This window comes from Megalobrama amblycephala, linkage group LG6, assembly GCF_018812025.1.
Source record: "Megalobrama amblycephala isolate DHTTF-2021 linkage group LG6, ASM1881202v1, whole genome shotgun sequence".
Lineage (NCBI taxonomy): Eukaryota > Metazoa > Chordata > Actinopteri > Cypriniformes > Xenocyprididae > Megalobrama > Megalobrama amblycephala.
In genome coordinates this window covers 12731131-12790071 of record NC_063049.1, presented here as the reverse complement: position 1 = coordinate 12790071, position 58941 = coordinate 12731131, and the positions used below count along the sequence as shown (strand labels likewise).

The 58941-nt window shown below is 38.9% G+C and overlaps 1 protein-coding gene, 1 long non-coding RNA gene and 1 pseudogene across 2 annotated transcripts; 2 read left to right on the top strand and 1 right to left on the bottom strand.

The window, feature by feature from the left end:
- Positions 1-19151: 19151 nt before the first annotated feature.
- Positions 19152-26529, top strand: LOC125269908. Its single transcript, XR_007185213.1, has 7 exons — positions 19152-19323; positions 24473-24561; positions 24790-24989; positions 25069-25262; positions 26000-26100; positions 26252-26300; positions 26392-26529. It is a non-coding gene; the product is annotated as an uncharacterized LOC125269908 (long non-coding RNA).
- Positions 26530-27115: 586 nt separating this feature from the next.
- Positions 27116-37693, bottom strand: LOC125269612 (annotated as a pseudogene).
- Positions 37694-41419: 3726 nt separating this feature from the next.
- LOC125269907 lies at positions 41420-48949 on the top strand. Its single transcript, XM_048192991.1, has 7 exons — positions 41420-41520; positions 44367-44455; positions 46526-46723; positions 46834-47027; positions 47760-47854; positions 48003-48070; positions 48159-48949. Exons 1-6 carry the CDS (start codon positions 41471-41473, stop codon positions 48013-48015), a joined length of 639 nt encoding a protein of 212 aa, XP_048048948.1. The 5' UTR covers positions 41420-41470; the 3' UTR covers positions 48016-48070; positions 48159-48949.
- The last annotated feature ends 9992 nt before the right edge of the window (positions 48950-58941 follow it).

The window sequence follows — 58941 nt, the reverse complement described above, 5'->3', positions numbered from 1 at the left end:
ACTGAGTGGCAGAAGAACCTGCTGCGTAACTGGATTAAGAAACGGCGAAAACGCGACTAAAACTAACGAATTACCCTAAAGGTTGGACTCGAAAGTGTTTCTTACAACTTGTCAAATAAACCTAATCCATGGATATTGACATGCTGTCACAGACACGCCAGGTTCCAACATCCACCAATCACAGCGCACACCGTCTCCAGAGTACTGATCACCACCACCTGCACCTCATCACCTCACTCATCAACAGCACTATATAGAGCACACGCACACAGCACTCCATGTCCGGTCTCGTTCGCATATACTTCCTGTTATGCTTACCTCAAGGACTCCTCTTCGTATACTCACCTGTCTCCAGCGTGTCTCCTTCCCTCTGTGTGCCTCGTCCTCTGTGTGGGTGTGCTCAAGTCAGCTCCAAGTGTCTCCAGCGAATATCAACCTGCAACGAAAAGGACAGTAACTATTCCCTATACTATCATCTGAACATCATCTGCATCCATTCTACTCACCTGTTTAATATCCCGTGCTCTACTGTGGTCAATAAACTATCCATACCTGTTTACATCTGTGTCTGCCTCCTGTGTACCGTAACACATGCAGCCAGGAGTCGTGTTTCCTGACATTTATATGTGCCTGATTTGACGCCAGGGAAATAACGTTACATAAAGCAAATCTGGCTGTGAATACTTTATATAACTACAATATCGGTAGGTTTAAATCTGCTTAATCACTTATATCAATGTTATATCGTCATATTGTCCAGCCCTAAAACATATATAGTTTTATAGTATAGTTTTTGACAGTGTTGTTTATTTAAAAACACCCAATTATGCATAATATAAGATGGAAAATATATAATTGATGAGTCGTCAACATAATATATAACAATACAATATATAAGGTATGATTTTACCTCAAAATCCAACAATTCGACACAAAATGATAACTGCAAATCCATGTTTCTTTGCCTGGAGTCCAGCTGTTTCTATGACTTGCAGTGATCCATTTGCTTCTTTTTCTGTTGCTTTCTCTAGTTTTTAAATATATACCTCAGTGTTTGTGTCAAATCTATTTGTACAGTCAGCTGCAAAGCTCTTTCCTGTTTTGAATGTGTTTTGTGTGTTTTTCGCGACATTCACGCTGAAAACCAATGCTGCTGCTCAGTCTTTTGCCACTCAGCGTGCGTAACCGCAGTCCTAACGGTCGACGGTGACGTCACGTGCATACCCCTCTATAGACCTTATGTAGCCCCGCCTCTTTTCAGCGCTGCGCTCATTGTCTTTTGACTTCCGGGTTGTATTTCCACAGCAATCTTATGTATTTATGAATGAACGGCTCATTTTAAAATCTTCCCGGTCTACTGACATTTGTTAAGACATCTGCTTTAAACATTACAATGCTCATGATAACTTTCATTAACTCTACAACAGGTAAATCCACTTCACCAGCTAATTATTCTTCAACAACTATGCCATAGAAATATACAGGGCTACCGCTAAAACGGAAGTTCAAAGACAATATTCTAAAGATGGCGGCGCGCTTGTTTCTCTGGAAAATAAGGTCTATACTGAGGCTGCGTCCGAAAACTGAAAAATGCTGCCTTCCGAGGACACATTTCAAGGTAGTAAGGCATCAAGGCACGTCCGAATCCAATGTTAGCTTCACTTCCTCTCTCATGAGATACCTTCCTCAGATCGATTTTTGAAGGAAGCATAGATGTATCCTTAGCTGCCTTTGATATCCCACAATCCTGTGCTTTCCATTCAGTTGAGCTAGAAAAATAAAGATGGCGTCCGAAGGTTGCGTTTGCTGCTCAGTTTGTGTATAAATGTACGATTTTGATCAACATATTTCAATTTTGATATCATTTCTATCGAGAAATTACTACTGTAGTAATTAAATATTTGTTTAGTTCTCACCAAAGCTCGCGCTATATTACTGTAGATCATTAAACTGTTACGCTGCCTCAGAAGTCTGTCCGAAATCAATTTCGTGAGGTACCTTCATGCACAAATGCTGCCATACAAGTCATTCTCTTATAAGATAGCGAGGCAGCAAGACAGCTACCTAGGTTTTCGGACGCAGCCTGTGTGTATTCTTCTTCTTCTTCTTCTTCTTTTGATTTGATTGGCGGTTGGCAACCAGCTTTTAGGAGCATTACCGCCACCTACTAGACTGGAGTGTGGATCAGAAGATTAGCAGATTGCTAAAATAAAATAAAATAATAATTAAAAAAAAAAAAAAAAAACTATATTCTCTCTATTAGTCCTGTCTCCTTCAGATATTTAATAAGATGTTGGGATATTTCCCATGCTTTATCCCCAAGGAGATTCTCTACTGTGAACTTGAGTTTAACTTTATCTACAACTTCTGCTAATTTCTTCCTCTCCACCACATATCCCCTACATTCGATCAGCACATGTTGTACTGTCTCTGCACCATTACATCTTGCGCATTGTCCCGTTGTGTGTTTACCTATTTTGTAAAGTGAATAATTAAGCCCTGTATGTCCTATTCTTAGACGGGTAATGGCTGTCTCTGTCTTTCGGCTCCTGCCCAACTTTTTCCTCAAACCAACAATTTTTTGTATATTATAGTGATGTCTACCAGTTTCATTTAACTCCCAATATTCTTGCCATTTATTTTGCATTTGTTCTTTAATGAATGCTTTACCTTCAGGTTTACTTAATGGGATTTGCACGTCAACTGACTTTACTTTGAGCGCTTGTTTTGCCATTAAATCTACATCTTCATTTCCCTCTACCCTACAAGAGCAGGAACCCAAACAAAGCAGACAGTCAATCCCTTTTGGAACATTCTATACAGATACTGATGAATATTATATATCAAATCTAGCCTACATGATGTCACAGATTTGATACTGGTGAGTGCTGCCCAACTGTCTGATGCAATGACTACCTTGCCTTCATTGTTTTCTTCTACCCATTGTAACGCTATCAGAATGGCTATAAGTTCAACTGTATACACAGAGAGATGATCTGGGGTTCTTTGTCTCTAGTGAATGATGTTTTTTTAACTTCCTGACTGCCCTGTTTCTTCTTTTAACAGCATTGTTACAATTTACATCCCACCATGATACATTCTTTTTCTCTCTGCTCCCTGTATTCCTTGGTATTGTTTCCTCTGCTGTCTTTATAAAAATTTCCACCATTTTTTTTATTAAATTCATCCACATCTGACAAATCCTCTATGTCTAAACTCTCACATTTATTTTTACATAAAATTTGAAATGTTTCCCAGTTTGCCCTATCTAATTTCCATCTCGGTATTCTTGGGTCTTCCTCATGATAAACGTCTATTCCAATTTTGGCTATTATAGGGTAGTGATCACTACCTACTGATGTTTTATTTAGCACCTCCCATCTGACGATACCTGCTATTTCCTGCGATACTAATGTTAAGTCAATTACACTTTCTGTATTTTGACCACTGTTATATCTGGTGCCACTTCCATCATTCATACACACCAATCCCTTTTCTATAATAAATTCCTCTATAATTAATCCATTAGCGTCTGTCTTTTTACTTCCCCATAGTGCACTATGTGCATTAAAATCACCGCACCATATCACTTTATCCCATGTCTGCCCACCCACAGTATTTAATGTGTCTATAGTTAATCTATTACAAGGGTTATAATAATTAATTATTGTTATCTCACCTTTCCCCGTCCAGCTTTTTACTGCTATTACTTCATGCTCTTTTTCTATCCTCACCTGACTAAACCTTGTTGCATTCAACACAAATGTTGCTACCCCACCACCTTTTCCATTCACCCTATAATTTCTGATTGCTGTGTACCCCTGTATCACAAAGTCACACTGTGGTTTTAGCCATGTCTCCTGTATGCATATTATATTGGGTTTATCTTGTACATTTGAAAGATATTTTTTAAATTCTTGTCCATTAGAAATTAGACTCCTTGCATTCCACTGCAGTATAGTTAAGAACTGTGTGTATTGCCACCTAGTGGACTCTTCTATACTGCTCTTCTATACTGCTTGCGCATGCGCTGTTGCACGCGGACTGTCCGCACAGTCTCGAAATTTGGGCTGCACACGGCCGAAGTATACCCGGAGCTTAAAACATGTCTCTTGTAGACAGCTACAGACCTGTTTCTCTCCTACCATTCATAGCAAAAACAATTGAACGAGTTGTTTTCAAACAGGTGTCATCTTTCCTCTCACAGAGCAACCAATTGGACGTCAATCAATCTGGTTTCAAGAGTGGCCACTCAACTGAGACTGCACTGCTGTCGGTCACTGAATCCTTGCGGATTGCAAAGGCTGATTCCAAATCATCAGTTCTCATTCTGCTCGACCTATCTGCTGCCTTTGACACGTTGAATCATCAGATCCTTTTGTCCACCCTCTCATCACTGGGCATCACTGGTACTCCACTTCACTGGTTTTGAATCCTATCTCACAGGAAGGTCTTTCAAGGTTGCCTGGAGAGGGGAGGTATCCAAAGCTCATCAACTGACCACAGGGGTTCCTCAGGGTTCAGTGCTTGGACCCCTCCTCTTCCTCTTCTCCATTTAAACTACATCACTTGGTCCCATCATTCAGGCACATGGTTTCTCCTACCATTGTTATGCTGATGACACACAACTCTTCCTTTCATTCCAACCAGATGATCCCACAGTAGCTGCACGAATCTCAAGCTGTCTGGCAGACATCTCAGCATGGATGAAAGAACATCATCTACAGCTTAACCTGGCTAAGACGGAGCTTCTTGTCTTCCCTGCCAATCTGACTCTAAATCATGACTTCAGCATCCAGCTAGGCACATCTTCAATTACCCCATCAAATTCGGCCAGAAATCTTGGAGTAATCCTTGATGACCAACTGACCTTCAAAGACCACATTGCAAAAACAGCTCACTCATGCATATTTGCACTATACAACATCAGGAAAATCAGGCCCTTTCTAACAGAACATGCAACACAACTTCTGGTCCAGGCCCTGGTCATTTCTAGGCTTGACTGCTGCAATGCTTTTCTGGCTGGACTGCCATCATGCACAATCAAACCTCTACAAATGATTCAGAATGCTGCAGCACGTCTTGTCTTTAACAAGCCCAAAAGAGCCCACATCACACATCTCTTCATCTCTCTGCACTGGCTACCACTTGCTGCTCACATCAAATTCAAGGCGTTGACGCTTGCTTACAGATCTACCACAGGCACAGCACCCTCCTACTTCCACTCACTCTTACAATTCTACACTCCTACCAGAAGCTTACACTCATTAAAGGAGCGAAGGCTTGTGGTACTGTCACAGAGAGGCACAAAATAACTCTCCAGGACATTCTCGTTCACTGTTCCTTGCTGGTGGAACGATCTTCCTGCCTTCATCCGGAATGCAGAATCCCTGGCAACATTCAAAAGACAGTTGAAAACTCATCTCTTTCATGAGCACTTAACCTCATCTTAAAAAAAAAAAAAAAACTTCTTATACCTATCCTTTCAATCTCTCCTAATCTCTCTATATTGTAGCTTATGATACTCTGAGCATTGTCTAAAACTTGCATTGTGAGCAATTCTTGTGTATATTTGCCTCGTCATGATGACTCGCTTGTTGTATTCCTCACTTGTAAGTCACTATTTTTATTTAACTATTTTTGTTATTGAAGCAAAAATATACAAAGTAACTGACAAATCACTTTTACTTCTTGCTTATTGCACTGTTGTAATCATCACACTTGCAATCGTTGACATCTATTGCTGTGTTGACTATATTGGGAACATAGCGTTCTTACAATATTACATTAGTTATAGTGTTTATATTTGAATATATGTGCATTACTGATTTTAGTAGTAGCTATTTAATGTTTTTATAACCAATTAAAGTTATTATAAAGGACTACCTAAAATATACATTTAAGCATCTCACTTATATCTTGTTGGTTTGAAGAAAGCAAATCAAAAGAAGATGTCAGATTGGCCACTTCATTCTCAGTCAGTTTACTGTATTGGTGTCTCACTGTGAAGACGAACACAAACAGGTAAGATGAAAAATTAGATTAAATTGACAGAAAAACACTAAGTACATAACTTAATTTATGAGGCATATGCTATTTCTACCTGATATAACCCATTTTGTTGGTATAGCCTATAAATTAATTAATAGTTCATTGATGTCAATTTTTTTTTTACTTGAATCAAACCAGTTAATTTAGATGTTACCTTTTTAGATTACCACTTATTATGGCACATGTTACCACTTATTATGGCACATTTTTCCTATTTACACTTAGTAAGTTTAATGACTAATTTTCACATGATCAAAATTACAGAAACTGGAGTTTTCAGAAAAAAGAAAAAAAAACATGGTCTAGCTGGTCTAGCATGGTCTACAACTTGAATGCAAAGATTTGTACCCTTGTTGTAGACTCTGCACAAGAAGAGTGCTAATTGTATTTTTTTAATTAGCCTTATCCCAAAAAAAAAAAAAAAAAAAAAAACTAATCTATTTCTACTCATTCAGAGGTCTTAAATTCAAGCCGTAACCGAGCAGCTGTCCAGTGAGTCATATAACAGTTATTATAGTGGTTTGGAAAATGTCTGTATAGCAGTGCCCTCAAAAGGGAAACAGGACTATTTATTTAGCATTTCTTAAAAGCATGAACAAACTCAAGTTTTTATCATAAATGTATAGGTTCATTTAACAGGAAAGAGGAATTTGCATGGAAATGTGCTATACTGAAACAAAATTGAAGTTTGGCACGCAATGCAACAGAGAGGCCATAAATGTGTCTTTGCTGCAAATCAGCAGTGTTGGGGGAAGTTACATTTAATAATTTGTTGCAATAATGCGTTACTCCCTAAAAAAAGTAACTAATTGAGTTACTTAGTTACTTTTTATGGAAAGTAATGCATTACACTACTATATTACTTTTTTCTCACTGGGGCTGGGTTTATTTTTTTGTTTTTACATAACATAAAACGTTCTATTTTGGTAAATGTAAAGGCACTTTCACTCTAAGGGCCCTATTTTAACAATCTAAGTGCATAGCCTTAAGCGCACAGCGCATGTGCGCTTAGGGCGTGTCCAAATCCACTTTTGCTAGTTTAACGACGGGAAAAATGGTTGGCACGCATGGTCTAAAAGTGTTGTCCCTATTCTCTTAATGAGTAATGGGTGTGTTTTGGGTGTAACATGCAATAACCAATCAGAGTCTCATCTCCCATTCCCATTAAAAGCAAGTTGCACTCACTCCATGGCAGATTCGTAATTTACAAGGCGGAATTTGCAAGCAGAAAAACTGAACACTTTTATAGTGAGGAAATGGATCTGCTCATGCCCAAGTACATTGTGCACCTGCATACAGGCGCATATTACTAACGTGCTGTTTAAATAACAAAACAAATATTGCGCCATTGACTATAGACCAGGTTTCAGTTGGTCAATGGCACAGTCTATTTCAGTTGCCTCAAAATAGTAAATTATGTGCCTGAACCTTGTTTTCAGACCCGCACGCCCATGGGTGCACAAATGGGCACAAATGCATTTGTTATTTAAACAAAGTGGCGCAGGACGTGAAAATGATAACTGTGTTGGCCTGAAACTAGCAAAAAACACTTGCGTCGTGCCTGGTGGCGCATCGCGCCAGGTATATGATAGGGCCCTAAAAGTGAAATGAATAAGCCTCAGGCTGAAGGAAATGCAAATTCACACCTGTACAATAGAGGGCGCAGCTCAAACAAACCTTTTAGCTGTGCTACCTTTCACGAGTGCACAGAATAGGATGCAGGAGAAGAATGTTCAACACTTACTTCACCAAAACAAACAAAAGAACAGCAACAGCAACAAACAAACACAAATGTGATTGTAATGTGTAGTATTATGTCCATTTAGTTGTTTTCATTCTTTTCCCTGTTCTGCTTTTCCTGAGTTCTCTTCCCTAATTAGTTTCCTTAATTAGCTCTACACCTGTGTCTACTTTGATTACCCTGTGTATTTAAACCCTTCATTTCCTTGGTTCATTGTCCAGTATTTTTTTAATTTATTTTGTGTGTGTGTGTGTGTGTGTGTGTGTGTGTGTGTGTGTGTGTGTGTGTGTGTGTGTGTGTGTGTGTGTGTGCGCGCGCGCACATGCATGTTATTCGTGGTTGTATAACTTTCTCCTGAGTTTTCCTCTGCCCAATGAATTTAATTATTAAAGACTAGTCTTGATCATCATGCTCTTCTTCACTCCATCCACAGCTGCATGACAGTGATGTTTATCTAAAGTTATTTTTGCTTAGTTGAATTGCATCATTGAAGGTCATCAGCAAAGACATTAAAGTGAGATTAAATACATAAAGCATATTTGTGTAATTTAACTAAATTATTGCAGGTTTGCATAATATTCTGAGTTTGCATTTCACAGTTTCACATTCATTTTGAGGAATACTGAAACTGTTTTTTGTAAATGAGATTAGTAAATGCATGATAACATTTAGCCTAGTCTAGCACTACAATAAGCATCATGTTTATGCTGCGCACACAACAACTCTGCATCTCACTCCTGATTTCTCTCAACATGGGGACAGGAGACATGTCAGTAAATGAATGGGAAAACAAAGTAACTTGCATTAATTATTTAAAAAAGTAATTCTTATATTTAGTTGTAAATTTAAAAGCAACGTGATACTTTAAATAAGTAATCTGATTACATAACTCACATTACATTACAACGCATTACCCCAACAATGCAAATCAGACTAATATAAAGTACCCTTGTTGTAACTTCGTATACAAATTAAAATCTGCTGACTGTAAACAATTGCATTGTCAATTCCAGAAATCACCTGTTTTCCATGTTAGTTTGAAAGGATAGACTGTTATATTTACGCACATTTGTAATGTGATCAAAATGTGGACAATGGCACATTTACATTGCAATGCGTGTGTGACTGTGTAAATGAAAGTATCTGTGTTTTTTAGATATATTTGTAGTTAAAATCAATGTAAAAATGCATGCCGCCAGCTTACTGCGGTCAAGCCAGCCGCAGTTTGAAAATACACGGTCAAGCCAGCCGCCAAAAAAAAAAAGTGTGTGCGCCTATTACTATAAATACGGTAATTTCAGGAACAGCAGAGAGAGAGCGCGCTTTCAGAGCGCTTGAGTTGCCCATATCTATCTATCTATCTATCTATCTATCTATCTATCTATCTATCTATCTATCTATCTATCTATCTATCTATCTATCTATCTATCTATCTATCTTTATTCAGTCTAATATATAAAACATCTTTCTTTCTTTCTTTCTTTCTTTCTTTCTTTCTTTCTAATATATCTCTCTTTTTTCTTTCGATTATATATCCATCTCTTTCTTTTTTCTTTCTAATGTTTCTTTATCTTACTATATCTTTCTTTTTTCTAATATATCTATTTCTTTTTTCTTTCTAATGTCTTTCTTTCTAATATTTCTTTCTTTCTCTTAACATATCTTTCTTTTTTTTGTATTATATCTTTCTTTTTTCTAATATATCTCTTTCCTTTTTCTTTGTAATGTCTATCTTTCTAATATTTCTTTCTATCTCTCTGTTGTTATTTTCATATATATATATATATATATATATATATATATATGACAATTACTCTTGAATTAAATTGTGTTACTGTCTTACTGCATAAGGATTACTATCTGATTAGGCCTATAAAGACCTCATTTTAAATAAGTGGAAAATACCAATGGTCTGTTTCTATAGGGGACGTCCCATAGAGTATGCATACCTCATATGAGTACATTTTACTGCAGCATTTTGGAGATATGCCACATTATTCGACTTCAAAAGCCTATAAACACCTCATTTCAAATAAGTAGAAAAAACAAATGGTCTGTTTCTATAGGGGACGTCCCATAGAGTATGCATACCCCATATCAGTACATTTTACTGCAGCATTTCGGAGATATGCCACATTATTCGACTTCAAAGGTCCTATAAACACCTCATATCAAATAAGTAGAAAAAACAAATGGTCTGTTTCTATAGGGGATGTCCCATAGAGTATGCATACCCCATATGAGTACATTTTACTGCAGCATTTCGGAGATATGCCACATAATTCGACTTCAAAGGCCTATAAACACCTCATTTCAAATAAGTAGAAAAAACTAATGGTTTGTTTCTATAGGGGACATCCCATAGAGTATGCATACCTCATATGAGTACATTTTACTGCAGCATTTTGGAGGTATGCCACATTATTTGACTTTGGAGGCCTATAAACACCTCATTTCAAATAAGTAGAAAAAACAAATGGTTTGTTTCTATAGGGGACGTCCCATAGAGTATGCATACCTCATATGAGTACATTTTACTGCAGCATTTTGGAGATATGCCACATTATTCGACTTCAAAGGCCTATAAACACCTCATTTCAAATAAGTAGAAAAAACAAATGGTCTGTTTCTATAGGGGACGTCCCATAGAGTATGCATACCCCATATCAGTACATTTTACTGCAGCATTTCGGAGATAATGACTTCAAAGGTCTATAAAAATATCAAATAAGTAGATAAAAACTAATGGTTTGTTTCTATAGGGGACATCCCATAGAGTATGCATACCTCATATGAGTACATTTTACTGCAGCATTTTGGAGGTATGCCACATTATTTGACTTTGGAGGCCTATAAAGACTTCATTTCAAATAAGTAGAAAAAAATAATGGTCAGTTTCTATAGGGGGCATCCCATAGAGTATGCATACCTCATATGAGTACATTTTACTGCAGCATTTCGGAGATATGCCACATTATTCGACTTCAAAGGCCTATAAACACCTCATTTCAAATAAGTACGAAAAAAGAAAGGTATGTTTCTATAGGGGACATCCCATAGAGTATACATACCCCATATGAGTACATTTTACTGCAGCATTTTGGAGATATGCCACATTATTCGACTTCAAAGGTCTATAAACAACTCATTTCAAATAAGTAGAAAAAACTAATGGTCTATTTCTATAGGGGACATCCCATAAAGTATGCATACTTCATATTAGTACATTTTACTGCAGCATTTTGGAGATATGGCACATTATTTGACATCCTGTCGAGGCAGGGGCTGATGCCTGGGGAGTGAAGACTTCACCTCGTGGTGGTGGAGCTCCTGTGGGAGCACTCTGTTTGCATCTCGAGAGATAACACACTGTCCATTGTTTTACTCCCTCACATATCCGGCCCCCCTGGGGTTGGATGCAATTGTACAGACATGGCAGAGGCTGGAATGTGTTCGCTGCATGTTGTAGAGGTTGTATGTTGGTTATCTCCTTCCACCTTGAAGGTATATGTGGCAGCCATCTCAGCTTACCATACTCCTCTGGATGGTACATCAGTGGGGAGACACCCATAGGTAACTCGCTTCCTTTGTGGCACTTTGAGGCTAAGACCTAAGGTACATCAGAGGGTGCTAACTTGGGATTTGGCCATAGTCTTAGAAGGCCTATCTCTTTCTCCATTTAAGCCCATTGAAGAGGTTCCTGAGAAGTTCCTCACTCTCAAGACTCTGTTCTGCTCGCTATTTTGTCTCCAGAATTGGAGACCTTCAAGCTCTGTTGGTCTCTCCCTCCTGCCTGGACTTTGCTCCAGGCATGGTTAAAGCCTTCTTGTTTCCTTGGGAAGGTTATGTTCCTAAGGTTCCCACTAATGTGGCAGGCCCTATTATGCTGCAGGCCTCCTGTCCTCCTCCTTTCCAGGATTCAGACCAGGAGAAACTTAATTTTCTCTGTCCTTTCAGAGCTTTAGATGCTTACATTCACAGAGCTGCCCTGTGGTGTGAATCTGAACAACTCTTTGTGTGTTTCGGGTCCCCTTGAAGAGGCCAACCTGCATCTAAACAAACTTTAAGTAAGTGGATAGTTCGAGGCTATCTCATTTGCTTACAAGTTGGCTGGCCAACCGTCACCTCTTATGATCAGAGCCCACTCTACTCGGAGAATGGCTGCCTCTAAGGATTTGCTTTTTGGAGTCTCTCTTCAAGAAGTGTGTGATGCGGCAGGTTGGTCCTCGCCGCAAACGTTTGTCAGGTTTTATAACCTGGACCTGACCTTGACCCTGGGGTCACGATTTCACACAGACAGGCACTTGGTTTCACGGCGGCGTGGGTATATCGTTCCCAAAGTGCTTGACGCAGCACAATGTAAGGACTAAGGACGAACCAGACAAATTAATCATTTAGATGATTATTTCAAAACATAATTCCAGAAACCCAAAAGAATCTAATTTTCGGCTCCAGTCCATCTACAGAACCACCCCTGCTAGGTACTTTTATGGCACCCATGCTTTCTGACTGAAGGAGAGGAGACAAACCTTTAAGTCATTTGTAGAAACCAAATGGTCACCAGAAAATAAAGAATCTTTGATCTCCAGATCAAAAGAGACAGAGATTATGCAGGTCTGTTTCTCTGAGTGACATAACTTTACAGAAAAACATACAGAGACTGTTTCTACAACTAAAACAGCATTGAATTGTTCCAAACAATTTGTATCAAACATCTTTCAACTGCATAAATTTTATATCATGTCTAAACATGCTACATGTAAGCTGTTATGCTTTAGAACACCCACAATTCATGAAAGTGTGATAACTTTTGAATGATTGATTAAAAGCATGTCTGGTCTGGTTTGAAATTAATTTAAATCTCAAATGTATGTTTAAATCATGGCTTGAATGAAATCTGTGTAAAATGTATCATATTCCATTTAATAGAAATCATGTCTAAATGGTGCTCTCTGGCAAAGCCGGTGATTCCAGAGACTGATAACGATAGATAAGGGTTATTTTGCCGCCTTCTAACGACTTTTGCCGCCTCAACTTTAATTCCAGCCACAACAAGAGACTTAATTTCATTTGCTAGCACGCTCAAACGTGATTGGTTTTTACCTAACCACAATCCGGACCTGAAAAGATTCTGCAACAAATCATCGACTCTGAAAAACCCTTCTCTCCATTTGAAGTCAACAAGCAAGTACCACCAGATTCTAACACTGAACTGGTGCATTAAATTAATGATTCATAGTTCATTCAGGTCAGGTCTTTTAAAGTGCATATTTTGCTAAAAATCATGCTCATCATTTCATTCTCTCTCAAAACTCTTTCTCTCATGTCCTTTCTTTCTGCAACGTGTATGAATGTTTGCGTGTGTTTGCGTGTTTGTGTTAGATTAGTTTGTGTTAGAATAAATAAAGTCTCTTGTAGATTTTAAAAGAAAGTGTCTTGTATTATGTGCTCGAAAATGTAATGTCTTAAACTGTCAATCTTAAAGTTACCGCACTCTAATTAGAGTTTTTACGATAGTGGATATTAATATCCACTACAAGAGCTTATTACGGCCTGAGCAGATGGACGCTGTATGATTCAGTTGCTCGGCTGTAAACTAAATGACTCTTTATAATTCACTATAAATCAATTATTTAATTCGAGCTGAATTCATTCCTAAAACGAGTTCCCTTGAAAGGAAACATCTCAGGTTACGTATGTAACCATGGTTCCCTGAGGGGTAACGGGCGTACCTGTGACCGACTTCGACCTATCAGAAGCTGACTCTGTTTGGTTTAGGTGTGCTTTATAGTTTCCTGGTCATGACGTCATGATGCCATTGGACTGATTTCACATGTGCTTCACGACGCAATCATGCAGAGGCATTCACAAAGCATTTGATGCAGCGTCTTGTTCCCTCTCAGGGAACCAAGGTTACATACGTAACCTGAGATGTTTCTTTAGGTCCCCTACAAGAGCTGACTATGTTTTTTTTTTTTTATACTTATAAGGACTTCATAATGTCCTTGAAAAATTGCATATTTCTCCCAAACACCACAGTTAGATTGCTACATATGAAGTGCGTATATAATGTGGGATGACCCCTACAGGAATATACCACCCATTTTTTTCAACTGATAGGAAACAGGGATTGGCTGGGCATTAATGCCTGACACACCTCCACTGAAACTGACCATTAGTTTTTCTGTTACTTATTAGAAATGGGGACTTTATAGGCATCTGAAGTAGTAAAATGTGATATATCTCCAAAATGCTGCAGTAGAATGGTTTCGTATGAGTTGTGCATATAGTATGGGACGTCCATTATAAGAACTGGCCAATACTTTTTTCTACTTATTAGAAAAGAGGACTTTATTGGCATCTGAAGTAGTGAAATGTGACATGCGTATCTCCAAAATGCTGCAGTAAAATGTTTTCATATGTGGTGTGTGTATATGGTACGGGATGTCCCCTATAAGAACTGGCCATTCGTTTTTTCTACTTATTAGAAATTAGGTTTTTATAGGTGAATAAAGTAGAATAAAGATGTGTGTCTCCAAAACGCTGCAGTAAAATGGTTTCATGTGTGTTGTGCATATAGTAAGGCACATCCCTTATGAGAACTGGGCATTATTTTTTCAACTTATAAGAAATGAGGACTTTATATGCATTTGAAGTAGTAAAATGTGACATAGCTCCAAAACGCTGCAGTAAGATGTTTTCATATGTGGTGTGTATTTGGGATATCTCCTATAGAAAGTGACCTTGATATTTTTCTACTTATTAGAAATGAGGACTTTATAGGCCTCTGAAGTCGATTAATGTGACATTTCTCTAAAATGCTGCAGTAAAATGGTTACATATGAGGTATGCATATTGTATGGAACATCCCCTTTAGAAACGAACTGTATAGGGAACCCAAAAATGGAATCCGACGGCCTGGGCGAAGGTTAACGCATGTATGTCTTTTCAGTGCCCCTGTGAAGTTCACTTAATTTCACTTGTTTAATCTGACTCCGATTTCAAATGATTATTAGTCTTAGGTTGTGTTTCCAATAAGAAATTAATCATTGGTTATGTATTAACTTAGATATTTGATTATTCTGGGTATCCTTTCAATTATTCGTTCATCAAGGACCCAATGCCACACAGAGGTACTCTTCCTGGCTTTTGCGGTAAACTCACAAACATAAACTCACCAGTCTGATCTTCGTCAGAGGGTGTAATAAGTTAGCTAAACCTTTAGTCAGTTGCCTACTGCTTACTCGAACAAAAGTGTATTTTAATTTAGCCACTTCCATACACCTTACTAAATCAGTGGTAAACTGAAATCAAAAGGTCTTCAGATGAAGTGCCTACTGCTCCTTCATTAATGCATCTTCAGTTTGTTCTACCCTGGACACAGATTTACGGTAACATTAGCCTCCCATAATTTACTGCTAATAATTATATCAGGAGAATCCAGAGTAAATCAAATATAACCTTTTATGGTAACAACTTTATAATAACTGCACGCTATGAATCATTAGTTAAGCATTAGTAAACGATTAATTCATCACTTATAAAGCATTAAAAGACATTAGTAAGCCATTTTATAAATACAGATATAAATGCTTTATTTTTGATTTATAAGCATATCTATAATGAGTTTAATAATTGTATTTATACTTTATTAATAACCAATTTATCATTTCTAAATTAAGTATAACATTATTTACAAACCAGTTATTCAGAAGTTGTCAGTGATTCATAAAATCATTTATTAAGTGTAAGTAAATGATTAATAAACTATTTAAACATTAATTTATACATCTTATTATTTAGACATATAATAATAGTTACTTAATATGTTAATAAATGCTTTATTAACACATATTCCTATTGCAATTCATGATTAATTCAGATAATTATAAAATATTTAGAAGTGTTTAGTTAACAATTTTTGTGAGCTCATCTAAAGTGAGGACTATTTATGCTTTGTAAAGGTTTTATAAATGAGATTTAAAGGTTCAGTGATCTTCTGCAGTGCTGTTCTCTCATGTTTTAAAGTTAGTACTGAGGTAGTTTTGACACTAGGAATATGTGTTAATAAAGCATTTATTAACACACTGAGTAACTAATACTATATGTCTGAATATTGAGATGCATAAATGTACATTTAAATATTTTATTAATCATTTACTTACACTTCACAAATGATCTTATGAACCACTGACAATTCCTAAATAACTGGTTTGTGAATAATGTAATACATAATTTAGAAATAATAAATTGATCATTAATAAAGTATGAAAATACAATCAATAAACTCATTATAGATATGCTTATAAATCAAGAACAAAGCATTTATAGTTGTATAATGGCTTACTAATGTCTATTAATGCTTTATAAATGATGAATTGACTATTTACTAGTGCTTAACTAATGCTTAACTTATGCTTAATTGTGTGAGATTATAAAGTGTTACCCATTTTATTTGTCAGGTAAAAGTGTATCATGCCAGTTACACAAATAACCAATTAGAAGCCAATTCAGAAATCAGAAATCAGAAATAATAACATCAGTTGCTCAAAGATGACTCTAAGAGTAACAATTGCATATACACAAAGTGGTGGATTAGTGTTTTTAAGACATGCACCCATCACTGTACGGGGTTTCTGGCTACAGAAGATCCCACATGACTGCTTTGCACTTTACCTTATATACACAGACCAGAACAAAAGGGTTGTAATTTTTTACTACACCAACACCTGTTTTAGGGGGAGAGGAGTGGGTTTTCACAACACCACTCAAAAAGAGGACTAAATTCTCCTTAGTTTTCAACCTTCTTCATAATACCAGTGACTGCTGTGAATCTGAGACCATTTTACCAACCGCACTGAGACATTTAAAATGATACCAAACATGAAAGGAAAAAACAATAGATATACCAGATACATTATTTATCTTGGAGAACTTTCAGTAACTTGTGTCAGGGGGAAAGGAAGGAGGGCTTGTGTATGTGTGTGTTTCCTGTAGACGTGTGAGGACAGTTTAGGGCAAGGCATTGTCCTATGCTATTTCTCTGAGTTTTATTGCTTTATTGCAGGGTGCTTGATCTCAGTTTTTGTCTAAAACTGAAAATCAAGTCTTTACAGAACCAATAGTTTTTTTCTAAATATTAGAAATGAGGTTTTTATAGGTGTATAAAATAGAACAATAACAAATAATAGATGTGAGGTATGCATACGTCCCTATAAAAGAAGACCACTGTTTTTTCCTATATATTTGAAAGTAGGTGTTTAAAGGACTCTGAAGTCAAATAATATGGAATATTTCCAAAATGCTGCAGTAAAAACAGTTTCATTTGAGGTATGCATGCTGTATGGGATGCCCCCTATAGAAACAGACCTTTGTTTTTTTCTACTTATTTTAAATGAGGTGTTTATAGGCCTTTGAAGTCGAATAATGTGATATATCTCCAAAATGCTGCAGTAAAAATGATAAATATGAGGTATGCATACTCTATGGGACGTCCCCTATAGAAACAGACCATTAGTTTTTTCTACTTATTTGAAATGAGGTGTTTATAGGCCTCCAAAGTCAAATAATGTGGCATACCTCCAAAATGCTGCAGTAAAATGTACTCATATGAGGTATGCATACTCTATGGGACGTCCCCTATAGAAACAAACCATTAGTTTTTTCTACTTATTTGAAATGGGGTGTTTATAGGCCTTTGAAGTCGAATAATGTGGCATATCTCCAAAATGCTGCAGTAAAATGTACTCATATGGGGTATGCATACTCTATGGGACGTCCCCTATAGAAAAGTTCATTGTTTTTTTCTACTTATTTGAAATGAGGTGTTTATGGGCCTTTGAAGTCGAATTATGTGGCATATCTCCAAAATGCTGCAGTAAAATGTACTCATATGAGGTATGCATACTCTATGGGATGTCCCCTATAGAAACAAACCATTCGTTTTTTCTACTTATTTTAAATGAGGTGTTTATAGGCCTTTGAAGTCGAATAATGTGGCATATCTCCGAAATGCTGCAGTAAAATGTACTCATATGAGGTATGCATACTCTATGGGACGCCCCTATAGAAACAGACCATTTGTTTTTTCTACTTATTTGAAATGAGGTGTTTATAGACCTCCAAAGTCAAATAATGTGGCATATCTCCAAAATGCTGCAGTAAAATGTACTCATATGAGGTATGCATACTCTATGGGATGTCCCCTATAGAAACAAACCATTAGTTTTTTCTACTTATTTGAAATGAGGTGTTTATAGGCCTTTGAAGTCGAATAATGTGGCATATCTCCAAAATGCTGCAGTAAAATGTACTCATATGAGGTATGCATACTCTATGGGACGCCCCCTATAGAAACTGACCATTATTTTTTTCTACTTATTTGAAATGGAGTCTTTATAGGCCTCCAAAGTCAAATAATGTGGCATATCTCCAAAATGCTGCAATAAAATGTACTCATTATGAAGTATGCATACTCTATGGGATGTCCCCTATAGAAACAAACCATTAGTTTTTTCTACTTATTTGAAATGAGGTGTTTATAGGCTTTTGAAGTCGAATAATGTGGCATATCTCCAAAATGCTGCAGTAAAATGGGATATTTATGAGGTATGCATACTGTATGGGACGTCCCCTATAGAAACAGACCATTGGTATTTTCTACTTATTTAAAATGAGGTCTTTATAGGCCTAATCAGATAGTAATCCTTATGCAGTAAGACAGTAACACAATTTAATTCAAGAGTAATTGTTATATATATATATATATATATATATATATATATATATATATATATATATATATATATATATATATATATATATGAAATAACAACAGAGAGATAGAAAGAAATATTAGAAAGATAGACATTACAAAGAAAAAGGAAAGAGATATATTAGAAAAAAGAAAGATATAATACAAAAAAAGAAAGATATGTTAAGAGAAAGAAAGAAATATTAGAAAGAAAGACATTAGAAAGAAAAAAGAAATAGATATATTAGAAAAAAGAAAGATATAGTAAGAGAAAGAAACATTAAAAGAAAAAAGAAAGAGATGGATATATAATCGAAAGAAAAAAGAGAGAGAAAGAAAGAAAGAAAGAAAGAAAGAAAGAAAGAAAGAAAGAAAGATGTTTTATATATTAGACTGAATAAAGATAGATAGATAGATAGATAGATAGATAGATAGATAGATAGATAGATAGATAGATAGATAGATAGATAGATAGATAGATAGATAGATAGATATGGGCAACTCAAGCGCTCTGAAAGCGCGTTCTCTCTCTGCTGTTCCTGAAATTACCGTATTTATAGTAATAGGCGCACACACTTTTTTTTTTTGGGCGGCTGGCTTGACCGTGTATTTTCAAACTGCGGCTGGCTTGACCGCAGTGCCAGCTTGCGGTAGGCCTATAACTTCTTTTTTTTTTTTTTTTTTTTTTACCATGGGACTACCCTCTGATCCTTTTCACAAATAGAGCAATGAAAGTGAAACTGGACTTTCACTCTGCCAGAGACAGCGAGCAGGAACAGTAAGTAGACCCGATGCAATCTGCAACCAAACATAATTGTGACAATATTTGTATGTGTTTGTCTTTTATATGCGTATAGGTGTGTGAGAGTGTGTTTATCGTTGGGTTTCGAGAAGCATAAACATAGTGCTAGGTTAAATGATTGAATACGTGTTAACTCAGACGTCATATTAAAGCTATTGAGAGCTGAAAGCTTTGACAACTGTTAACGAGTAATATTACAAGATTTTGAAAATGTTATTTCTTTGTAAAATACATTATTTCATATTACACGTGCAGCAAACATATTCGGTAGTGTTTTATTTTTTAATGAAAATGAAAAATGAAAGTGAAAGCAATAAAGGTTTTTGGTTATTTTAGCTGACATACATAGGTTAGTAAAGAGCAACACTCTCGCTGGTGAAGTTGATATCATGGTCATGGATACGCTGATGATAGAAACAATATGATCACATTTATGACTTATTTGTCACAGGGGCGGTTTCTTCTTTACGGATTTCTCAACCACAGAGTAGGCTGTTTGTTTTGCCTCTGGATATAGACCTTATTTTCCAGAGAAACATGCGCGCCGCCATCTTTATGCTGCGTTCACACCAGACGCGACTTGCGCGAGTTGGACGCTTGAACATTTTGAGTTTACTCGCTTCATTCGCGCGTGACATTCGCTTCATTCGCGCGTCAAAATCCCTTCACAACAGATGCGAATTCGCGTCATGAGAGGGGCTCTCCCGCTCCTTTATGTGTCCCAGACTCTCCCACTGCTTTCTGCACACTTCCTCTGAATAAACACAACTTGTCAGTGGGGAAATAATTGTAAATTACAGCGAATAAGCTCAATTGGTCGTCTTTAGTTGGCTTGTAGTTTTAATATGTGTATATATATAGCTCAAATTGAGTAAAGACTGTTTTTTACAACTTATCAGATTGTCCGACCTCCTCACTCACTTTCTTTCAAACACAATCCTTTTTATTTCTGTTTCTATAAATGTATGAAGATCTACAGCGACGATGATTTTGTCCTCCATTGTTGTTTCGAATTTCTGTCTCAGCTCGCTACGTCACGTCATACTAGAGCAAGCTCCTGGTTGGTTAACGCGGCGCGGAAATTCGCCAAAGTTCAGATTTTTCAACTTGCGCGATTCGCGCGAATCACGCGTTAAGCGCGTCAAACGCCCGAATCGCTCAATTCGCGCGAATCGCGTTATTCGCGCCGCAGGATGTCAATTCGCAAATCACTCGCGCTTACCGCTTCATTCGCGTCCGGTGTGAACGCACCATTAGAATATTGTCTTTGAACTTCCGTTTTCGCGGTAGCCCTGTATATATGGCATCGCTGTTGAAGAATAATTAGCTGGTGAAGTGGATTTACGTGTTGTAGAGTTAACAAAAGTTATCATGAGCATTGTAATGTTTAAAGCGGGTGTCTTAACAAATGTCAGTAGAACGGGAAGATTTTATTCATAGCTAAATACATAAGATCGCTGTGGAAATACAAGCCGGAAGTCAAAAGACAACGAGCGCAGCGCTGAAAAGGGGTGGGGCTACATAAGGTCTATAGTCAGTGTCGAGTCACGCTCTGTTGAGTACCGCCTCTTTTTGGGCGATTTCACCAAAGTCACCGGAAGGCAAGCCTGCAACGTTTATAAAAGCGTAACGCTGCATTCACATGGGGCGCCGGCATTAACGCTTCTCATTTACTTTGAATGGGTGACATCATGCGTTGCCGAACTGAATTGTGGGTTCCGTCGCGTCGCTTCACTCGCGTTGCAAGCGGCAGAAGTTGAAGATTTCTTACGCTGCATTCACACGGAGCGTCAGCGTCAACGCTTGATGGAGGGCGTGTCTGAAGCTTGTGTTGACGCGACCGTTATAGTGATTACAGCCAATCACATTACTTTCCGGTGTTGCACGAACGCAGTTGGCTAGCGACTGCTCTAGGGAATTTGCATAGGGCCATCTGATTGGATGACGCCTGCGTTGGCGCTTGAAAAGTTGAGAAATCTTCAACTTCTGCCGCTTGCAACGGGAGTGAAGCGACGCGACGGAACCCACAATTCAGTTCGGCAACGCATGACGTCACCCATTCAAAGTAAATGAGAAGCGTTAACGCCGGCGCCCCGTGTGAATGCAGCGTTAACTTTTCAAGTGCCAACGCAGGCGTCATCCAATCAGATCGCCCTATGCAAATACCCTAGAGCAGTTGATAGCCAATTGCGTTTGTGCAACACCGGAAAGTAATGTGATTGGCTGTTATCACTATAACGGTCACGTCAGACATGCTTCAGACACGCCCTCCGTCAAGCGTTGATGCTGACGCCCCGTGTGAATGCAGCGTAATGGCTAAAGCTAACGCTCCGCCCACCGTGGTACACAGGAAATGAGACCAGACCAGAGGCTGTTTTTGAATGGATGTCAATGGACTATATGCACGGGTTACTTCCTGGTTGTCGTTAAGCCAGCTCGGGCACTTCCGGTGAACTGTTAGCTGTTCATTCTGTAGTCGTTGTACATCGACACAAAACCATCTATGGTTGACTTTTAATGTTGTATTTATATTTTAATGCAGTTATTACATTTACCTAATTTGCCAATAAACCAGTTTTATTGATTGCAATAAAGACGAAGCTATTGGGACTGTTTAAAAATGCCGTGTCTGTAATTAGACACACACACACATTTTTTCCCAGCACTTTAAATGTTATTTTTAATGCGATGACCACAAACATAATTTGTTCATCCTTCTGAGATTGTCCCCATTGTAAAACCGAACGTTTAAAAATGTAGGAAATTTAAAATTTGATAAAAAACACTTATTTAAAAATAAAAAAGACAGTAATTAGCACTTTAACCAGCAGGTGGCGGCAAAGTAGCATTTATTTGCGCACATATCAGCCATTTCCTCTAAACGTTTTTCACTTCGTTTTTGACTAAATATTAAACATTATAAAATAACTAGGTTTGAAAAAAACATTTTGTCAATGTGAAGTATGAAATACTCACAAAATCTTATGAAAAACAATAACTTTTATTGTGAATTAATTACACAGAAAGCGACCACCGTGCTCTCCCTTTGTAATCACAGCAGATGTCAGTCAGTGCAGCGCAAGATCAATGATTTCAGCACACTTGTGAAAACACACATTTTATTCAATTAATCTAACTAAAGTGCACAATAAATATTTAATTTTTGAAGCTTTTTTTCACATAAAAGTGTGAAAACTAATGGTCGAATTGAATTTAGCCGAGGAGGAACATTGAGGTACGTCTTTATTTATTTATTTTCTAAGCTGTCTTACGTTTGAATAACTAAATTAATGCTATGCCTGACTATTTAAGTGACTATATTCTGATTATAAACTAAGTATTACACTACTGATGCTCAACACACCAGCAAATGATATCTCACCGGAAGTTATCGAGCTGGCTTATATTAATGCGGAAGTTCTAAAGAACACTCCGTGCATATAGTCCATTCTTTGGATACCAGCTCATATGGGGGTGGCAGGAAATGAAGACGTGGATAGTTTAACCAAACAGGCCACAAAATTTCCAGAAGTTGATATTAAAATTGCATTGAGTAAGACAATCAGAAGGAGTGGGACAGTGTAAAAAAGGGTTGACATTTATACAACATTCACGAAACAGTTTGTTTAGAAAGAAGAAAAATTGGAAATAAGAGGAAGGATGTGTTCATTTCAAGAATGCGCATTGGCCATTGTTTACTAAATCAAAGTATGTTCAGGATTGGGAAACACCAGACTGGGTGACAAATGTAGTTCGGAAAATATGGAAACAGTAGAACATGTATTATTAAAATGTGAGGCTTATGCAAGAGAAAGATTTAATTTCAAGCATTAAGAGACATGGAAATGGAAGTTTTTTCTATCAAAGCATTATTAGGTAATGGCCCAAAGCAATTTAAAAATATATGAAGAAGTATTTAATTTCTTAAAAGATTTAATTAATTTAATTAACAGGATTTAGGTCACTACTACCATAATGTTATCCACACTCCAATCCAGTAGGTGGCGGGAATGCACCATTTTAGTTTGGTTTGCCAACTGCCATTAAACTTGAAAAGAAGAAGAAGAAGAAGACGAAGAATGGATGTCAATGGATGAGAGGCTTCACTATGCTGATTAAACAGCTTTTGTGGGGAAATAGCTAATCATTTAATTAATCAACAGCCTGTTTGCCAATCTTCAGCATGTTTTACACTAAACAATACTTTAGTTGGGAACTATATGTAGATTTTAGCTTGATAAAAATGTATTTTTTCAAGAGAAGGCGGACTAGGGAATGTTGTGACTGATGTCACTGCCATTACACGATAGGCTGAGAGGTGCCGCTCGTGATCAAGTTAACCGTTAAGTTTTCTCCAATGGTAAGAGAGACAGGCCCTCTCATCTCTCTGATTTCGCTCTGGCCAAGAATTGCCCCGAGTGCTCCCATAGACTTCCATTCAAATAACTTTTTTTCTAACTGCAGGCACTGCAATGCAATCTCTATGGGTTCCGGAAGGGCCAAACAGACGGAGTTTAATAGAGCGCAATAATTAAAATACATTTTGCTAAAAATATTGGTTGTTGAAAATTTGTTTTTGTTGGCGAACATAATTATGTCATATGTAGAATTTCGAACCTACCACTAAGTGTATTCGTACGATAGCAGTAACTGTGTTGTGACTGTTGTAGGGAAATCAAAATAGCCTAATAATTAGTCTGTTATTTTGTTTTTATTTATTTTCATTTTTAGTTTAGTGTATTTAACTTCTGCTTTAAAAAACATTTACATTTACAATTTTAGAATATAGCCTAGGCCTAATGTGATTGGACCCCTTTTTTACACATAATATAGCATGTACTACATGGTTACATTCATGTTTGTTTTTATAGCCTTCAATATGAACATTGTTTCTAGGACAATATTGGGCAGGATGTGAAATAATTTTTTTTAATTAAATGCAGATTTTTTTTTTAGATCCCAGCCCTATGGCATGCTTTAAATACTGAATTTTCCATGTTTTAGATAAGCAGTAATGATACATTATTATATCACTTGTTAAAAGGTTATTTAACAATTAGCCTATTCATTCCTGCATTTCTAAATTTTATTATCACTCATAAAGTCATAATAAAATTTGTTTCAGGGTAACTAAACAACACTCAGATAACCAGTACAAAAGACAGAGAAAGAAAGAAAAGCCAAAAATGACGCTGGAAAATGAAAGTATTGAAGGTAAGATTTTTGATTATTAAATTACTAAAGTAAGCATTATAGAGAAAACATTATTCATAACAAGACTTCATAAGATAGTTGTTGTGACTTAAGTTATACCCCTGCTCGTTCTTCATATGTTTTTCGTCTTATCTTGTCACAAAATAGGCTATAACCTTGTATTGAAACCTAAAGTTCATAGTCCAAAACTACGCAACATAAAATAACACTCTGTTCTTCATCTTAAAGGAAAATTCTTTATAATTGACACTGGAAAGACAAGTTCTGTTTCACGGAACCAGATTTTACATCGTCTCTGTCAACAAAGGCCTGGTTTGAAGGAGGTGCACACTGTAAGAGAGTGTGATGTGATTTTGGTCTTCTGCACCATTTCTTCACGGGTCGGAACTGACATTGATGCTGCATTGAAGATCTTAATAACTGTTCAGGTAACTTCAAGATTTAAGCGCCAGACATATAGATATTACTGTTTACACATTTATCTTATTGTATCTTTATTTGAAACAGCATCCAAACCAGCTATTTTTATGGTGCTTCATCACACATTTGAGCCAGAGAAGATGATACCAGACAGCAGCAGATGTGTGACCAGGATGAATACACTCACTGTGGACTGTCTGTTCAATGAAGATCAGGGTTTGTTGAACTGCATCAGGAATGATGAGGCGCTGAACAAAATTGCTCAACCGTTTAAGCTTCAGGTTTACCTCTTTGAGTTTATTTTGAATGAATTTGTGTGTGAAAACTAATTATGCAGACATTGATTACTAACAACAATAACAGTGAATTATAATGTAGAAGAAAAGTGGGCACAACTGTCACTCTACAGTAAAATACATCAGAGAACACTTTTTCCCCAGACTTACTTGAGCAATGAATACTGTACACTCTGAATAGGCTACTGTACAAAAAAAAAAAAAATCCATAAAAATATGGCACAATGTACTGTATTAATTGGAAGTAATTTTCCGTATTTAATTTTTTACAGGTGTTTTACGTGTATTTTGAACTTTGTTGTGTTATGTTTTGTTAATGGAAATGTCTGTAAAATTACTGTATAATGTCCTGGTAATTTTCTGCCAGTACATTATCCGTTTTTTTGTTTTTTTTTACAGATTTCTTTCTTTATTTCTTTTTACAGTGTACAGTACCCAATGAAAGATTGAACGTTACAGACAATATCAGGATAAACCCTTAATTTTTTATGGCCTTGCACTGAAAGGGGAACACTCAAACTAATATTATCATTCTCATGTAATCAAAATAGCCAGCACTTTTCTGCAACATTATTAATTGATAATTCAACAAAGTTGTCTGATGGCAGAGATTGAACTGACATTTTTGGATTAAAAATTTGTGAAGAAATGTATTGAATATTATTGTATGTTCTGAATGTTCATAACATATCTAATAATAATATATGCTGTTTTCCCTTTAGAAACAATGTAAATGGAATATGAAGGTTACCGTTGCCGTTACCGTCACCATCACCATCACCATCGTTATCTTGATTGCCACTGGTCTTTCTCTGGGGTACAGGTGAGAAACTTTCAACAAGCATGAGTAGATGATGACTGTATTTTTATTTGGGATGCACTATCCCAATACAACTATTTAATATAGACCTGTTTAGTTCATATTTTTTTCTATGTACTTCTTTAAAATTATTTCTCTTAAAATGGAATGACAGATTGAAAGATTAAGATGAAGAAAGAGATGCTTAATAAGTTTAAGAGCTGGTGAGTATCAGATGAGAATATTTGGATAAACTGGTCGTCCTTACATTTTAATTAACAATTAACTGAATTAAAGTTCCGCATTTTTCCACAGATAAGATGGCATGGAACACAAACAAATGAAGAGAAAGATCCATTTAATCAGTAACCGTGGATTTTTGAAATGACAGGAGCAATTGCTACTCATTATCATAATGTAATTAACAACATTAAAGTATAATAAGCTCTAAAATGTGTTCAGCCTATTTGATTAGATGCATGCAAATACATATGTGTTATCGTTTAGCATGAACATGAACATTAAGCTTGAGAAGTTCAGTGTTAAGATTGCATTGGATTACTTACATTGTAAGGGGTATAAAACTATAACATAACAGTATATAATGTTTTTGTTGGGGCTTACATTCTTAGTGCAACGAACCCACATGTAATAAGGCATGAAACTCCAGGGATGAAAATGAGTCCCAATCCGGCCCTAGAGAGAGAGAGAGAGAGACAGTGCAGTACACATAACAATACATTACAATAAATGTATACAAACACACAGTAATACGTCCATGACGTAACAATACAAAGTAACTGGCAAGTCACTTTTACTTCTTGCTTATTGCACTGTTGTAATCATCACACTTGCAATCGTTGATGTCTACTGCCGTGTTGACTATATTGGGAACAATAGCGTTCTTGCGATATTACATTAGTTATAGTGTTTATATTTGAATATATGTGTATTACTGATTTTAGTAGTTGTCATGGAAATAAAGGCGGATGCAAGTTGCAAGTCAAACTTCTATTTATTGAGCTTCACACACAAAAAGTCAAAACACGTAGCAGCCAGCAGGAGAGCGTATGACGCAGGGACTTCGATGGGCCGTGAGGAACAGATGGGTGCAGACCGTGGAGAGTGCCCGAAGTGAAGGGAGAACACCAGGTGAAGAATCCAACCAGAAACTGAGACAGGAACAAAACGCCACGATGAACTCGACTCCAACTGAAGAACACACGAGGAACACAGGAAACAGCCCTGGGGAAACTCCAACAACGATCTGACAAACATGAGACGAAAGACAGGGCAATAAATAGGCTGGTAGATTGTAAACAGACAGTAGTAGCTATTTAATGTTTTTATAACCAATTAATGTTATTATAAAGGACTACCTAAAATATACATTTAAGCATCTCACTTATATCTTGTTGGTTTGAAGAAAGCAAATCAAAAGATCATGTCAGATTGGCCACTTCATTCTCAGTCAGTTTACTGTATTGGTGTCTCACTGTGAAGACGAACACAAACAGGTAAGATGAAAAATTAGATTAAAATGACAGAAAAACACTAAGTACATAACTTATGAGGCCTATGCCATTTCTACCTGATATAACCCTTAAAATTCATTTTGTTGGTATAGCCTATAAATTAATTAATAGTTCACTGATGTCAATTTTTTTACTTTTAAACCAGTTAATTTAGATGTTACCTTTTTAGATTACCACTTATTATGGGACATTTTTCCTATTTACACTTAGTAAGTTCAATGACTAATTTTCACATGATCAAAATCACAAAAACGAGTTTTCAGAAGTAAAAAAACATGGTCTGGCCGCTTGGTTTAGTGTAGATGATGAAGTTTATATTCAATGAATCTGTAAGACTTACAAGTTACAGAGATTGTGATTAACAGAGCCATGACAGAGTATGACAGTGCCACACATGAGAAGAAAGCAAGACTGTTTACTTGACCTGCTTGCATTATGAAGTGTTCCCAGATTATTTATTTTTCTAAAAACTTTTGTTTGTGTACATCTTAAGAAGGAAAGTCGTATACATCTCAGATGGCATGAGGGTAAAAGATGAGTAAACGGTGAGCACATTTCTGGGTGTACTGTATTTTCTTACAGAATAGACATGGGATTCCCTCTTAAGATTCATCAGTGAAGAAAGAAAAAGAAGAAGAGGAACAAGAGGTGGAGGTAGCCAAGCAAGAGAAACGAATAAGAAGTGTTGTAACTTTAAATCTGTTTTGAAATAAGTTGCACCACTAAGCACCACTTTAATTTATGGCCCGCAATGTCATACTTACCCTGTAACTACATGAAATAAGAGTGTAACAAGCACCACTTTAATTTACGGCCCATAATGTCCTACTTACCCTGTAACTATACATGAAATAAGAGTGTAACAAGCATCACTTTAATTTACGGCCTGCAGTGTCATACTTAATGTCATACTCATAACCGAACAGCTGTCCAGTGAGTCATATAACAGTTATTATAGTGGTTTGGAAAATGTCTGTATAGCAGTGCCCTCAAAAGGGAAACAGAACTATTTATTTAGCATTTCTTAAAAGCATGAACAAACTCAAGTTTTTATCATAAATTTATAGGTTTATTTAACAGGAAAGAGGAATTTGCATGGAAATGTGCTATATTGAAGCATAATTCAAGTTTGGCACGCAATGCAACAGAGAGGCCATAAATGTGTCTTTGCTGCAAATTAGCAGTGTTGGGGGAAGTTACATTTAATAATTTGTTGCAATAATGCGTTACTCCCTAAAAAAAGTAACTAATTGAGTTACTTAGTTACTTTTTTATGGAAAGTAATGCATTACACTACTATATTACTTTTTTCTCACCGGGGCTGGGTTTGCTTTTTTGTTTTTAAATAACATAAAACGTTCTATTTTGGTAAATGTAAAGGCACTTTCACTCTAAGGGCCCTATTTTAACGATCTAAGTCTAAAGCGCACAGCGCATGTGCGCTTAGGGTGTGTCCAAATCCACTTTTGCTAGTTTAACGACAGGAAAAATGGTTGGCACGCCCGGCGCATGGTCTAAAAGTGTTGTCCCTATTCTCTTAATGAGTAATGGGTGTGTTTTGGGTGTAACATGCAATAAACCAATCAGAGACTCATCTCCCATTCCCATTAAAAGCCAGTTGCGCTCACTCCATGGCAGATTTGCAATTTACAAGGCAGAATTTGCAAGCAGAAAAACTGAACACTTCTATAGTGAGCAAATGGATCTGCTCATGCCCAAGGACTGTATTTTCTATTTACATGAGAATTATACTCATAATGTCTATTGACTTCCACAGTCACATTCACCAACATTCTTACCAGGCCCAAAAAACAAACAAAAAAACATAATAGAATAGTTTTATAGTTAATGCAAATGATGATTTGCACAGGATATCTGGTAAACTGTACTGAAACGACTGCTGAACAAAGACTATTATAAATTCTGATTCTGATGCGTTTTATCTCCTTCAGATTCCCATCAGCTCACTCTGGATTTAACACATTTAATAAATACCTTTGTCTGTCTGAGAACAGAGTGATTACTTACATTTACACAGTCCAGTCATATCCTGATCATCCAGACAGATTTGATGAACTTAATCATCAGGTGTTGTGTAGAGAGTGTGTGGACGCTGTTACTGGCAGGTTGAGTGAAGTGGGTGTTATGGTGTGTATATATCAGTGTCATATAAGAGCATCAGCAGGAAAGGAGGGGATAAATTTGTTTGTTTGGACATAATGATCAGTCCTGGAGTTTGTACTGTATTGGCTCCAGTTAATTGTACTGGTACTGGTAATTTTCTGCAAGGGCATTTTCTGTTAAGTTTACGACATTTCCTTTAATCCTAAAACATAACAAAATGCAATGTGTAATTCAAAATAAAGGTAAATCACCAGTGAAAACTAACCAAGGAAAATACTCAATACTCATAAAAGAGTAGGCAAAAAGTACCCAGATGTCCTACTACTTCTGGTCATATTCTTAAAGTGTGCATACAATGGATGATAATCTGCTCCTGAAAAACACAGGCTTTGTGGAGTTTACTGCGTTTCAGAGAGCCGCGCTCGAGCCAGTGGTTTGTCATTGGCTCGTAGCTGAGCATCCTCCTCTTGTTTGCCACATAAAGCTGCTCGTTTACCGTCACAACCTGCATCTTTCCCAAAGAATGAGGCAAAGGGGCCACAAAAACCACTGGTTCCTTTGAATGCTATAGCATTCTACTTCCTTGAGTCTGGCATCCGATACCGGATCTCTGCCACCCAAAATTTACAGGTGCACGTTGAAGTAGCCGATGTACGAGTGCATTCTTCTGAGAAGTCTTTCTGCAAGCTCCTGCCAACAATTCAACAAGGGATTGTAGACCTAGAAGTGCTTGGACAGCTGTGACGCAAGATACAGGTTGTTCTCTGGTGTGGTGCAGACCAAAAACGTCTCCATAGGAGAGTGTTTGAAGTTCTGATTGGCGAGGTTAATGACCGGGGACGCCATAGAAAAGATGTCCTCCGTGTAGGGATCATAGCACATGAAACGGCTCATTTGGCCATCCAAAGAAAAGCACCATTTCTTTTGCACTCTTGTCAATTCTTTGTTTGGCAGCATGCGTGCCCTTTGACACCGTGGCGCTCTGCTCATCGGCAGCCCCGTCTAGAACATTCAAAAGATATTTCTGTATAAAAGGCTTTGATTTAAGGCCATCTAGATAAACCTTGTCTTTCTCGGAAAACAAAGACCACCGCACACATCTGAGGACCTGCAGCGCATCTTCTGCATCCACATGCAGATTACTCTCAATCCACTGTATTGCAAATGAGCACACTTTCAGTTCACAGTCCACGTCCAGAGAATCCAGTGTGAGGATCTCTTTAATCTGCTTCAGGTCCAGCTCACAAAGCTCTCTCACATTGGCACTGAGCTGGACAAAGTTCTTCGCAATAAACGCTTGAGCTTTGCTCTTCAACTCCAGATTGTCAAAGGTGTCAGCAAACTTCAAAATCCCTGCACAGTTAGAAAGGTCCAGCCTTCTTGTCATGAAGTTAGCACAAGCTTGCCGAATATACTCCAGCTGCAGCATGTTTGCAGCTGCATAAAGCCTCTGCACGTTGCCCTCAGTGATTGTCACTTTGCCAGTGTAACAATAGTCAATAATGACTGCCATTGAATCGGCGTCCACTTCGTGTATAGTGACATTTCTTTGAGTGCTTTCATACAGCCCTCCTGTAAACATGCTCTTAAAATAAGGGCTCGCTGCTGCCAGTATATTTCGGTTGCACTGGAAAACTTTTCCAGCGCCAGAGGAGGAAACGCTTCGTTCCTCTGACTCCGGGTCAGGCTCCACTTCGATAGTCACGTCGACTAACAACTGCGAGTCGTAGAATAATTTCAGCTCTTTTATCAAACTTAAAGCGTGATTGGTGTGATTTTTACAATACGAAATGATTTTCAGGACAAACGGTGATGTCGGTCCCGTTTAATTTAATTTCGTTCGGCTTTTGATCTTGAAACATCGACGTTGCATGTCTCACTCAAGCATGCTGGCGCTGAGCTGCAACACAAAGCGCTGATTGGTCACATCGGCTGTGTTTCAAAGTATATTGAGCTGCCTAGACAGCGTAAGCCATTGTTCTCAGTGTGATGCCGAAAATGTTGCCCAAGGCTATGAAACCCAACAATGCCTTCTAGGCAGCTCACTAGGATTTGAGACGAAGCCATTCTCAGCGGTCTGTATTAAGTTCAGTTGGCCTGCTAAAGCTTTGTTCAGAATTATACATAGCCTCAACATCATATAAAATATGGATTTAGTTTCAAATATTAGATATGTTTTAAAAGATTAAAGTATTTTATGACAATTGTTGATTAAAAAATTACAATACATTTTCAAAAGTGTAGGCTTAATATATAAATATAGGCTATAATATATAAAGGCTTCCAGCCTTCATGAACAATTATATATCACTTATAAATGATTAAATACAAAATGAATTGTAATTAAGATTGATGTGGTTTGAAATTGGTAAAATGTGCTTAGATTTGGTTTGAACTTTGGGGGGTTGAACATTGGTATGCTGCGTGTTATTTTTTTAATTAAAAAAAAATCTATATAATAATCTGTTTTATGTGTATGTGTCTTCTTTTTTATCTATCTATCTATCTATCTATCTATCTATCTATCTATCTATCTACACCTCATAACTTTGTGAAATATATGTATAATCATTCATCAAATTCTAACATACATGAGCGATTCTAAAAAGAAAGAAATTAGGTTAAAAATTGAAACCACCGGTAGGCGGCAGCGATTCGCTGTTTTAATGAGTGAGCCACTTAGGATTAGTTCACTTTCAAATAAATTTTTTTGGTACTATTGGGTACTAGGAAATTTGCCTATCAAATATCGATCTTCTCTGCAATCTACCTTGCAGTTCTGTGTAACAGTAATGATATTAAAACATTTGGCTATGAGAAAATTCTTCATCCTCTTTTAAAAGACATACAGATACTTGAAAACCAAGGTCTGTTCATTCAGAGGTGTTAGGAGCTACCGTCAAAGGCACAGTGCTTTTTGTCTCTGCTGATAATTTAGCTGCTCATTCGCTTGCTGGCTTCCAGGAATTGTTCACTGTTGATAAATTTTGCAGATTTTGTTCAGCAAGCCGTTGAGACATTGAGACAAATGAAGTGAGATGTGGGTTATTTCCACTTAGGACAAAATGAACTCATGAGGCAAATGTTTTGGAGGTTCAACGGAATCAACATGTACACAATGTAAATGGTGTCAAAAGTGATTGTGTTTTGAACAAGCTGACCTACTTTCATACAGTTACAAGTTTTCCACCGGACTTTCTGCATGACCTCTTGGAGGGAATTGTACCATTTGAACTTAGTTTGTGTCTTAAAAAGTTGATCTCAGATAATTACTTAACATTGGATGAATTAAATTCTGCTATACAGAATTTCCCAGACTTATTCTCTGATAAGACAAACTACCCAAATAAAATACCCAGGAGTTTCAGCATCAATGGTACAATCGGTGGAAACGGTCATGAGAACTGGACTTTGTTACTACTAATTCCATTGATGACTGGGGAACTTATCCCAGAAAATGACGTGACATGGGGTGTTATTCTTAAATTAAAAGACATAGTAGAACTTTTGGCAACACCCTCTTTTACTGATCAGACTGTAACAGAGACACCGGAGGCAGAGATAAAAGCAGTAATGGTGGTTTATTGTTGTAATCAGCAGAGCAACAGGTAAGTGAATGATGAGAATGCTGGTCTTGGAGAGGAATGAGAGGTAATACTGTCCTTGTTGATGTGTTGCAGGTGAAGATGGAAGTAGACGCTGGAGACGGATGACTGGGACACTCACACACACAGGCAGGTAGGAACACGAGGAACACTGGAGACGATGGAGACGATGGAGGCAAGTAAGTATAGCGTTTGGAGTCCTTGAGGTAAGCAACAGACTGTAGTGCAAACGAGACCGGACAGTGAGTGTGTGTGAATGTGGGGCTTAAATGCTGGTGGTGATGACGGTGCTGATGATCTTCAGGTGGCAGGTGATTAGTATGCTGGTGATTGAGTGCGTGGGTAAGGGAGTGAGGTGGAACCTGACGTGTCTGTTACAGTACCCCCCCTCCCACGGCCCGCTCCTGAGGGCCGAGGACCCCGACGTCGTGGTGGTCGTCCTCTAGGGTGTAGGGCAGGTCTATCCGGGTGGTTGGTGTGGAAAGTCTGTAACAGATTAGGATCAAGGATATCATTCTTGGGGAACCATGAGCGTTCCTCGGGGCCATAACATTCCCAGTCTACCAGATATTCCAGTAGACCACCACGGCGCCGGGAATCCAGAATTTCACGAACCACGTAGGCAGTACCATCGTCCAGGATGAGTGGAAGGGGGGCTCGACGGCTGCCACGTCAGGTTCTGTGGAGGGAAGAACAGAAGGGTGGTGAGGCTTTAATAGTGAGACATGAAAGGTGGGATGAATTCTCTTGTATTGTGCAGGGAGTTGAAGGCGATAAGTGACGGGGTTGATCTGTCGAAGGATGGTGAACGGGCCAATGAAGCGGGGACTCAGCTTCTTGCAGGGCAGACGCATCCTGATGTCTCTGGTGGACAGCCAAACCTTCTGCCTCGGTTGGTAGGTAGGGGCGTCGGAGCGCCGAAGGTCGGCTGTCATTTTGCGTCTGCGCAGGGCCCTCTGCAGTTGGTGGTGTGCTGAGTCCCAAACCCTCTCGCTCTCCCGGAACCAGTAGTCGACTGCAGGAACGTTGGAGGGTTCCCCGTCCCAGGGGAACAGTGGGGGTTGGTAACCGAGTACGCACTGAAAAGGTGTCAGTCCAGTTGTGGCTTGTCGGAGGGAGTTTTGTGCGTACTCGGCCCAACCCAGGTACTGGTTCCAGGAGTCCTGGTGGCCGTGACAGAAGGTACGCAGGAAGCGGCCTATCTCCTGGATCTTCCGTTCCGTCTGCCCATTCGACTGAGGATGGTATCCGGACGACAGGCTGACGGTCACACCCAGGAGGGAGAAGAACGCCTTCCAGACACGGGAGATAAATTGGGGCCCTCTGTCAGAGACTATGTCTTCAGGGATTCCATAATGACGAAAGACATGGTTGAACATTAGTTCTGCAGTAGTCATGGCGGTAGGTAGACCTCCCAGGGGAATCAAACGGCAGGCTTTGGAGAAGCGGTCTACAACTACCAGGATGCATGTGTGACCATCAGACTCGGGGAGATCGGTGACGAAGTCCACTCCCAGGTGTGACCAGGGTCTCTCAGGAACGGGCAGAGGATTGAGCTTGCCGGTGGGAAGATGGCGTGGGCTCTTGGAGATGGCACACTCCCTGCAGCCCTGCACATACCTCCTGACGTCGTTGGCCATGTTGGGCCACCAGAAGCGTTGTTTGAGCAGCGAGAGGGTCTCATTGACCCCCGGGTGGCCAGTGCCAAGTGAAGGTGCGTGAGGAGGCATTGGAGGAGGGTAAGGTCTCTTCCGACCACTGGATAGGGCTCACGAAGATAGATTCAGGCAGGATAGTTTCGGGAGTTTCATTCCTCTCCTCTGGAGCATGGAGACGAGACAGAGCATCAGCTTTTATATTCTTGGAACCTGGACGATAGGATATGGAGAAATTGAACCGTGAAAAGAACATGGCCCAACGGGCTTGGCGAGGGTTGAGTCTTTTAGCAGCCTTCAGATACTCAATGTTTTTATGATCAGTGAGAACTTGGAAGGGATGGTTAGCCCCCTCCAACCAATGCCTCCATTCTTTCAGGGCAAGTTTGACTGCCAGGAGCTCACGGTCACCGATGTCATAGTTGACCTCCGCCGGGTTGAGCTTGCGGGAAAAGAAGGCACATGGATGGAGTCTACTTGGTGTCCCCTGCTGCTGCGACAGGACCGCTCCCACTCCGGTGGTGGAGGCGTCCACCTCCACGACGAAAGGCAAGTCTGGGTTAGGGTGGACGAGGAGGGGAGCGGTGGTGAAGGCTTTCTTGAGGGTCTCAAATAGGTTGGTGGCAGGCTGGGACCAGGACAGAGACTTGGGCTGCTTACGTAACAGGTTGGTGAGTGGGCTGACTATGGTACTGTAGTTCTTGATGAAACGGCGGTAGAAATTGGAGAATCCGAGGAAGCGTTGGAGTTCTTTTATGGTGGTTGGAGTTGGCCAGGTTTGGATTGCAGAGACCTTCCCCTCGTCCATCCGGATGCCACTGTGATCAATTACGTAACCCAGGAAGTGGACAGAGGGCTAGTGGAATGAGCACTTCTCTGCTTTGAGGAACAGATGGAATTGCCGTAAGCGTTGGAGGACCTCCGCAACGTGGTGGCGATGTTCGGCCAAGCTCCGGGAGTAGATGAGGATGTCGTCAATATACACCAGCACGAACTTGTGGAGAAACTCCCGGAGCACCTCGTGGATGAAATCCTGGAATACGGAGGGGGCGTTGACCAGGCCATACGGCATAACCAGATATTCATAATGGCCGGTGGGCGTGACGAAGGCGGTCTTCCACTCGTCCCCCTCGCGTATCCGGATGAGGTTATACGCGCTGCGGAGGTCCAGCTTGGTGAACACAGTGGCACCACGGAGATGTTCCAGGGCCGCTGGGACGAGGGGAAGTGGATACCGGAATTTGACGGTTATCTTGTTGAGTGCGCGGTAGTCTATGCATGGCCGCAAGCCTCCGTCCTTCTTTGCCACGAAGAAAAAGCTTGAAGCAGCAGGGGAAGTAGATGGGCGGATGTATCCTTGGTTAAGGGCCTCCTTGATGTATTCCTCCATGGCCTTCTCCTCCGGTACTGACAGGGGGTAGATTTGACGTCCCCTGGGCACTGGCTCACCCGGTAACAGATCGATGGCACAGTCCCATGGCCGGTGTGGAGGTAGCTTGGAGGCGCGTTGCGGGCAGAAGACGTCACTGAAGGAGGCGTAGTCGGGTGGAATATCCACAGAGCGCTTCTCAACAGGACTTTCGATGGACGTGGCATTGATGGAGATTGTCTTGGAGAGTGAAGATCTTGGAACCGGAAGTACTGGGAAGCAGTTGGAGAAGCAGTGGTCGCCCCACTTCAGGACTTCGCCCGTGCGCCAGGAGATGGTGGGGCTGTGCTGTTCAAGCCACGGGCGCCCTAGAACCACGTCAGCTTTGGACTCCTCCAGAACCAGCAGATGGATGTTCTCCGTGTGAAGTATACCCACTTGTAGTTGAAGAGGTCCCACACAGTGACGGATCATCTTACGGCTTAGAGGTTTGCCCGTGATGGAGTGGACCTGGTAATTAATCGGAGACGGAGAGGTCTTGAGTTTGAGGTGTCGACAGAGGGCGCCGGAGATGAAATTTCCTGCTGACCCTGAATCGAGGAGCGCCACCACTGGAACAGAGGTATTAGCAGCAGTAAGGTTTACAATAGTAGTGAGTGGTTTCATCTTTTGAATGGAGGGAATGATAGCACTCACCACGGGCCGAGGAGGACGAGTTGGGCATGTGGAGATTACATGCCCCGGAGATCCACAGTATAAGCACAGATTCAGGGTCAGCCTTCTCTGTCTTTCAGCGGTAATTAGACGGGAATTATCCACTTGCATGGGTTCACTTGCTGGTTCTGGAGAGCTGACGGGTTCGGACCGACGGAGGAGGGTGTTGGAGAGTGGCTGGCCCTGGTGCTCAAGGAGACACGACTGCATACGAGAACCCACGCGGATGGCAAGTTGGATGAAGCGTTCGAGTCCTATGGAGTCCTCGTATGCAGCGAGATGCAACCGCACATTAGGCTCCAATCCTTGACGAAAGGTGGTGATGAGGGCTTGTACATTCCATCCGCTGGTGGCGGCTAGCGTTCTGAACTGCAAGGCATATTCATTAACAGTGTTATTTCCCTGTTTTAGATTGTAAAGCTTCTCACCAGTTGAAGAATCTGTCAGAGGTTTTCCGAAGACCTCACGGATGTGAGAGACGAACGCCGAGTAAGACTTTACAACTGAGCCTCTCTGAGTCCAGAGTGAATCCGCCCATTGAAGGGCCTTACCTTGCAGTTGGGAGATGATGAACGCGATTTTAGCCGTGTCAGTGGGGTAGAGGTGCGGTTGCATCTCCAGGACCAACTCACATTGAAGGAGGAATCCGCTGCAGTCCTCCGCCGATCCTGAGTAGGGCGCCGGTTTGGCCATGGGACTGGCGGTAAACACAGGAGAAGAAGTGGTGACGTGGATGCGGAAGCGGCAGCGGCGGTGGGTGACGGTGACGGTGGTTGTGCTCGGCGCAGTGTGTCCACGAGCTCCTGGAATGGATCGGTGAGGCTCATGCTGATTGATGCTGTTATGGTCCGGTCTTCTGTTATAACAGAGACACCGGAGGCAGAGATAAAAGCAGTAATGGTGGTTTATTGTTGTAGTCAGCAGAGCAACAGGTAAGTGAATGATGAGAATGCTGGTCTTGGAGAGGAATGAGAGGTAATACTGTCCTTGTTGATGTGTTGCAGGTGAAGATGGAAGTAGACGCTGGAGACGGATGACTGGGACACTCACACACACAGGCAGGTAGGAACACGAGGAACACTGGAGACGATGGAGACGATGGAGACGATGGAGACGATGGAGACGATGGAGACGATGGAGACGATGGAGACGATGGAGGCAGGTAAGCATAGCGTTTGGAGTCCTTGAGGTAAGCATACAACAGACTGTAGTGCAAATGAGACCAGACAGTGAGTGTGTGTGAGTGTGGGGCTTTTAAATGCTGGTGGTGATGACGGTGCTGATGATCTTCAGGTGGCGGTGATTAGTATGCTGGTGATTGAGTGCGTGGGTAAGGGAGTGAGGTGGAACCTGACGTGTCTGTGACACAGACTCTATGCTATTTGGAAGAAAACATCTTGGTACATAGGCAATTGCTCCAGGATGCATTTCCTGACTGTAAACTCAGGCCAAAACATCATTTCGTAGAACATTATCCCTATCTCATCTGTTGTTTTGGACCTTTGCTGGACTGTTGGACAATTCGCTTTGAAGCAAAAAAGTGCTATGTATGCATATCCAACAACCAAACAAACTGAGGATGTTGCTCAAGTCCTCATCATAAAGCATCCCTGTTTGAGAGAGCCAGGATCTACCCATGGGTGGTACTGCTGGAAGTTCAGCCTCGCTTTTAAAATGGGGAACCTCCGTCAGAAGTATCGTACTGCAGGATGCTCAGAGCTTACAATCAATCAGAGGTCTACAGGCACATCATTGGGGAAAAAGATGATGAAGAAAGCAAAAAGATCAGAGCTAAAATTTTTGCCAGATTTTCCAGATGGGAAGACTGCCTTGAAGGTGAGAGATTAACTTTGATGGAAGAGATGAAGAAAAAGAAGAGAGACAGGAAAATTATAGATTCTCTGATGGAGAGCACCTTTGCCTTGCAAAGGAAAGAGATTATTCATGGTGAACCTCTTGTGTCTGAAATTAAAGACAGATGGCCTGCATTGTTTTTAAAAAACAGGTAATTTTTATTTTCAAATAATACATTTAAAATAGATCCGCTGATAGAGGTGGCTTTTAAACGCCCCTGTGTGTATCTGTGTTAGTGCTCTGTGAAGTGATGATCATTTCAGCCAATCACAGACATCTGTTGTGCATGTGAACACAACGGGCAATCAGAGGCGTTTAAGAATCCTTTTTAAAACTTCAGTACCGACTGTTACCGAAGTCAGTACTATTGACAACCCTACTTAAAAACATTCAAAATATATTTAAATTTCAGACTTAGAAACTTTCAGACTTAGATTTGAGTGTTGTCATGTTTGTTTGTTTGTTCCGCCCCCCAATATCACTGGTTTTGTTTGTTGATTTTAGGATTTTTTTTTCTTTTTTTTTTCTTTTAAAACTTTTACATTTTAATTGTCTGTATAGCCAAAGCCATATTTATACTGTTATATTTTTTTTTTTTTTCTTCAACTGTCTTCTTACAGATTGGAATTTATGCGCCTGGTTTCTACTGATCTCCAGCAGTCTTTCTTTAATGGACTTGACAAATATGTTACAAGACTTTTACAGATGTACAGAGTGCAAACTTTTTTTTTTTTTTTTTAGAAAATTGTTCGACAAAAACATTATGAAATGAAAACTGTTGTTAGATTTTTTTTAGATAATTGTTTGACAGATGTTATGAAATGAAAACTTAGTTTTCATACGTTTTTTTTTAATTTTTGACAAACATACTTTTTTTTTTTAGATAATAGTTACACAGTTAATATGAAATGTCAATGTTTGTTTTTAAAGGAGTTTTTATAGTAACCTGGCTCCCTTAAAGGTGCCCAAGAATGCTTTTTCACAAGATGTAATATAAGTCTAAGGTGTCCCCTGAATGTGTCTGTGAAGTTTCAGCTCAAAATACCCCATAGATTTTTTTAAATAAATTTTTTTAACTGCCTATTTTGGGGCATCATTAACTATGCACTGATTTTTTCAGCGCGCCGCCCCTTTAATTTGCGTGCTCCTTGCCACACGAGCTCTCGATTATATTACAGCACATTTACAAAGTTCACACAGCTAATATAACCCTCAAATGGATCTTTACAAGATGTTCGTCATGCATGCTGTATGCATGCTTTGAATTATGTGAGTAAAGGATTTATTTTGATGTTTATATTTGATTCTGAATGAATTTGAGGCTGTGCTCCGTGGCTAACGGCTAATGCTACACTGTTGGAGAGATTTATAAAGAATGAAGTTGTGTTTATGAATTATACAGACTGCAAGTGTTTAAAAATGAAAATAGCGACGACTCTTGTCTCCGTGAATTCAGTACGAAACGATGGTAACTTTAACCTCATTTAACACTACATTAGCAACATGTTAACGAAACATTTAGAAAGACAATTTACAAATATCACTAAAAATATCATGCTATCATGGATCATGTCAGTTATTATTGCTCCATCTGCCATTTTCACTGTTGTTCTTGCTTACCTAGTCTGTTGATTCACCTGTGCAGTTCCAGACGTTACTGGCTGCCCTTGTCTAATGCCTTTCATAATGTTGGGAACATGGGCTGGCATATGCAAATATTGGGGCATACACCCCGACTGTTACGTAACAGTCGGTGTTATGTTGAGATCCACGTGTTTTCCGGAAGTCTTTTAAACAAATGAGATTAATATAAGAAAGAGAAAGCAATGGAGTTTCAAACTCAATGTATGTCTTTTCCATGTACTGAACTCTTGTTATTCAACTATGCCGAGGTAAATTCAAATTTTGAATCTAGGGCACCTTTAAAAATGTAAGTTAATTCAACAAAACGCTTAGTTTGGCCAATTTGTACTAAACAAGTTTATTCAACAAAAATCTTAGTTCAAACAACTCCACGTTTGTTGGTCTCACTAATTTTATGTTGTTTCAACTTGAATTTAGGTTGGCACAACTTTCTCGTCTAGTTGGGCTTACTAAAAACTCGTTGGTTATACAAAATATAAAGTTGATTCAGCTTCGTAACTCACATTACATTACAACAATGCAAATCAAACTAATATAAAGTAGGCTACTCTTGTTGCAACTTTATATACAAACTAAAATCTGCTGATAGTAAACAATTGCATAGTCAATTCCAGAAATCACATGTTTTCCATGTTAGTTTGAAAGGATAGACTGTTATATTTACGCACATTTGTAACGTGATCAAAATGTGGACAATGCAATTATGTTTCATATGAAAGTGTGTGACTGTGTAAATGAAAGTGTCTGTGTTTTTGTGTTTTTTTATATATATTTTAGTTAAAATCAATGTATAACTTCTTCTTCTTTCTCTCTCTCTCTCTCTCTCTCTCTCTTTTTTTTTTTTTTTTTTTTTTTCCATCGGACTACCCTCTGATCCTTTTCACAAATAGAGCAATGAAAGTGAAACTGGACTTTCACTCTGCCAGAGACAGCGAGCAGGAACAGTAAGTAGACCCGATGCAGTCTGCAACCAAACATAACTGTGACAATATTTGTATGTGTTTGTCATTTATATGCGTATATATAAGTGTGAGAGTGTGTTTATCGTTGGGTTTCGAGAAGCATAAACATAGTGCTAGGTTAAATGATTGAATACCTTGTTAACTCAGACGTCATATTAAAGCTATTGAGAGCTGAAAGCTTTGACAACTGTTAACGAGTAATATTGGTCTTATTACAAGATTTTGAAAATGTTATTTCTTTGTAAAATACATGATTTCATATTACACGTGCAGCAAACATATTCGGTAGTGTTTTATTTTTTAATGAAAATGAAAATGAAAATGAAAGTGAAACCGATAAAGGTATTTGGTTATTTTAGCTAGCATAGGCTACATAGTAAAGAGCAACACTCTCGCTGGTGAAGTTGATATCATGGTCATGGATACGCTGATGATAGAAACAATATGATCACACGTAGGCCTATGACTTATTTGTCACATGGGCGGTTTCTTCTTTACGGATTTCTCAACCACAGAGTAGACTGTTTTGCCTCTGGATATTGTCAGTGTCGAGTCACGCTCTGTGGAGTACCGCCTCTTTTTGGGCGATTTCACCAAAATCACCGGAAGGCAAGCCTGCAACGTTTAAAAAACCGTAATGGCTAAAGCTAACGCTACGCCCCCCGCGGTACGCAGGGAATGAGACCAGGGGTGAGTTTCCCGAAAGCATCGTTGGTGAACCATGGTCGCAAGTCCCATTGAACTCTATTGGTAACGACGGAACTTGCGACCATAGTTCGCTTTGGGAAACGCACCCCTGGCCAGTTGCATAAACCGCTAAGACTGGTCTTACCAGTTAGCCATCAATGCTTTTTCTTTTAGACTGTTCATAACTTTTTCAAGTTATTTCCCTAAAAACGTAGATTTGCCTAATTTGATACCGAAAAGTAAGATTGAATGCCATTTGACTATCTTAAGACACTGTCTTAACATAATGGCTATGCTTATGCAACTGGCCCAGAGGCTGTTTTTTGAATCGATGTCAATGGATGAGAGGCTTCACTATGCTGATTAAACAGCTTAAAAAAGGGGAGTGGGGAAAATAGCTAATCATTTAATTAATTGACAGCCTGTTTGCCAATCTTCAGCATGTTTTACACTAAACAATACTTTTGCTGGGAACTATATGTAGATTTTAGCTTGATAAAAATGTATTTTTTCAAGAGAAGGCAAACTAGGGAATGTTGTGACTGATGTCACTGCCATTACATGATAGGCTGAGAGGTGCCACTCGTGATTAAGTTAACCATTACGCTTTCTCCAATGGTAAGAGATACAGACCCTCTCATCTCCCTATTATATACAATCTCTGATTTCACTCTGGCCGAGAATTGCCCCAAGCGCTCCCATAGACTTCCATTCAAAGAACTTTTTTTTCGAACTGCAGGCACTGCAATGCAATCTCTATGGGTTCCGGGAGTATGGCAAGCCGTTTTAACATTTAACAGCTAGACTGGATATGTGTTGCGGATATCTGTATTTCAGTTTTGCCTCGTCGAAAAGAACATTTCGGATCTCCGCAACTACATTCCTCCTATCCATAATTATCATTTCAGATATCCACAAAGACATTCTTCCTAGGACAAATGATGTCACTTTTGCCATTCATTTGTATGGGGTTTATCATTACAGATATCCACTATGTGAATTATGGATATCTGTAACTGAATTGTAGATATCTGTAATTCCAGTTTGAGATATCTACAATTTGATTCTGACTAGTCACAACTCCAGTTCAAGATATCTTTAATTCAAGTAGATTAGCACTGATTGGCACCATGCCATAATCACTAGTCATAATGACATTTGAGATATCTTTAACCTTCATTCTGCCTAGGCAAAACTGAATTACAGATATCTGCAATTGTCATTTAAGATGTGTGATGAGTTGAATGTCGTTTTCAATGACGTCATTGCAGATATCTGTAAATCAGTTTTGCCTAGTCAAAACTGCATTACAGATATCTCTATCTGTCGTTTCGACTAGTCACAATTACATTACAGATATCTCGAATGACAATTCCAACTATCCAAAATGTAATTACGACTAGTCTGAAGGACGTTGGTGATATCTACAACGTTAATTCCGGATAGTCGAACTTAACTCTTAAATGTTAAAGCGGCTTTCCATACTGGGAGGGCTCGCACTAACGTGCTTTCATCATCATACGTAACCTTAACTTGTGCAGCGATTGGTGGAAACAAACATACCTCTATAAAAAAAAATTTTAAGCTGAAGTGACATCCAATAATTTCCTCAGTGCATAATTTACATTTTGCAGTCAGGAGTGGACGAGCCTTCAGCAAGCACAAACTTCCATGAACGAGCGCCACCGCGCGCATGCGCACCAAACAGACAGAGTTCAATAGAGTACCTCAGGGATGACGTGTTTTTGTAGGCAAAACCCGGAAGCGAGTTAGCATTTTAGGACTTCCGGTTCCATCGCCCTAAAGTTAATGGGTTTTTAAATTGTTTTTTGCTAAATCACCTGAAATAAGGTCTGTGGTTAACAAAGCCTGTAAATATTTTCACGTTTTGATCTTTGAAATCTTTTTTTTTTTAATTAAATCGATTTTTTTTTTTAGATCCCAGCCCTATGGCATGCTTTAAACACTGAATTTTCCATGTTTTAGATAAGCAGTAATGATACATTATTATATCACTTGTTAAATAGTTATTTAACAATTAGCCTATTCATTCCTGCATTTCTCTGTTTTTTTGTTTTTTGTGATTTGTCATAGTGTTCAGCTGATAAAGTGATAATCAAGTGTATTTAAATTTGTTTCAGGGTAACTAAACAACACTCAGATAACCAGTACAAAAGACAGAGAAAGAAAGAAAAGCCAAAAATGATTCTGGAAAATGAAAGTATTGAAGGTAAGATTTTGGATTATTAAATTACTAAAGTAAGCATTATAGAGAAAACATTATTCATAACAAGACTTCATAAGATAGTTGTTGTGACTTAAAGGTGATAGGAGGATTTTTTCGTCGACTGAGAATCCAAAGACTGTTACTGAGTTTTTGAAATGAGCGCATGCGTAAGAACAGCCCCCCTCCTTCACAGCTCATTTCAAATGAACGCGGGACTTCTGGGCAAGATGGCGTGTTGAACAGTCGCTTGCGTCAGAGACGGAAGAGAAATTGTCCCAAATCTGATTATCTGCTGATAAAAACGCTCCAAACAATTAAAAAGTATGATCAAACCGGCCAGACTGATAATTATAGAAGGGGACAGTGAAAAAAAGCAAGCTGCGATGAGCACAAAGATCCTCGAACAGTCTACAGACCATGACTACGATATGGAGGTTAACACAATTAGTAAAAGAAAAGACTCGACTACGCCAATAACTCAGAGTAAGATTCCAGCTGGGAAAAAGAGCAAAACTACATTAAAGGAAAATGAGTTGTCTAACCTGACCATACTGGAAGCCATTCAGAGTTTAGAGAAGAACTTTAATGTGCAACTGACGCAATTGCGAGAGCAAGCTAAGCAGAGTAGCAGCATGATTGCTAGCCTATCAAAAGCCGTGCAGTTCAATGCTGAAGAAATGAGATCACTTTGCATTGAAGGTATTAATTTAAATAGTGAACAGTTTACAAATAAGTTTATTAGAAATATCTTATCTAAACAGTATTATCCTAATCAACTGAAAAGAAAATATGTTCTGCAAGACTTCAGTGTGGAAAAAGCGAAAAAAATAAGGAAACGATATTTATCATACCCAATTCTTCCCAAGGCTAAAGAAGTGACATTCAAAATCTTAAATGACATTTATCCATCCAACACCTTTTTACATGAGAGATTTAATTGGGAAAACAATTCATGTGGATTTTGTGAGAAAGACATTGAAACGGTAGAGCATATTTTTTTCAGTGTGAATTGGTAAATGAATTTTGGCTTTCATTTCAAAATTGGATACAATCTAAAGATATATTGATACATCCTTTGAATATGACCTTGATTAAAGTTGGAGTGTTTATAAATGATGAAAATATAGAATTTTTGATAAATAACCTGATTGTGTTAGGAAAACACTTTATCCACAGATGCAAGTATTTAAAGGTTAAACCCCATTTCACGGGATGGAAAAATGATTTGAAGTTATTTGCAAAATCCCTTCAATGGATGATGGACAGAAATGCCCTGAAACTTCTTTCGGCTTTGGACTCGTATATTTTATTAGATTAAGACCCCCCTTTTTTCTTTTTTTCTTTTTTTTCCCTTTTTCTCTGTTTGTTCTGTTTTTCTTTAAATGCTGTATCAACACGAAACACTGATTTATGATTGTTAAATATGCCTTAAATGTTTGTATTTGAATAAAGTCTATTAAAAAAAAAAAAAAAAAAAAAACATTCAAAGGAACGCCTCCCAAAACTCGTGCACGAGTATTGGAACACGAGTGTTTACCTCCGGCATTCGCTGTGTCGTGTTAGTGGATTCATTATGTCGGACTCACCGCAGGTAACTCATAATCTGCAGTTGTTATTCCTGTCTCCTGACAAAAACATTGCATGCAGCGCCTGTGGAGTGTGGAAAGTTACTGGAGCGCTCAGCCGCGCTCATCTCTCACAAGGAACGTCACGGCAGTGATTGACAAGCCAGAGGGCCAATCGTTTATGCGATGATCATGTAAACGATTGGCTGGTGTTTTTGAGGCCCTACCTCGTGCACAGATGATGTATATTAATATTACTTTCAGTGCACCTAATAAATAGTCTTTTATCAGTTAGTAAAGACAGTTTCAAGTAATATTGCAAAAATGTATAAAACAAAACATCCTATTTAGCACCTTTAAGTTATACCCCTGCTCGTTCTTCATATGTTTTTGGTCTTATCTTAGGCTACTTGTCGCAAAATACTAGGCTATAACCTTGTATTGAAACCTAAAGTTCATAGTCCAAAACTACGCAACAAAAAATAACACTCTGTTCTTCATCTTAAAGGAAAATACTTTATAATTGAGACTGGAACGTCATGCAATTTACGGAAAGAGATTTTAGATCGTCTCCGTCGACAAAGGCCTGGTTTGAAGGAGGTGCACACTGTGAGAGAGTGTGATGTGATTTTGGACTTCTGCACCATTTCTTCACGGGTCGGAACTGACATTGATGCTGCATTGAAAGATCTTAATAACCGTTCAGGTAACTTCAAGATTTAAGCGCCAGACAAGGACTTAAGATATTAATGTATAGACCCTATTAGTAGAAATACTGTTTACACATTTATCTTATTGTATCTTTATTTGAAACAGCATCCAAACCAGCTATTTTTATGGTGCTTCATCACACATTTGAGCCAGACAAGGTCATACCAGACAGCAGCAGTTATGTGAACAGGATGGATACACTCACTGTGGACTGTCTGTTCAATGAAGATCAGGGTTTGTTGAAATGCATCAGGAATGATGAGGCGCTGACCAAAATTGCTCAACCGTTTAAGCTTCAGGTTTACCTCTTTGAGTTTATTTTTAATGAATTTGTGTGTGAAAACTAATTATGCAGACATTGATTACTAACAACAACAACAATAATATTGAATTATAATGTAGGAGAAAAGTGGGCACAACTGTCACTCTACAGTAAAATACATCAGAGAACACTTTTTCCCCAGACTTACTTGAGCAATGAATACTGTACACTCTGAATAGGCTACTGTACAAAAAAAAATCCATAAAAATAGGGCACAATTTTCCATATTTAATTTTTACAGGTGTTTTACCTGTATTTTGAACTTTGTTGTGTTATTTTTTGTTAACGGAAATGTCCGTAAAATTACTGTATAATGTCCTGGTAATTTTCTGCCAGTACATTATCCTTTTTTTTTTTTTTTTTTTACAGATTTTTCTTTCTTTCTTTCTTTCTTTCTTTCTTTTTACAGTGTACAGTATCCATTCAAAGACTGAACGTTACAGACAATATCAGGATAAACCCTTAATTTTTGATGGCCTTGCACTGAAAGGGGACCACTCAAACTAATATTGTCATTCTCATGTAATCAAAATAGCCAGCACTTTTCTGCAACATTATTAATTGATAATTCAACAAAGTTGTCTGATGGCAGAGATTGAACTGACATTTTTGGATTAAAAATTTGTGAAGAAATTTATTTAATATTTTTGTACATTCTGAATGTTCATAACATTTTATCTAATAATAATATATGCTGTTTTCCCTTTAGAAACAATGTAAATGGAATATGAATGTTATCGTTACCGTTACCGTCACCATCACCATCATTATCTTGATTGCCACTGGTCTTCCTCTGTGGTACAGGTGAGAATCTCTCAACAAGCATGAGTAGATGATGACTGTATTTTTATTTGGGATGCACTATCCCAATTAACTATTTAATTTAACTGTTTAGTTCATATTTTTGTCTATGTACTTCTTTAAAATTATTTCTCTTAAAATGAAATGACAGATTGAAACATTAAGATGAAGAAAGAGAAGAAAGAGAACTTAATAAGTTGGAATTAAATTTAAGGGCTGGTGAGTATCAGATGAGAATATTTGGATAACCGTAACCTTAACTGTTAATTAACAATGAACTGAATTCAAGATCTGCATTTTTCCACAGATAAGATGGCATGGAACACAAACAAACAAGAGAAAGATCCATTTAATCAGTAACCCTGGATTTTTGAAATGACAGGAGCAATTGCTACTCATTATCATAATGTAATTAACAACATTAAATTATAATAAGCTTTAAAATGTGTTCAACCTATTTGATTAGATGCATGCAAATAAATATTTGTTATTGTATAGCATGAACATGAACATTAAGCTTGAGAAGTTCAGTGTTAAGATTGAATTGGATTACTTACATTGTACTTGTAAGGGGTATAAAACTATAACATAACGGTAATATAATGTTTTTGTTGGGGCTTAAATTCTTAGTGCAACGAACCCACATGTATTATGTTCATGTCATTTTATTTTTTGTGGTCTTTAAGATATTTTATCATTATTTGTATTATTTTTGTATGTTTGAACTTGTATATAATTTGAATTATGTTAAATGTAATAGGGTGTGGTTAAGGACTTAACAGTGTTTTGACAGTGTGTTCACTGAGTGATGTGTATATGACCTGTATACCTATGCTCACACTAAGCAATTAATCCTTTAATTAGTTCTACGTACCTGTTTCTGTTCATTTGATTACTCTCCTATGTATTTAAGCCCTCTGTTTCCTTTGTGTCATTGTCCAGTATTGTTTGTTAAGTGTGGTTATGTCCTGAGCTTCTTCCATGTGATTGTGTTCCTAATGGAATTTACCATTACCATTGCTATCCTTTGTGATGGTGCACTTACTATAGCCTACACAGCACCTGACATGATGAAATAAAATGAGTCTCAACTGTGAATGTGTTAGTCTTATTTATTGCCTCAGAATCTATGAATTCTACAAAATCTGAACAGTCATGAATCAGTTCTGTTCATGGACTCATGGACTGATTTTCATTAAGTTCTTAAGTCTCTCTGTTCTTTGTTCCAAGTGTTTAGTTTCTTTCTCCTTGACATTTCCCAGTGGCCTGACAGTCGTTCTGGCCTGCTGTGCAGTCATCTTGATGTGTGATAGGCTGATGAATTGATGAACCTCTCAGAATCTATGAATCAGGCAATCGGGGTGTGAATTTGACACCACCACAAGGCCCAACGTCTGTGACAATCGTGCAAAAATGGAGCATAAACGCAAAGCAGGAGCAGAGATGGAGCGGATAAAAAAGAAAAAAAAACTACAGTTAATAATTTTCCATCTTTACAAGAATTAAGAGTGAGCAGGGATTAAAAGATGGGTGGAAAAGCAATGATGCTTATGCTCTCCAGATCAGCTTTCAGTTCACCAACCATAAATCTGTCATCTGTACACAGACAAGAACTAAGCATTTTTTCTCTCTATATGTAATGTACTCATACACGATCTCAAGTTCCTTCTTGTGACCATAAATAGGCTTTAAAATTCAATTTGTCACCTCTTTTTTCTGGACTTTTGGGGCTATGAACATTAAATTAGAGTGTAGAAACCCAGATAGCAAAATTACTGTGGCCCAGATCCGGCTCAAACTTGATACTTTCATTGGCCCACATACATGGTATGGTGGCACTTGGGCAGTCTGTTCCTGTTTGCCAGATCTGGGACACAAGCAGCTCACAGCATAACCACATGTTAGCCAAGAACAAGCAAATAAACCAAACCAAATTTTTGGCATAGATCTAAATTAGTCATAAAGTTCTGCATCTTAGCCAGAAGTGGCCCACGTCTTTTCAATAATATTTGGGCCCTATTTACATTCTGCAATGTCGGCCATATTAGGCTGAAGTGGCATCATTGCCTGAAGTGGCCCACAGCTATGAAAGTTAAATGTGATAACACCTAATATGAAGTTACATCAATATGCCAGTAGGTGGCAACAAATGACTTAATGAGTAAATCATTGAATCTTTCCAGTGGTTTTGACTTCTTTCGGAACTATGTTTGTTATTGAAGCAAAAAAGTCACTTTTACTTCTTGCTTATTGCACTGTTGTAATCATCATACTTGCAATCGTTGATGTCTACTGCCGTGTTGACTATATTGGGAACAATAGCGTTCTTGCGATATTACATTCAGACAGTGTTTATTTATATTCAAATATATGTGCATGACTGGTTTTAGTAGTAGCTATTTAATGTTTTTATAATCAATTTATAAAGTTATTATAAAGGACTACCTAAAATATACATTTAAGCATCTCACTTATATCTTGTTGGTTTGAAGAAAGCAAATCAAAAGAAGATGTCAGATTGGGCACTTCATTCTCAGTCAGTTTACTGTATTGGTGTCTCACTGTGAAGACGAACACAAACAGGTAAGATGAAAAATTAGATTAAAATGACAGAAAAACACTAAGTACATAACTTAACTTATGAGGCCTATGCCATTTCTACCTTATATAACCCTTAAAATTAATTTTGTTGGTATAGCCTATAAATTAATTAATAGTTCAGTGATGTTAATTTTTTTACTTTTAAACCACTTAATTTAGATGTTACCTTTTTAGATTACCACTTATTATGGCACATGTTTTTCCTATTTACACTTAGTAAGTTTAAGGACTAATTTTCACATGATCAAAATCACAAAAACTGGAGTTTTCAGAAAAAAAAAAAAAAAAAAAAAACATGGTCTGGCTGCTTGGTTTAGTTTAGATGATAAAGCTTATATTCAATGAATCTGTAAGACTTACAAGTTACAGAGACTGTGATTAACAGAGCCATGAAGAGTATGACAGTGCCACACTGTAAAAAAAATATTTGTGTAAAATAACGGTAATGTGGCAGAGTTGGCAGCAATCTACTGTAATTCTATGGTATGAATACTGTGAAATTGCTTTACAGCTTCTTACCGTAAAAATAAAATACAGTATTTTACAGTATTTTTTTTATTTTACAGTAAAATACTGGCAGCAGAGTCACCAGCAATATACTGTAATTCTATGGTATCATTACTGTGAAATTGCTTTACAGTCCTTAACTGTAAAAAATACATGCTGTACATTTCTGTGATTATTTCAATTTACAATTCACTCTAAACAATGGTGAGGTAAAAACAACCCAATTTGAGTCATTTTGGCAATACAGCTGAGCTAGGTCAAAAAGGGAACTCCAAAATAAGTTGGAAATTAAAATCACACAGTAAATTACTACTGTAAAAAACAGGGAATGGTAATAGACTAATAAAAAAGGTTAACATTTATTTATAAGCAAGAACACCCAAAATGGACAAAAATATAGTACAAGCAATGTGAACATTTGTAAGAAAAATTGCAGTAATGAATAGGTCTACAAACTCAAAAACTCTGTTAAATAGCTTAACATTATACAGTTAAACGAAACTGTGTTTTAAAAGTTTATTAATCAATAATGTTTAAGAACAAATTTATAGCCTATGTTTTTTCTCCCGCCAACAAGCACTACAGCCAAAACCATCAGACTGAGTATCACAAAGAAATACACAGTCTGAAAGCCTATATAAACACTGAAATTTGGGTATAAATTATGAATTACAGTGAGTCGACAGGATTTTTTGTACACTCTCCGTTTAATCCTTTCATAATCACTCACTTCACACTCAAGCGCTATTCTGTCTTGTTCAGTTCCAGCTCCAAAATCACAGTTCGAGTGATCTGGATGTGAGAGAAAACACTCCGATCAAAACCTCCAGTTTTAAAAGAACATGCTTGCTGCAGTCAGTTCCCTCTCCTTTTCGCTTCAATTAGTTATATTTTCCACATATATTCCTGTCATGAGTGCCGCGAACACGGATAGGAAGCTCGTACTCAAACTCCTGTGAAACACCCGTTCAGCGTCATTGTGCTATTACTTAAAAAATGCACCGGCCCACAATTGTTATAGATCCCTTGTCTCCCTGGACTCCATTTCCCAAGTTCCTCCTGTTCTCCACACCTGCACTCACTTCCCTCGTCAGCTCCTCATCAGCACTCATCACCTGCACCTGGACTCTATTGTTAGCTCTCCTATATAATGCACTCACTCCCTGCACTCCTGGTCCGTTCTCTGTTTGTGTTAGTGTTTTGTATGGTGTTCTCTGCCTTCGTTTATATTAAAGTATTGAATGTATTGTGGAAATCCGTATCTGCCTCATCTCTACACCAGCAAACGTAACAGAAGAACGGACCCAAAAACGTTGGCTTTCCACAAAGGAAAGATGGAGACTTTCCCTGGCTCCCTGGCTCGTGCTCCTCCTATGCCCCTCATCCATCTGTCTACCGGCGATCGTCTCATCGGGCTCTTGCAGGTTGGTCGTTCGCTGGAGAGGTATGTGGAGGAGTTCGTTGAGCTTGCTTATTTGTCTGACTGGCCTGAAGCATATTTGATCTCCCTGTTTCTGGATGGATTGGATGACGACACTATCCGTTTTGATGAACCATATTATCGTTTCTCCTTAAGCGAAACTATCAATTTAATTTTGTTTTTAAATGGCTCCAAATTCTTCGTGGACACGGTTCAGGATAAGTGTTGTCGTCCAGTCCATCCAGAAACACGGTTGGCCGGGCCAGTCAGTCAACCTCCGGCTTCCTCCGCATACCCCTCCAGCGAAGGTTCCCCCTGTGTCCTGCCGGGCCCACAAATCTCCGCTGGGTCCGGTAAACCTAAGAGGAGGAAGAGGAAGAAGGGCGAGCGCTCTCCAGTCTCCTGCGAGCCAGTCTCTCCAGTCTCCTGCGAGCCAGTCTCTCCAGTCTCCTGCGAGCCAGTCTCTCCAGTCTCCTGCGAGCCAGTCTCTCCAGTCTCCTGCGAGCCAGTCTCTCCAGTCTCCTGCGAGCCAGTCTCTCCAGTCTCCTGCGAGCCAGTCTCTCCAGTCTCCTGCGAGCCAGTCTCTCCAGTCTCCTGCGGGCCAGTCTCTCCAGTCTCCTGCGGGCCAGTATCTCCAGAGCCCGCTCCAGTATCTCCAGAGCCCGCTCCAGTATCTCCAGAGCCCGCTCCAGTATCTCCAGAGCCTGCTCCAACCCTGTGCGAGCCACCTAGTGAGGTGGCCTGGCTTATAGACTTTTGGACAGAGCCAAGTTCTCCAGTCTCCGCCGAGCCAAGTTCTCCAGTCTCCGCCGAGCAAGCCGCTCCAGTCTCCGCCGAGCAAGCCGCTCCAGTCTCCGCCGAGCCTGCCGCTCCAGTCTCCGCCGAGCAAGCCGCTCCAGTCTCCGCCGAGCAAGCCGCTCCAGTCTCCGCCGAGCCTGCCGCTCCAACCCTCTCCGAGCCTGCCGCTCCAACCCTCTCCGAGCCTGCCGCTCCAACCCTCTCCGAGCCTGCCGCTCCAACCCTCTCCGAGCCCTCAGCTCCAGCCGCCGCCGCCGAGCCCTCAGCTCCAGCCGCCGCCGCCGAGCCCTCAGCTCCAGCCGCCGCCGCCGAGCCCTCAGCTCCAGCCGCCGCCGCCGAGCCCTCAGCTCCAGCCGCCGCCGCCGAGCCCTCAGCTCCAGCCGCCGCCGCCGAGCCCTCAGCTCCAGCCGCCGCCGCCGAGCCCTCAGCTCCAGCCGCCGCCGCCGAGCCCTCAGCTCCAGCCGCCGCCGCCGAGCCCTCAGCTCCAGCCGCCGCCGCCGCCGAGCCCTCAGCTCCAGCCGCCGCCGCCGAGCCCTCAGCTCCAGCCGCCGCCGCCGAGCCCTCAGCTCCAGCCGCCGCCGAGCCCTCAGCTCCAATATCCACCGCCGAACCAACCGCTCCATGCGCCGCCAAACCAGCTCCATGCTCCTCCACCCACATATTGACTTTATTCCTTAGACTCCTCAATATGATCATAAACCTCTCCAAGTATTTTTTGGGGGGGGCCAAGTACCCGTGGGTGGGGGACATGTGGGCGCCACACATGTGGGTGGGCCTCCGCCGTGGCAGCCCGCTGCACCTGACCCTCCATGGCAGCCCGCTGCACCTGACCCTCCATGGCAGCCCGCTGCACCTGACCCTCCATGGCAGCCCGCTGCACCTGACCCTCCATGGCTGCCCACGGCTCCAGACCCGCCATGGTTCATGGATCCGCCCTGGAGACCTCCGTTCCTGTCCGCTCCTCTCCCTGCACCTGCATGAGGTCTCCAGGGCGCCCGCCCCCCTCCCGGTGTCTCCATCTACGGCGCGAGGTCGCGCCTACCGGGAGGGGGGAGTACTGTTATAGATCCCTTGTCTCCCTGGACTCCATTTCCCAAGTTCCTCCTGTTCTCCACACCTGCACTCACTTCCCTCGTCAGCTCCTCATCAGCACTCATCACCTGCACCTGGACTCTATTGTTAGCTCTCCTATATAATGCACTCACTCCCTGCACTCCTGGTCCGTTCTCTGTTTGTGTTAGTGTTTTGTATGGTGTTCTCTGCCTTCGTTTATATTAAAGTATTGAATGTATTGTGGAAATCCGTATCTGCCTCATCTCTACACCAGCAAACGTAACAACAATGCGTTGCATACTACAGTACAAAACCGCAATACATAAATACAGTAGATTACTGTTTAAAATGGGCTGTAAATTAACAGTAGTTGCTTACCGTGAAAAATATTCCCCATAATGCATTGTTTTCTACAGCACATTACTGTTTTAATGGAAAACAGTATGTTACTGTCAGAATTTGGCCGTTTTTTTACAGTAATTTTTTACAGTGCACACATGAGAAGAAAGCAAGACTGTTTACTCCACAAGCGACCTGCTTGCATTATAAAGTGTTGCCAGATTATTTATTTTTCTAAAAACCTTTGTTTGTGTACATCTTCAGAAGGAAAGTCGTATACATCTCAGATGGCATGAGCGTAAAAGATGAGTAAACGGTGAGCACATTTCCGGGTTACAGAATAGACATGGGATTCATCAGTGGAAAGAAAGAAAAAGAGGAACAAGAGGAGGAGGTAGCCAAGCAAGAGAAACGAATAAGAAGTGTTGTAACTTTAAATCTGTTTTGAAATAAGTTGCACCACTAAACACCACTTTAATTTACGGCCCGCAATGTCATACTTACCCTGTAACTACATGGAACAATTTTCCCATGTATTAAAAAAGATTGCAATAGTTCTTTCTACTTGCCTTGAAACAACTTAATCAGAGCACTTTCTCACTAAATTGCTTTGAAACAACTTAATCAGAGCACTTTCTCACTAAATTGCTCCCAAGCATAAGATTGTTGTATATCATAATAGTATAAGTACCCCTTAGTTCTAAAATACTTGGGCTACAGAATAAATAATTTATTTTCCTGGTTGCTACCCCTTTATTCCCCAGACTTGACATATTGTTCCCCTATACTTACACGTACTTACTTTATAGGTACACTATAATTATCGAAAGTTACACTGTAAATTCGTTGTAATTACGGAGCACTTTCCAGGCTGTAATCTAAAGTGTTATCTAAAAAACATCTTATACAACAATTCTTCAAAGTCAAAAACAAACAAATTTATTATGAAATTACAGGTGAAAAACTTGCTGCTTTTTGCTGGAACAAGTCCTGAAATATGAGTGCCACAGAAACAAGGAAACAACATTCCACGGTACTGTGCAGATGCACCTGAGTGTCATAGAAGAAACTTTGGAGTTACTAATATCACATTTGCTTTATGTAATGTTTTGCATTACCTTACATCTCCAAGACAGTTATGCAGTGTATTAATCTGGACATTAGGTTGATCACAGAGCATTTTCAAGAAATCAAAACTGAAACAGTTCAACATGAAATACAGATAGAAATAAAATGTCTTTCTATAAGTTAAAATTCAAGTTCCTTACACTATAATTTTAGGTTCAGTAATTTTTTCCCTCAAATTTACAAATGAGAATACATATTTTATTCATTTTAAAGAATACAACTTGAATGCAAAGATTTGTACCCTTGTTGTAGACTCTGCACAAGAAGAGTGCTAACTGTATTTTTTTAATTAGCCTATCCAAAAAAACAAAAAAAAAACTAAAAAGTAGTCTAATCTATTTCTACTCATTCAGAGGACTTAAATTCAAGCCGTAACCGAGCAGCTGTCCAGTGAGTCATATAACAGTTATTATAGTGGTTTGGAAAATGTCTGTATAGCAGTGCCCTCAAAAGGGAAACAGAACTATTTATTTAGCATTTCTTAAAAGCATGAACAAACTCAAGTTTTTATCATAAATGTATAGGTTGATTTAACAGGGAAAAGGAATTTGCTTGGAAATGTGCTATACTGACGCAAAATTCAAGTTTGGCACGAAACGCAACAGAGAAGCCATAAATGTGTCTTTGCTGCAAATCAGCAGTGTTGGGGGAAGTTACATTTAATAATTTGTTGCAATAACACGTTACTCCCTAAAAAGAGTAACTAATTGTTTTACTTAGTTACTTTTTACAGAAAGTAATGCATTACACTTCTATATTGCTTTTTTTTCTCACCGGGGCTGGGTTTGCTTTTTTGTTTTTAAATAACATAAAACGTTCTATTTTGGTAAATGTAAAGGCACTTTCACTCTAAGGGCTATATTTTAAAGATCTAAAGCGCACAACGCAGGTGCGCTTAGGGCGTGTCCAAATCCACTTTTGCTAGTTTAACGATGGGAAAAATGGTTGGCACGCCCGGCGCATTGTCTAAAAGTGTTGTCCCTATTCTCTTAATGAGTAATGGGTGTGTTTTGGGTGTAACATGCAATAAACCAATCAGAGACTCATCTCCCATTCCCATTAAAAGCCAGTTGCACTCACTCCATGGCGATTTGTTATTTACAAGGCGGAATTTGCGAGCAAAAAAACTGAACACTTCTATAGTGAGGAAATGGATCTGGTCATGCCCAAGGACTGTATTGTCTATTTACATGAGAATTATACTCATAATGTCTATTGACTTCCACAGTCACATTCACCAACATTCTTACCAGGCCCAAAAAGCAAACAAAAAAAACCATAATAGAACAGTTTTATAGTTAATGCAAATGATGATTTGCACGGGATATCTGGTAAACTTGCACTGGTAAATCTGGTATTCTGATGCATTTTATCTCCTTCAGATTCCCATCAGCTCACTCTGGATCTTAATACATTGAATAAATACCTTCGTCAGTCTGAGAACAGAGTGATTACTTACACTTACACAGTCCAGTCATATCCTGATCATCCAGACAGATTTGATGAACTTAATCATCAGGTGTTGTGTAGAGAGTGTGTGGACGCTGTTACTAGCAGGTTGAGTGGAGTGGGTGTTATGGTGTGTATATATCAGTGTCATATAAGAGCATCAGCAGGAAAGGAGGGGATAAATGTGTTTGTTTGGACATAATGATCAGTCCTGGAGTTTGTACTGTATTGGCTCCAGTTGTTTATTCATACAGTGTACTGGTACTGGTACTGGTAATTTTCTGTTAAGTTTATGACATTTCCTTTAATCCTAAAACATAACAAAATGCAATGTGTAATTCATGTATAACATTGGTATGCTGCCTGTTATTTTTTTTATAAAAAAATAATAATCTGTTTTATGTGTATGTGTCTTCTTTTCTATCCACACCTCATAACTTTATGAAATTTATGTATAATCATTCATCAAATTCTAACATAACTGAGCAATTCTAAAAAGAAAGAAATTATGTTAAAATTTGAAACCACCGGTAGGCGGCAGCGATTCACTGTTTTAATGAGTGAGACACTTAAATCGTTCATTCAGCCAAAGTCAGATTAATTTAGGCAGAAAACAAACACCGAATTGTGAATAATTTTGTCATTGATAATTAAAGACACTATTGAAAAATGAACAGAAATTGAAGAGAAAAATGAAGAGAAACAGAAACTGTAATGGATATAGCTAGCTAAAATATATGTGGAGTGTTACTTAGCTATAACACAATATTCTCATACCTCCTTCTCAGTACATGTTTTATTCTTTATAACATCCCTCTTTGACCAGCAGTTTAATAAAGTCTGCCAGGTAAACTTCAAAATCAAAATATAATAAGCGTAAATCGAAAAATTAAAAGCACATTAAAAAAAATAACAAGCATGAATCAAAATTTTAAACGCATTAAAACTTATATTGCACAAATCTTAAACTTGTGTTTATGCGTTCTTAAAAGTTGTTTTCCTTGCTTTTATTACTCTTTTCTTTCTGCTCTCTTACATTTTCTGCTCATATTTTACTCTTTTGGGTGCTTGAGCTGTTTTTCTCTTTTTGCTCTTCTTTCTACATTTTGCTCTTGCGTTTCCAAATGTTGCAGTTCGAGTTTCATTTAAATTAGGCCGGGCTTAGTTCTAGATTGACAGCTCCTCCTCTAGCCAATTTATAATCTCAGTTTTAAAATGTGATCAAATTCATAAACCAACACCCTTGTCAATGACATACTCTAAATGAAAGACAAAATCTATAAATCTGTTTACAGGAAAACAATACATGTACATGTATGACAAAATATGCACAGTTTACAATTACGAGCAGCATGCAATGAACCAGTGGTTCCCAAACTTTTCAGAGTGGAGTACCCCCTGAGACATTTACCATCCTTCTGCGTACCCCCTCTCTTCCACTTAGATTGTAAATTTTCCATTAAGGGACCATATTTGCTCCATAAATTGACTTTCTAGTGCAGTTTTTAATCTTTATGAATACCTTTACAACATTAATAATGTTTTAAATTAAAAAATGTTCAATAGAGAAATATGCAATGCTAAAAACGTGAAAAGTGATTATTTTAAAGGTGCCCTAGAACGTTCTTTCACAAGATGTAATATAAGTCTAAGGTGTCCCCTGAATGTGTCTGTGCTGTTTCAGCTCAAAATACCCCAAAGATTTTTTTTAAATTAATTTTTTTAACTCCCTATTTTGGGGCATCATTAACTATGCACTGATTCAGCGCGCAGCCCCTTTAAATCCTCGTGCTCT

Excerpts from the sequence above, each read along its gene's own strand:
- LOC125269907 (XM_048192991.1), top strand. The coding sequence starts at position 41,471 with ATGAAAGTGAAACTGGACTTTCACTCTGCCAGAGACAGCGAGCAGGAA. Across the intron at positions 44,456-46,525 it reads GGAAAATGAAAGTATTGAAG|GAAAATACTTTATAATTGAG; the intron begins GTAAGATTTTGG and ends TTCATCTTAAAG. Across the intron at positions 46,724-46,833 it reads AGATCTTAATAACCGTTCAG|CATCCAAACCAGCTATTTTT; the intron begins GTAACTTCAAGA and ends TATTTGAAACAG.